Genomic DNA, 64,435 nt, shown 5'->3' on the forward strand with positions numbered 1-64,435 from the left:
CCACCCCCAGGTCATGTAGCCCCATTATGACCTGGGGTGGGGGGCTGGCACCAGGTAGGCAAACCCACCTTGAAGGGGTGTCACTGTCAGGGGATGGGGCTGTCCCCATCTTGCTGCTACCCGCTTCAAAACCCATAAGGGTGCAAGACTCGTCAGTCCGAGCTGAGACCTCAACTCATCACATGTGTGTGCAGAGCCAGCCAGGCCACAGCCATGACCTCCACATCCCCCGGGAGCTGCCGCCAGCTGGGGGACCCCTCTGACCCCCTGCTCGGCCCCAGGATTGGGCCTGATCCAGCCCTGGCACATCCCAGGCACCTGCCTGGCTCCCGGGCTGATGCCACACTCCAGATGAGCTGCGCATCTGGGAGCGAAGCTGAAATTATTGTTTTTTCCCATAATTAAAAATACATGATTCATTATGTGCTGCTGTTCTATGAGCTTGTGCTGTGACGCCAGGGTGGCCTGCTGCTTGCAACCATCCTGTCCTACTCCCTGGGTTTCCCCAAATCCCTCATCTGCAGGGATGCTCTTGCCTCATTACTTTGCCAGGTGCAGGATCAGCCTGTTCTGGACAATCCTAAAGATGCTTTTTCAGTGCAGGATGCAGCTCCTGGAGAGCATAAAAAAGTGTTTTGAACCATAACTCTGATTCAGAGGGGGAAGAGCTGTGTTTTCCAGCTGGGCTGTAAATGGGCACATGAGCCTCTGGGATGCAGGGAATGGGGCTCCAGTACTGCTTGTATTGCCCTGTCCTGTCTGCTCCAGACAGATGGATGGATGGGCAGTGTTGGAGCAGGCTTGGTGTTGTCAGGATGGATAGATGGATGGATGGATGGATGGATGGATGGATGGATGGATGGATGGATGGATGGACGGACAGGCAACATGGAGTGCACAGCCAGGAGGGTGAGTCTGAGTGGGTTCAGAGCAACCCAGAGGGACAGACAATGTTGGAACAGTCTCATCAGATGGACAGACAGGTGGGTGATGCTGGAGTGCTCCAGCCCAAGGAGGACACTGACAGCCAGAGCCAGCAAAGGTGTCAGTGGCCACGTTTCCTCTTCCTCACCTTAAATGTGCTTAGCAATAGATGATAGGTTTTATTTCTGGGCTGTGGTTTCCACCTGGATGGAGTTGACTGCACTGGCTGGAGCTGCAGCAAGCGGGTCCTGGTGCTTTGAAGATCAGGGCTGTGGCGAGGCAGGGATTTACGGCTGCCATCGAGAGAGGCGAGGGGCTCTGCTCCCCCCAGAGTCCCACCCAGGTTAGATTAGGCTGTCTGTGAGGAAACTTAATTGATTCTTTAGGTTAAAGCCTTTTCATCTGCGCAGACAAGCCAAAGCATTAATTCTGTATAATGTGACATGGAACATTTGCGTGTGGCTCTGCAGCACAGCTTTCCCTCCCTGTGCTTCTTTTTGGGCTCTGATTTGTTTTCTTTCCAAGGCAAATTCTGGATCTGGTTTGCATCAACAGCACTAATTAACCCCTTTTGATATATCCCAGAATTTATTTATTTTTGAAATACCTCTCAGATAACGGATGCATTTCAGGAGCAGGCTTCTGTGTGTTGTGCCACTCCTGAGGAGGGAATTGCATCCAGCATGGGGATGAGCTTTGGACATTGGGATGCTTGAGCTACACCTGGCTGTGGGAAGGAGCTGTGGGGGGACCCCAGCAAGGGTACAGGTATCCCCACAGCTCCCCTGGCACCACCAAGCAACTGTCTCATAGCTCCAGAAATAGTCCCAATGCTGGCACAGGCTCAGGAATAAAACATATTTTGCTGTTATTTTTAACGGCGCAGGAGGAGCGGAGCTCTGGGGACTTGCACCAAGGCTACCCCCCGGCCAAAACTAGACCGAAAATGGCATCGCTTGCTCCGAGCTGGCAGCTGGGGCAGCCAGGACCTGACAGGGATGCTGAGTCTTCCCACAACGAAGCAGCGGCCGTGCCACTTCCCAGCCCGGTGCCCGGCAGCCCCCGTTCCCGTCCCCACTGGCTGCCGGCAATGGGAAGCAGGACAGGGCCATCAGCAAAGCTGGAGAGCACCAGCCAAGCTCCGAAACACTTGTCCCTGCAAAGCCTTGCTGCATGAAGCGGCGATTGCCCAGAAATGAATTGCAAGGAAAAGGCAAAGGTTTGCAAATCGCAAAGTTTTTCCTACCGGTGTTTGGGAAGTCGAAGCCCTTTGCTGTTATTAAGGCAAATCCACCTGGTGCCTTAAATAACTGGGTATTTCCCGAGGGGTTTATCAGCCGTGTCGCATTGATGGTTCTAGTTTTGCCACGAGGTTACAGGAATACTCACCTCTACCTGTTTTATACCTGGGGTCCCTGCACACAGAACACACTGGCTGTGGGTGAAGCACAACCTGAGGAGTTTTGGGGTGATGCTGAACCAGGGCTGTGGTTTAACCCCCTCCACCCTAAATTCCACCCACCCCCCACCCCCCACCCCCCGGGCAGGGATTTGGTGGCCACAGTGCACCAAAGGAAGACAGTGGGGAGCTCAGGAGGGCTCAGGGGTGCTGGCACTGAGCCACATCCTTACACCCACCAAGGTCCGGAGGAGGCAGATTCCCATTTCCCAAACCCAGAGCTTGTGGGTTTTTTTCCTTCCGCAATGCAGACACCAGCAGACCTGGCCTGAAGTGATTTCCCACAAAAGATGTCATGTTAAAAACCCCACTCGGGGTGGGGGGGGAGAAAAAGAGACGAATGGCACATGTTCCACAGGAGGGGGTTTCAGGGTGATGCGGTGCCCAGAGAAGACACTCGGTTCTGGCAAAAAGACCAATTTGGGGGTAAATTGGGGGTGCAGAGCAGGAAGACCTGTGCTGCTATCAGAACCTGCCTGGCCATGAACCTGTTTGAAGATAATAGAAGCACAGACCCCTGCAGACCATCCCCCGTATGCCAGCTCGCTCTGCCCACAGCGAGTCTTGGAGCTGTTGCCTCCCACCTCTGCCGAGCAGCTGGGGCACAAACATCCTTAAAATTAGATCAAGACCATGAAACGAAGGTGCAGAACCACACTTGGAAATTCAACTTTCTGGCCCTCCAGGAGGGGAAGAGGACGGAGGAGTCTGCTGTGCTGCACTGGTATGCAAAGGGCCCTGTTGTGAGTGTGAATCCCAAAGGATTCGGCCGTACGGTCAGTCTCTGAATATTAATGGAAAGGGGCTCATTGGGGCATTTTCCAGATTTATAGTGATGTCCCAAGATGAAAAATGTAATTTTATATTCATCATTAATCTTGTCCAACAAAACACATGGAGAGGATCCTGTGGGGAATTCGCATTAATTGATGGAGGTGGTAGGAACCGACACGTAACTCATAGAAAAGAGCCGAAATTGTTTTAATCCCTTACTCGGCGGCCTCGTTTCGTGGTCCCTGCTGCATCCATACAGCCAGCAGAGGAGATGCAGGGGTCACAGGACCTGCTGCTGCTTCTCTTTCCTTGGTGAGAAAGAAAACAACCTCATCTTCCCCTTTATTAATGAAATCCAGCCAGAACCAGACCCGTTCCCTGGCACAGAAATTTTCTTGTTGCAAGGGGTTTTAATCACTGAGTTTCTTAATTTCATTCATGCTGTAAAAAAACAATAGGAACCCAGAGGGAGAACTGAAGAAATCTCTCTTAAAAAAATAAGTGTCACATTAAGATGTTTGTGGTTTTAACCCAAAACCTCGTCCTGCAGATGATGGGTATCTGCTATCCTGATGCCCAACCACACACCCACCCCTCAGCTGAAGGTTTGTCCTGAAGCATCTCCCACAGCTTAGGATTTATTATGGGTGAATCAGCTGTGTCCTTACTACAGCTTATGGCCCTGCCATTAAATTTCAAGAGATTAGAAGCATGAGAGAGAATTTAAATGACAAACGGGCAGTGGGAGCATCTCCTGGGGGGGAGCAGAGTATTTCCGAGCTTGGAGGTGTCTCAGAATCACTAAAAGGCACCGGGTTTACAGCAAGCAAACTAGAGAGCCTCTGGGGAAATGCTCTCCAGGGACGAGAAATAAAAATAATTTTGAGAAGCCAAATAAAAGGAATTTTATTTCTCCAGCTGCTTTGAGCAAACAGAAGTGCCCCTTTCTCACGGCACGGTTTTGGGCTGCGAGGTGGTTCCAGGACCCTGGGGTGGATGAAGATGCTGTGCTGGGATGGTGTAGCTGCCATGCTGGGAGGATGCTGACACAGAGGCGCATCACTGGGAGCAGATTGTGGGTCCAACTGGCATCGCCTAGCCCCTGTGGTTGCCTCTGCTCAGCAGTAACGTGTAACACATACGTGTGTAACCCAGTGCTGCTCCATCCTCAGGCAGAGCCAAATTCAGAATCCTCCTCAGCATCCTCCCATGGGAACAGGCACCGCTCGGTGCTCAGGTGCTTTTAGCAGATACCCAAAAGAGATGAGTGCTGGGCATGTGAGCTGTTCATCTTGCTCTCCTCCTACAGCACCTCATCAGCCTTTCTCCAGTTTAACTTCCATACTGACTCAGAGGCAGTGCTGGCAAGGGGGGGAAGGCTCACGCTCATCCCACCTCATGCGATGCAGGCTCGACCTGGTACCAGCTATCAGAGCAGCCTCCGGAGAAAGGCGGAGAAGCCCACAGCTGGGGCGATGCTTTTTGGATACATCCCAGGGCCTGCATCTTTTCAGTGAGAACAGCCTTAATTTTTAAGGCTTAATTTTGAATTAAGCTGAGGGCTGAGGTGGGAAATGTAAACTGCACTAAATAGGTTTATTCTCCCCAGGCTGGGCTGGTTGAAGGCAAATCCCCTGGCAGCTCAGCTGCAGCCCGGAGAGTAATTCACCCTCTTGTGGCCATGGGAATTGATCTCTCTGGAAAGCCCCAGCATGGGCTAATTAACCCGGCAATCTCAATAAAAAGGGGCCGGCTCACTCCAGTGCTGGCTCTTCCATGTGATGAAGTTAGTCTGGAGGCTGGTGCTCAGCTGGGGTGGGGAAGCTGTGATAACCCCCTGCAGGGGTGCTGAGGTGGGGGCTTACACCAGCTTTGCTGGGGCCAGGGGCTGTGATTGCTCTGATTCCCCCCCAAACTGGTGGGCTGGAGACAGCTTGGAGATGGCGAATTAGAAACCAGGTAGGAGACACCCTCCCTGAATGTCTGCTGTGAAGCAAAGGTGAAATGGAGCTGGGCTGATATTTTTGGCTCTGCCTGCAGCCCCTGTGGTCCTCGAGGCAGTGACCCAAGGAGCTTTGCTGGGCCAGGTGATTCCTCAACCCAGACTGTGAGCTCCAGGTATGAACTTCTGTGGGATCCCTGTACTGGGAGGGGACTGTGAGGCTCCCAGGGAAACCTTTTGCATGTTGGAGCCTGGAAATAGCGGGCTGGTCCCCAGATATCAGCCCCAAGATCTTGGTTTGTTTTTCCAGCTCCTCACCAAAGGGCTATTGGATGTGCTGGAGGTGCTCAACTGGAAGCCCGTTAGGAGAGACCCTTTCTGAATGTCTCCCATCAAGCAAAGGTGAAAGGAATCTGGGTTGAAGTCTGTCTTTGGTGGCTAATGAGCGCTGGAGGAGCAGCGCCCACAGAGATGGGGCAGAAGCAGGTTGGGGTGGATGCCAAAGGGCCATTTCTTTGTGGTAAGTGGAGCATGTCTCTGACACGTGGCACATGGAGCAGGGCTCTGCCAGAGGTGATGGGGCAAAAACCAGCACTGCCTCCTGGGCCGTGCCAGCCAGGGCCACCAGCTGTGCCCTGGCCATCGCCTGCCTGCAGGGCAGCCACGGTGGAGGGATGGGTGAGCAAAACCCAAACCAGTCCCACGGTTTTGTAACAAATCAAGCTGCGGAAGAGACCAATGCAGACTAAAACTGTGCAGATGCTCAGTGGGGACGTACTAAAGCCTTTAGCTCAGCCCCAGGGGACAGACGAGGTGAGCCTGGCTGGAGGATTGATGACATGCTCGTTACCAGACTAATTGTCTCCTTGGCAGACATGGAGGCTGGGTGTGAGCAGGGCTGGGTGACCCACACCCCTGGGTGGGGGCAGCACCGCCTGTGGCTGCAGGCAGGGAGCCCAGGGCAGGGTGTCCTGTGATGCTCAGGACGTTTCATTTCAGCCACAATGTCCTCTAATCCCACCGAGGCTTCCAGAGCCCTGGGTGATGCAGAGCTGAGTGCTGCTCCTTGCCTCTCCCTTTGCAAAGCAAATTCTTATTCCCCCTGGGGTTTTACTGCTCCAAGTAATTTTTTTTTTTAGTGGAAAGATGTAGGAAACTCTTGCTCTCCCCCCCCTGCCATGTGGCTCTGGGCAGAGCCTCCTGTGGGAAATGGGTGAGGCTGGTTGATAGTTCCTGCTGAGCATCCAGCATCTCATCCCAAACTTTCCTTGCTGGCTTGGGGATCAAAACTGTTTCCTAGTGAGGGACACATCCCAGAGTGCTACTGGATCTGACCATCCTGAGCACCAGTGTTCCCAGCGCCTCAAAGGGCCACCCCCCAAGACCTCAGCTGGGATTTGATGCCAAGAGCCACCTCTGCTCATAAATGCCCGACTGGGTGATGTCCTGTCTGTCACCTGCCGGGGGGTTCTAAGGTGAGAAACAAGTTGATAATGCCAGAAAGGATGTCCTGGGCTGGGGTTTAAAAATAAAGCACCCATGCCCAGCAATCCCTCATTCCTGCACCTGGAGCTGTCAGTGGCCCTTGACAGCTCCTGCACAAATCAGAAACCGCCAATAAATCGCCCAGCGTGGGTGCATCCATCACTCCCCCGGCTCTGCTGCTCTCCCAGGGGTGAGCTGTCATCCTGCCCTTGCAGCAGCTTCGCAGCCTGGTTTGGGATGGAAGCGGGTGGGTGGCAGCTGATGCACTGGGAGGGGGGGGGGTGTCGATGGGGCAGGGTCCTGCTGCCGGCAGAGCTGTGCCCTGGGAATGTTTGTGACCCGTTTCATCAGCCCTGCTTTGCAAAGGGTGTTTTCAGGTGCTGGGGGGGGGGTGAGGAAGAGCAATGCTGAAGCCGTAGCCCAGCCCGTGGGGTGCACGGCTCTCCTGTGTGTGCAACTCGTGTTTCCAAGCATGGCTCGAGGCACAGCCTGGGGAGGGAAAAAAAAATGCTGCAAAATTTAAGTCAAATGGAGGTGGGAAGGTGCCAGGAGTGCTGCAGGCAGCAGGACCGGGAGGATGGCTTGGGGCTGAAGCAGCAGCTCTGCGTGCAAGCCTTGCAGCCTGCCACCGGTGCAGGGATGCCTTGGCTGGGCTGGCCCCGTGCCACCCATCCCAGCGGTGGGATGTGGTGGGATATGGTGCCTCCTGCAACCAGCAGCGCCTTTCGCAGCCTTGGGACTGCAGCAGGTTTCGGCAGCGTCATCCCACAGCAGATGTGGCTGTGCAGAGCCCTGCTGGGTTCCCGTGCCACGTTGCTATTTATAAGCCCCCAGTTGCACAAGGTTGGGACTGTTTTTTCTGTGATTGTATCAAATCAGCGAAACGGGGAAAGCGAGCAGTCTATTTGACATCCTGTATGTGGGCTTTTTATTTGTGCAATGCGTTTTCATTTCCACTTGGATTGCGAGCCCGTAAGGGGATATGTAGCTGTTACCACAGTGGGCTGCGACGCCAGGAGCAGGAGAGATGAGCTCCCCACAGCCCGTCTGTGGGAAAGGCAGGGAAGTGGTGGTCTGTGGGGATAAACCTAGCCCCTAAACGGGGCTGGGATCTGTGGTGGGAGCCCCATGTCACATCCCTGCAGCTGAAGGCAGCTCCCTTTCCACCCATCTCGTGTGGGTTTTTCCCTGTGGCTCTGCCCAGGGTGAGGGAAGTGCTGCTGAATGATGGAGAAGGCTCCCCCGGAGTGGGAAAAGCTTCGTGCAATTTCTTCCACATTAAGTGTGACATCTGCTTTGGGATGACTCAGGCAGGTTCCCATCGCCCACGCAGGGGGGGAGGGCACCCATACCGGCTGGGTTGGACCTGCCGGACTCAGCTCTTTCACCCTGGCTCAGCAGGGGGGGGTGTTTGGGGGGTTATAATAAGCCTAAATCAACCAGTTCCCGACACCACTGAATTTAGAGCTATAATTGCTTTGCTCAGTGTGGGTGGCACTTGGTGTGCCTGCCAGCAATGCAATGGATGCCAAAGACTCTGCTGGCTTTGGTGCACAGCATCACTGTGGCAGCTGCCAGTGCCAGTCCCGGGCACCAAGCTGTTCCCTATGGCCGCTCCTGCGATGCCGCAGCATCTCTGTGTGGTCACCAGCCCTGGGAACGGGATGTTTGTCCTTATACAGCCCGGTGCTGCCTGCAGTGGTTTGCTGAGCAGGCGATGCTGAGTGCCTTGAAGGGAAACCCCAAATGGCAGCACAGAGTAAACGCTCGCTCGGCATATGACCTTTTATCCCAAGTCAGCATGTTTTTAACCTCAGTGTCTTGTGAAGCATGGGATTAAGTGCCTGTGAGCAGGATCCTGCATCCTGCAGGTGCCTGGGAAGGGATTGCTGGCAAGGGGATGGATTGATCCTGCTCCTGCCCTAGTGCTGTGGGGTCTGCAAAGCTCAGCCTTGCTGGGGAAACCGAGGCTGCGCCAGGTCTTGACTCAGGACCCCTCTGTGCTGCCAGGCTGTCTGTCGTGGCATTGCTGCAGTGCTGTGCCCTGAGGTCAGCCCTTGGCAAGGCCAGGTGCAGGAGCATCTGTGCCCGAGCATCCTCAGCCCCACCATGCCTTGCAGTGGGTTTGGGAGTCCCTGGTTCCCACCATGCTGTGTGTCCCCCGCGGGGGCTTCCTGGGCTGTGCAGCTCCCTGGCTTCATCCAGGAGCCTCTCTACAGTCACGCTCTGACTCGAGGCACACTGAAGGAGTTAATGTTAGTTTGTGGTTATTTTTTCTTCTCTTGCTGGCTTGGTCTGCAGGATGCTTTGTGGGCTCTCTTTACAGGCAAGGATAATTAATTAACCTTAAATAATTACCCTTAATTTACAAACATCCTTTTTGCTAGGGAGATGGGTGAACTGGCTGGTGGCAAACCCAGGGCAGTGCTGGTGTGTCCTGTTGGTGCAAATCCTGCTCCTTCCTCAGGCTGTGTCCTGCCAGCTGGAGGAGGGTAAAATGGGGGCATCACCCCATCCGCCCCCAAACCTCCCTGTGCTTCCGAGGTGATGCCTTCACGCCCAGATTCTGTGCTGGCTCTTACCCCAGCTGGGTTAAATGCTGGGTTTGGGGGGGCTGTGGCTGAGGAGTGTGGGGGCTGTGTGGGCAGGGAAGGGATGCTCTTGGTGCCACATCAAGCACGGGTTTATTCAAACCTCCTGCTCTGTGTGGGTGGGGGTTGTGCTGCTAAGCACTCCCAAATGAGGGGCTGCCCTGGAAAACTTTCCAGTCTCCTCCTCCTTTGGAGCTAGGCTCCCCCTGAACCCCATCCCTGCATCCAGCCTTGCCTGTCCCTCCTGCCCTGAGGGATCCTGGTGCCCCCTCAAAAGACTTTTTTTTTTTTTTTTTTTTTTTTTGCAGGTGCTGATGGGGCTGGGGGGTGACGGAGCTGCCACCGCAGGGCTGCGCAGGCTGGGGATGCTGCCTGGAAGCAGCTGCTGCATCCTGGTGGTAATGAAAGCCAGCGGGGAAGCCAGCCCCCAGCAGCAGCCGCGTTTGGGAGCCAGATTTGATGAAGGGAAGTGACTCAACGTCTTGGAAGGAGTTGGGGGCGGTGGGGGTGCAGCGGAGGACAGCGGTTGACCCAGGGGTGGGGACAGGGTGGCTGGCAGCCACCTGCCTGCCCTTGGGCTCCTTGACCAGAGCCGGCTTTGCTCTGGAGCACTCCGTGCTTTGGTAGCCCTCGTCGGGGCAGCGTGCTCCCGGCCAGGGGGACACGGGACAGGAAAGGAGGTCCCTTGGGAAGTGGCTTATTTCTTCCTTGCACTGGGTCGTGGCAGGATTCGGGCCAGCGTTCCCAGCTCCCGGCGTCACACCCTCTCCCAGCTGTTGCTCACAGAGCATCGTGCTGCCGAGAAAACCCCAGCAATGGATGCGGCCGCCACTCCTTCCTCCTCCCCTCGCCCTTAAAACCAGCGGGGAGTGGCACTGTGCCTGCTCCGGGTCTGCAGGGGGGTGAGAGCCCACTCGCTCCCGGCGAGCCTTCAGCGCTTGGCTGAGGGGCTCCTCTTCCTCACCAGGCACAGGGTGGCTTTGGCACCCTGACCTCATCCTCCCCAGCATGGAGCAGCGGGGGAGCGTGGTGCCGCATGAGGTATTTGGGAAAAGTCACTGGAAGGCTCGAGAGGGGTGTACTAAGGGGACTGGGAGTTATTATTGGAAAAGTCACTGGGAGGCTCGTTAGGTGTACGGAGGGGACTGGGATGTGTTACTGTGGGAGAGGACGGGACAGGTCCTGCCGGCAGAGCAACGGGCAGGGTGTGTGACCTGCCCCAGCCAGGACCAGGGTTCTTATGGTTTTTTTATGGCTTTTGGGGGTGAATGACTGCGGGGGGGCTGTTCCACCCAGGCGCATCTGGGTGCAAAGGGTTTGCATCCTGCTGGGGACCTGCCGCATGCCACAGATGCTCCAAGCGTGGCGTACTGCTGTGGGCACCCAGCACCCTGTGGAGCTGCTGCCCCATCCTGGGGGTCCTGCCAGCCCCGGGGAGCAGGACAGCAGCAGGATGGTCACAAGCTGCGTGGGTTGGCACATCCCGGCTGGGTGCAGGCGTCTGGACTTTTTGTGTCCCTTCTCCTTTCTCCGGGTCGGACCCAGCAATCTGGGTGCATCAGCAAGTTTCCTCCTGATTCAGCCATGGGGGATGTTGCAACACGGCGTTGTGCAAAGGCGAGCATCAGCCTGAGCCCCAGTTCCTCTTTTTTGGCTCCTGCGGGAGCTCGGCCACGTGTGATGTGGCTCAGTGTCCCCACCTGCACCGGGCACGACAGTGGCCACAAGCTCCCCGGAGACATCGCTCCTCACTGGGCATCACCCGCTCTCCCCTGGGTCATGGTTGGGTGGCAGTTTTCCCAGTTGCGGTGCTGCCAGCTCTGAGGAAACTGGGATTTCTCCTTTGTGCACGGTGGAGAGCCAGAAAGCACATCGGTATCGGTGATGGCGAGCAGGTGGGTGCTCTGCCCCAGGCTCGTCACTGGCTCCAACTGAACGTGATGCTCTCAGCCCAGAAGCACGGTGCTGGATTTTGGTCCAACCACCACATGTGTGTATTTTTATTGTGTTTCTGCCTCTGGTTGGGCTTCCCTGGCTTGGAGTGGAGGTTTGTGGCCGTCCAGGCTCAGCCCGTGCTGGATCGCTGGATGCACCATGTGCACCGATGGTAATCACCACCTGCTCGCAGGCACAGGGACGAGGACAGGCTGGTGCTTCGTTGCTGCCCCTCTGCTTGGCGTCCCAGTGCAAACCAGGACAGGCTGATTCATTGCTGGGAACTTGCTGCTGGATCCAGACCCACCTTGGCATGCGGGGCCCGGTTGGACAAACAGCTGGGAACAGGCAGGACCTGGCAAGTGCGCTGGAGGGGGGGGCATGGCATGGCAAGGCAGGGGACACATGTTCCCCTTCTGCCATGCACCCCAGGGATGGCTTTGGGTTACCCATCTTCTGCGTGTGTGAGGCCAGGAGCATCCCAGGTGGTGGGGCAGGGATGTGGGGCAGCCCAGGGTGGAGGTGCTCCATCCTGGATCACAGGGGTCCTCTGGCTGCGCTCACCCCTTGGCAGGAGCAACAAGACCACGGCTTTTTTGTACCAGCGGGGGATGCCCAAACCCTGCCCAAGGGGCATTGCAGGGCTCCTGAGCTGGCTGTGGGCAGTGCAGGGATGTGGTGGATGGGAGACCGCACCCAGGGCAGCCAGCTGCCCCATCTCCTCTCAGTGTCCAGCTGAACGGTGCAAGAAATTGCTTCTACCCAAGGTTCTGAGTCCCCACATCCTGCCACAGAGCATCGCTTCCCCCTTCCCAGGCGCTGCCCATCCCCATGCTGAGCCCGGCAGCTGGGTTATGCCACCGGCTGCATTTTTTTCTGTTGTTCTCTCATCGGCAATACGTGCGTGTCCTTCTTGGGATGAGAAAGCTCAGCGATACCCACGGCACCCTCTGCTCGGATGCCAAAGCGATGTAACCCTGGGGTCGTTCGCATGCTGGCCTTAACGAGGTTATAGAAGAAGTAGAAATGTGTAATCCAGCCTCCGTGTGCTCAAAACCCCTGAGGATTTATCAAGCTCAGGTAAATACCACCGGGTTTATATAATTTCATATATATTTTTATATATCTATCTCTTGATATATATTTGGGAGGGATGGTTTTGCTGCAGCTGGCTGGAAGTCATTGCTTTGCTCAAGGAATTTGCAATCAGTTGAGCTTTTTTGCTCCCCTGTTCTTCTAAAGTGGGTCTGGGGTCTGGCAGAGCAAAGGACAGGGGGTGGCAGTGACCTCTGGGGTCCCAATGTGTGGCATGCGTTGGGATCCCAGAGGTCACCACAGTTCACTGTCCTCCACCCAAATCCTCTATTTTTTCTATTTTTTCATAAAATCCTCAGCTGTTTTGGGGATAGGTTTTGCAGTCTGCAGTGATGGGAGCCCCTGCGGTGGCTTTGCATGTGGGAAAGCTGCACAGAGGGGAGAGGAACTGGGTATGAATTTGGGGGGGGGGGCGGGGGGAGGATGTCCTTATAGTGTGGCAGTGTCACCTCAGTGGGGACAGGGAGAACAGGGGGCTTTTCTTTGCTGTGCTGATCAGCATGCAGCTGGGAGCACAGCACGCAGCTGCGATGGGGCTGGAGGATTCTTCTGCAGATCCGGGGTGACTTTCTCACTTGGGGGGGGGCGGTGCTGAGCTCTGCCAGCTCTGACTGTCCCCCATCCCTGGCACGGTCACGTCCGTCCCCTCGGCACCAGGAGGGACAGACCTATTTCCTTTTTCTTGGTTTCCTTCCTCTTTGTACCCTTAAAATCCGGAGTGCCTGAGAGCAGCCGGAGCAGCCCCGCAGGTGGCATGTGAGCTGCCTTTCGCTACGGCACGATGTCCCCAAGGCCTGTGCTGGCTTTGCACCCAGCAGCTGTAATCCAGCCCAGGCCACGGTTAGGGATATTTTCACTGGGCTGATACGATGTGGCAGGGAGGATGCTCAGAAAAAGGGAGTTTAATTGGCCTTTTTATTGCCTGCAAAGCTCCAGCAAAGCCTGGGATTAATAGCAACCTATATTAAAAAAAAAAAAGAGAGAGAGAAGAGGAGATGAAAGAACTTTTATTATCTTGGAAGTCGCTCGAGACATTTTAAGCAGTACAGAAACATAAACTGCCCTTTTAAAAGAAAATCTTTGCCTGTGTAGGTACAAATGCCCAAGATTTTCCCCTTTAGTACTCAATCCTTCATCAGAACAGAGGATGGGGAGCGAAGGGCCGGGCTCCTACCAATGGGGTGGCTCTGAACAACCTGAGCACTTTGTGCCAGGGAGGGACAGGTTCCTTTGCCCGGCTCCTGCAGGAATTTCATCCTGGGAAAAGCCTTGCATGACCTGTGTTTTGAGGTTAAACACCAGTTTCTGGCTGGGGACCCCACACCATGGGCAGGGGCGTTTCATGGAGACCCATCCCATCCCGACCCGTCCTCTCCCATGCAGCCCGGTCAGCTCTGCCCAGATAAACACTGACTCATGCGGCTATTCTGTCCCACCCTGGGCACAGCCAGCTCTTTTAAGGCTGCCTTTTCCAGCTATTCCTCTTTTTTTTTTTTCTTTTTTTTTTTTCCTCCTGTTCACATGGGCGGGGGATGAAGCCTTAGCTGGTGTGCCAGGAGCAGCTGGGGATGCCGAAGGCTGCCAGGCGTGGGGGTCCCAGTGGAGCGAGGACTGCTCCGCGGTGGTGAAGCAGGGATGCGTCCCAGTGCCATGGATGCAGGTAGGGTTCAGGCTTCCCCGCCATCCTGCAGCCAGCCTTGGGGTGGAGCTCAGTGCCTCAGTTTCCCCTGTGGGGACTGGATTTGTCCCCTCCCTTTGCCTTGGGGGTCCCCTGCTGCTGGTGATTTGAAGGAGCATCAGGGTGGCTGGCAGCTTGTATCCTTGCTGGCAGGAGCTCATGTGCTCGGTGTCGGGCTGTTGTGGCTGCTCAGCATGCTGCTGCCTCTCCCATGGCATCTTGCACCCCTGTCCCCTTCTCAGTCCCCTTCTCAGCTGGCTGGAGCTGGACAGTGGGGTCAGGGATGGGTGGCAGGGCTGGGACTGTGGCCAGGGAGCAGCTTTTGGGCAGGCCAGGGCTCAGGGTTTGGTTCCCTTTTGATGGGCATGTGGCTGGCGACCGATAGATACTGAGGGCTGGGGCACCATCCCCAGGCATCCTTGTGGGGACGGGGATGCTGTCCAGCATCTCTCCCTATGGCAGCTGTTGCCATGGCAATTGCTGGCTAAAATACAGGTGAATTGCAGCTGGGTACCCAAAGTTGCTTTCACATTCCTTTTCTTTTCTTGCTCCTCTTAAGCCCTGGCAATCCCCCCCACGGGACTGGGAGCTCCCTCCCATGTAACCCTGGGCTGGAAAAATGTGGCTGCTGGAGGGATGGATGGGGCATGCATCCACCTTCCCTCGGGCATGCTCCTGCTGACAGCAACGGGAGTTTGCCGTGCTCAGGATCTGGCCCACAGGGTGGGACTCGAGCTCAACCAGAGCAGTAAGTCGCCAGGGAACTGGGACCAGATTCTGCCATGGGGGGAAAATCCTGCTGTGGTAGGGCTCCGAGGGGACCGGTGCTGGCAGGTCCGGGGGGGACACTGAGATGCTGCTTCGCCCCATGCCCTTCCCAAAGCTCCTCAGATGAGTGACCATGTGTTTCCCCCAGACATCTGCCTGCAATTCCCACTCATGGAGCAGGAGCCCGCGCTGCGTGGGCAGCCTGCCTGCGCTCCTCCCATGCGTGCCGGAGGAAGCGGGTTTGGGTTTGGGGTGCGCTGGGACCTCGGAAACCGCTGCTTGGGAAGGAGGGGAGGGGAAATGCTCAAATGAGAAAAAGGCAGAGCAGCTGCCCCGGGGGCGGCAGCAGCTGTGCAAGCAGGGGTGCAGGCAGGGGCAAGCAGAGCTGACCCTGCTCCTCCACCTGCTCCCCGGGGGGGTTTGTCTGTCCCATCCCTGGGTGTCCCTTGCACCCTTAACACCCTGAAGGTGCGGGGGACGGGGAGGACAAGCACTAACCTAAAGGGACCCCCAGTTTCCCCAGTGCTGGGGGAGTATTTGTGGGGACCCCCACACAGGCTCATGCTGGTCCCAGCCCAGTTTCATAACATCATGTGAATAAAAGCGCAATGCACTTTGACAGCTCAGGCAAGATCTTGTATGCTCAAAAGCGAGTCTGCTTATTTTATTGGATTTTATTTGATATTTTTTCCCCTCAACCTGATTATTAGTACCTCCAGTAAAAGCATTGCCCACAGGCATTGGGGGAGGCAGAAGGCAGTGCTGGCAGCCTGCCTGCCTCTGTAAATCCCTGGTGCAGGCAGCTGAGAGCTGGGGCAGCACCCATGGCCAGGTGGTACCCACTGCGGGGGGCTGAGCATCCCCTGCCCTCCCTGGGCACAGCTGCATCCATGGTGTGCAGATCCAGCCGAGCTCCCCCCATTTCCCCACAGCCCCAGTCACATCCGTCCCCCGCCCGTCTGGGCTGGCCGCGGAAGAGCTTTTGCCCAGAAAAGCTGGATTTGAACATTTTGGGCTGTTCTCTCAGTTTCCTGTTGCCTTCCCAAGAACAACATCCCTGACCTCATCCTCCCCCGGTATGCGCCGGGATGCTGCTGATGCGCGAGCCGCCCATTGGGAATCCCGCCGCGGCGCCCGCTGGCTGGACTCAGCCTTTCCCGGGTACCAAGACAAATACAGCTGCAGGAATGGTGGGGCTGTCAGCGGCTGGCTGGATTAAAAGGCTATTTTGGGTAGATCCTGTGCTCATTTTTGTTGAGGTAGGAGGACAGAGATGAATAGACTGAATGGAGAGCAAAGCGGTTTTGGCTAGAGCCGAGTATTTTCAACCCAGAAAGGAGCATTGAAACATGCTTATGATTATGTGCCTTTTTTTGTTGGTTTCCCCCCCCGCCCCCAAAGTTTGGGGTATTTTTACAGTGAGAAATGGGGAGGTTTCACGCAGTTGCCCCTCAGACTCTCCATTTTGGGGAGGCAAATGGGAATTCGCTGGACAATCTCCCAGTAGGTCTGGGCTCCAGCTCCCGTTGCCCATCCCACCCCCAGTGCCCAGAGACATCCCAGCAGGTTCCCGGCAGGTTCAGCAGGTGCCTGTCTGCTACCTTGAGGTTTGTGATAGCCTTGCATGAGCCCTGGAAACAAACCCAGCACCTGCCAAACCCCGTGGGGAAACAGCCCTGCTGCTCCCCTTGCTCTCCAGATCCTCATCCCAAGCAGGGACTGGGGCTACCCCACTGCCCGACCTGACAGGGGTCAGGGGAGGGGGTTTCTTTTACATCATCTGTCTTGCCTGTCTGCCTTGAGAAGGACAAATGTTAAAACTAGAGGGGGAAAAAAAAAAGAAAAAAAAGAAAGAAAAAAAAAGAGAAAGTATGGGGTTGGAGGGAAATAAACAGACAATTCAAATAAATAATCCATTAAATACAGCTTTGAAATGTCAAGCTGAATGTCATCATGCTTCCTGGGCTCAGTCATTAAAAAATAATAATAAAGAGGAAATTTTACATTAAAAAAATCTGTAAGTGGGCACGATTGGAAGAGAAGCTTGTAAAGCTGCAGGAGCCCCTCCTGCCTCCCCCGGGCGGGGGAGCGACGGGTACTGCAAGGAACGAGGGGTCTGGCTGCCCTCACGGTGCTGGGGGGCAGTGGGCTGTCCTTGGGGGTCCCACAGTCCCCCCGTGGGTGGGTGGGTGTCATTTCTTGGGGGTTTCTCCCCAGTGACAGAGCAAGTCCCAGGAGCTTTGGGGCTCTCTGGCTGAGGGTGGGGTGGGATGGAGATGGGGCTCTGGGCTTTGCCCGCCTTTCTGCAGCTCTGTGTTTGGAAAGGTGGTGGCATGGAAACCGTGGTCGGTAACGGCAGCTCCTTACACAGGAACATGAACAGTCAGCACTGGAAGTGCCAGTTCTGCTGATCCTGTTACTTCTACCGGATCATCAACTTTAATTCATCCTTTCTATGATGAAGGTTTTGCTGGGGCAAGGCCACCTTCCGGATCAAACTCACTCACAAGTTTTGAGCTAAAACCTTATTTATTCCAGCAGCTTATTGTCTCCTGGAGCTCACCGAGGGGAGAGGCGATGGGGCTGTGATTTAAGCCCCTGGCCAAGGATTTTGCAGCCGTGGGAGCAGCAGCAGTCGCAGGAAGGAAAAGCCCAGGGAGAAACAATAGGTTACTGCATAAACACCATGGGGATTTCAAAGGAGGGTCGGTGGGGAGGATGATGCTCAGGGGGACCTTGGAGCTGAAACACCCTGAGAACAAGAGAGTCCAGCCTGGGTGGGCAGAGCCACATCCTTCCTGCGAGGACAAGGTTGGGTGCCATGCCCTGTGCCGGAGCTCACGCAGATCTCACCCCTCTTGCCACGGCTCATGGGCTTTGCTGATTGACTTCGGTGGCCCTGGGCTTTAACCCGCCGTGACTGTTCACAGGGGAGTGGTTGAACCCATTTAACGAAGGGCTCTAAGTGGCTGGTGGAGACTGGATGCTGATTATGGCAAACGATGCTGTTAGTTAATTAACATTGTAAAACACGCAGGGCACTGATTTAATCAGGGAAACAACTGTACGAGAGTCCAGGCACCTCACCCATATTTATGGTTTTAATTATTTATAATAATGTTACCGTGGTTTTTATTGTAGGGTTCTTTGTGTGTACCTACTGATGCTGGCTGGTGTCGGATGCTGGCACCGAGTGTGCGGTACAGGGTTTCTGTACCGGGTTATGTTTTGATAATCTTTTGACATCTTATTTTGAGCTGCTGGGGTCATGATGGGACCCTGCCTTCACCGGATCCATGGTGGGGGGTCCCCCGGCAGGCACAGGGCAGCACCAGCCTGCCAGGGGGATGCACAGGGTTAAGTTCCAGCGGTGGCTGAGTCTGTTTCCTCCCTTAACCCGCATCCGGGGGTGAATGGCCTTTGTTTGATGTTGGCTTTAATATTACAGCTCCATCCCTAGACCTGCAGGGAGGGAGCCGCCTTGGTGCTGTGGGACACTGAACCGCCGCCTCCAGGAGCACGGCCACCACGCCAGAGGGGAGAGGTGAGAGGCTGGACCACCACTTCCACCGGGCACGGTGTCTGGCATCTGTGGGGCACCTTGTCAACCGCATGCTGGATTTGCAGTCCAGTTTAGTGGGTGCTCAGGAGAAAAAAAAGAGAAGAGCCATAATATTTTGCAGATTGGCAGGCTTCATAGCTGTTAATGAGCTGTTAATAAGCATCATCCTAGTTTTATCCTTGGAAGTAGGTGGGTAATAGACATTTTTTGCAGGATGAGGCTATAGCCACATCCTGGCGGAGACAAGGGACTGAATCATGTCTTGTCGCTCAGGGAGCTGATGTCTCTTGGTCGGGAGGTAGAAACGCAGTGAGGAGCTGTAGGAGCATCTTCCTTCAGAGCCAGTGGTAGGGTCCCCACAGGATCCCCCATACCCGCGTGCTCCATCCCCTCTTTCCATGGCCCCTTGTGCCCGTACATGTCGTGGGGCTGGTGTCCCTCCCATGGGATGCGCTTGCCGTGATTAACACCATGTATTTTCTCAGCAGAAACACGCAGAGAAACATCACCGGCTGGAGAGCCTGGGACTGACTAGGCTGCAGTTTGTTCTCAGATAATGGAGCTTTCCAATTTGTCCAATTACTTGGATGATGTCGATAACTACAGTGACTACCCAGATTACACCTATGAGGAGACCAGCAGCGTGTGGACAGACCCATCCCATGACCCAAAGGACATTGCGAGGATCCTCTCGGTCGTCATCTACAGCGTGTCCTGCGTGTTGGGCATCCTGGGGAATGGCCTCGTCATTGCAATCATCACTCTGAAGATGAAGAAGTCAGTCAATGCCATCTGGTTCCTCAACCTGGCCGTCGCCGACTTCCTCTTCAACATCTTCCTGCCCATAAACATTTCTTACACGGCCATGCGATACAACTGGATCTTCGGGACAGTCATGTGCAAGTTGAACTCCTTCCTCCTCATCCTCAACATGTACACCAGTGTCCTTCTCCTCACCACCATCAGCTTCGATCGCTACGTGTCAGTGGTCTTTCCTGTCTGGTCTCAAAACCATCGCTCGACCAACCTAGCGTATTTAGTTTGCTTGATTATCTGGACCGTCGGCATCATTATGAGCTGCCCGTCTCTTGTCTTCCGAGACACAGCACAAGCCCACAACTCTGTGATTTGTTTTAGCAACTTTTCCCTCTCCAGGAATAAGTCTTACCAAGCCCTGGCATTAATGAGACACCGAACAGTGAACATCACCAGGTTCCTTGCGGGGTATATCCTTCCCATAACCATCATCACTTTCTGCTACATCGCCATTGTCTTCAATTTGCGTCGAAACCGTCTTGCCAAGTCCAAAAAGCCCTTCAAGATCATTGTCACTATCATAGTCACCTTCTTCCTTTGCTGGAGTCCCTATCACCTGATGAACCTCCTGGAAACAAAACCTGACATGATACCGCGCTCCGTGTTTGAGATCAGCATCCCCATAACCACGGCACTCGCTGCCTCCAACAGCTGCATGAACCCTGTCCTCTACGTCTTCATGGGCCAGGACTTTAAGAAGTTTAAGGTCACCATCCTTTCCAGACTGGTGAACGCTCTCAGTGAGGAGATGGGTCACTCCAGCATCGTTCACAGGAGCTTCTCCAAGATGTCTTCAATGACTGAGAAGGAGACGACAGTCCTCTAAACTCAATCTGGGTGCCTGCAGGAGGGCTATAGTCCTCTGGTGTTACCCATGCACACCACTGTGATAGTGGCCACCCCTATGGTGGCCCCCGGTGTGGGATGAGCATGGTCCAACACCATCCTATAGCATATTCTTTGACTGGTCTTGCTGCCTGGGGGCTGGCAGAGGTTGGAGACTACCGCTCTGTGCACTTGGAGAAGACACAACTGCCCTTAATCTTTCTTTGCAATTGCAAAGAGCATTGTGCCAAACTATTTAAGAAAACATTTCAGAGCCTTCTTATCTAATCTATGCATTGCCTGGCCTGGCAAGGGCATTCCTGCTGTTTCCAGAGATGTCGTTATGGGGAGATTGGACAGAGCATGTGTCTGGGAAGGTACTTCTGCTGCCAGGCTCCCAAAATGGGTGGCTGGGTGACCACCCATCTCGGGTGATACCTGCTATGGCAAAACTGATGATGCTCTTCCTACATCCTATGTATGCATATAGCTACTCATGTTAAAGTCCTAAAGTATATTGGTACTAGCGCAATATGTTTTTCACTGTGTTGTGAAGCTTTGGTACCCAGAGAGACTCTGGGGAGTGTCTTCATAGGAGGGGTTTGAATATCCCATCCTCGATGAGCTGGGAAATCTCACAGGTCTTCTAAGTGATCCAGACCCAGGGCCACCTGCCAGGGTGGGATTTGGCTCATGCACAGGGTCGCAGATATAGAAAACTAGAAGAAAAAAAAAAAGGAGGGAAAGGTTAATTTTAAGTGTCTTTTGAACAAACCTGACTTTGATGGGCATGCTTCACATGGTACGTTTTGCAGAGCAGTTTGAGGCTTGGGGCTGTGAGTCCCAGTGGCTCCTTGGGAAGTGCCTGGGTGGCACTGGGGAGCAGGTCGATAGGCTGGGGAGCGCGGTCCTGGGGGAGGACCTGGTGTCCCCTCCTGGATCCAGGTGGACCTGGGAGCTGGCTCCAGTGATGGCTGCTCCCTGGTGGGATCAGTCAGTCCTATGGGAAGACTTTCCCTCTTCCCAACCAGGCAGCAAGCCCATCACGGGTGGGAGACTCTGCTGTTGCACACAAATCTCTGCGGTGCAGGATGGGCTATGGCACCGTCTCTATCCAATTTCATGCACAGTTAATTTGGGAGATCCTTCACAATTTGGGCTTCTTGACTATGACACCAGTGTCACACTTATTTATGTGTTGGTTTCTCTGTGTCACCCACAGCCTCTCACTCCCAGGAAAGCAAGGAATGACTGAGTCCTCCACCTGTGCTGGGTGCCAGAGCAGAGCCCACCCCAGAGCTGGGTTCGGGCAGTCTCCAGTGGCACCAGGGACATTTCTGGGGAGTCCCTGGGGGTGCCAGTCCCTGTGATGCCCAGAGGCTGCACCCCGGCAGTTGAGAGTCTGCTCACAGATGCCCGCAAAGGCTGAGATACTTATTTATAGCTTTTTCTTTAAAAAAAAAAAAAAAAAAAAAAAGTGATGAGAGAGCTCCCAGGAAAAGGCACGGAGCTATTTACAGGCTCCCGTCAGTGGCAGATGATGCCAGGCAGATACACACTGAATCACTAAGCCCCAGTAATGGAGCCGCAGCCCCGCGCTGCGGGAATGCCGTGGATCATAGCAGATGCTGCAGAAGAAGCTGGATTTCCAACAGATTATGGGGCATCCCCTCTTCCCCCAGCACTGCCTCGCTGATCTACCTTGATCTGCATAACCTCGTTAGTGTTGGCATGATGGGGAGCAAGGGGAGCACCTGCACCCCATGAAGCTGCCATGTGCTCCTTTCCCATTACACGGAGCAGAGGGATGAGGCGCTGCCTGCAGCATCCCTAGGAGAGGGATGCTGATGGATCCGGCGTGTTTGGCTGGGTTTTGGTGCTGCCGGCTGGTGTGTGCCGGGGCATGTTTGTACCCCACTCTGGGGCAGGGAGATGCCTGTCCTCACCAGTGTTGCAGGGAATGCTGCAGATCTGGTCTGCTAAAAACAGGACGCAGAGTTGGGGGGGATTTATCCTGAAACTAAAGGGTGTCCAGCCTGAGCCCAGAAGGGGAACACAGTGGGGGAATGGGGATTATAAGAGAATTTAATGGCAAATTGGTCAGTGCCACCTGTTGGGTGCTGCTCTCAATAACGTGGGGTGCCTGCAGGGCACCCAGCATCTCCGTATCTCCTAGGGGATGGGATCTGGCAGGCTGAGCAACCCTGGCCACTTCCCTGGGGAGCAACACCCCATCCCTGGGCTGCACCACATACCATGGCCGAGATCGGGTCTGCTCCCGGTGTGAGGTCACTTGTGGGGACCATCTGCAGAGGTTTTTCCCACCAAACCTGTGCATGGTCCATAGCTTTGGAAGATGCTGTGATGGAGGAGGCTGCAGGGGAGGAAGGCTGTGACGGTGGGATGAGGCTCCCCTTGCTCATGTTACACAGTATTGAATGACCTGCTGAAAGGTCGCAGGGTTCCTGTTAGCAGTCAGACAGGACGGATGATGGGATGGACAGGGCAGATGGACAGACAGCCACTCAGGAAGGCGAGGGGGACATGCAGAACTAGCAGAGGCACTAGAGCAGGAGCCTAGGACCTGTTCTGGGGGATGGGGTGCACCCCGGAGCCAGCAGCCACTGATGTTTTTTGGGCTGGGGGTTTGGGGCAGCTGAAGAGCTGGGGCAGGAACAGCTGGTGCATCTGGGCTCACCTTTCCCTGCCATGGGATGGGTTTGGAGGCATGTGGGACAGGGGGGAACTGGGCAGCCCATGTCCCTCGAGGACCCAGTGCCATGCCATTGCCCCTTGGTCTGGTACCATGAGGGTCCCAGGCTGTGATGGAGTGGGGATGCTCCTCACTAATTTTTGTAGCTGGATTTTGCAAGCCCATCTATTACTACTGCAAACAGCTTTCAAAAAAAAAAAAAAAAGAAGTGATGACTTGGTACATAACCTTGGGTTAAACCATCATTACAATGACAGCTTCGGAAACCTAATATTTGAGTTCGTCTTTGTAGCTGTTTGCCTATTTAATAAAAAAACCTGTTTTACATACAAATACCCCCAGTATGTGCTCAAGCTCGTCGCCTTGAGTGGGAAGATCCCAGGGCTTTTCAGTAAGCAGTCCCTTCCTAGTGTGTATTCCTGATCCCTGGCATTGAATTTGGAATTGTGGGAAAGCAGCCGGGAGCGGAAGGGCACAGGGTTGTGGGGCTGGGACTTTATGGCCAGGAACCAGTGAGATGGGAGCCTCATCCTACCACCAAAGCCTTCCTCCCCTGCAGCCTCCTCCATCACAGCATCTTCCAAGATGGGAGCAGGATGCTCTGAGCCTCTCTTATGGGAGATCTTCCAAAGCTGCTCTCTGTGGGTTTTCCCCCTTTAATTTGTCCCTGAAAAGGCCAAATGGCTTTTTAGGGGGGAAAAAAATGTATCTGTGCAAGCTGAAAGAGCATCATTTCCCCTGTGCTCACACACAGCGCTGAGCCCAGCAGTGGGGGCCGATGCCCGCTCCCCCCGGGTGGCTTTGTTAAGGGTGCTCCAAGCTGCCGCCAGCTTCTCCCCCCAGCTTCGAGTCAGCCCGGCGTGTTCTCTGTCAGGTAAGACCTGGCAAACGCTCTGTTACACTGATCTGAAAGCGGAATTATTAATGCCAGCGCTGAGAAGAGTCTCTGCTTGGGAGCTGGCTGCATCTCGCGCAGCGGAGGCTCGTTCCCCCATCGCCTCCTGCACCCTCCACACCGCCCACAGACCCACCCTGTCCCTGAGGCTGGTTTTGGGGGCGGTTGGGGTAGTGGGGAGGGGGTGCACTGCCCCTCGATTCCAACATCCAGCCAGACACCCCAGGACAAGCAGTGTGCTGCTGCTCCATCCCCTCCCCCTGCTGCCCCCCACATCCCGGCAGGGTTTGGGATGAGGATGGGGAAAAAAAAGGAAAAATCCCCCGAATTTTGCCTGCTGGACCCCGTAACTTGCCAGGCACTGAGCGAGCCTCCCCAGGGAATATCAGTGATTTCTGTTTCCATGTCACCTGTCAAGGCAGGCAGTAAACAGATCAAACAGAAAGCATTAAAAATGCATATATACAAAACAGAAACAGGGCAGAAATATTCATCATAAAACTTCAGCAGCAGATCCCCTCCGTGCGCACAAGCCTCTCCAGCCAGATTTTTCTTTCCCTTTCGGCAGAGTGGCAAAAAGATGCAGCTCAATATTGCCCCAATTCCTCTGATATTGCCTAAACTGCAATTGCCTAAATTGCCTACAGCCCTGACATCTCCTGGGGTGGGTGAAGTTGCATCCTTTCAGCTCTTCTGTTGTTTTTTGGGTGGTTTTTTTTTTTTTTTAGTTCTTTTTTTTTTTGTTCATTTAGGGGAGGGAAGCTCACCCTGCCGTGTCAGCCGCAGTCCCCTGTGGTGATGGGAAGGTCCAATATATTATATATTTATACATAATATATAATGTGGGTCCTTGGAGGCATCCTGCTGACCCTGGTCCACCCCGCTCCTGCAAGGACTGCTAGCCTCACCGCTCAGCTGGGAGATGTCCTTAGCTATGAATTAACGCTGTCCTCTTGATTAATGCCGGCAGGAGGCTAATGACATCGTGGCCAACTCGAGGGTGAGATGCAAAAACTGTAATTAGCATCCAGAGGCTCAGTGGGAGCCGCAGCGCCAGGGCTGGGTGGCACGGTGGCCGCCTCCCAGCCGGGATCTGCAACCCCTTTTGGGGCAGGGGTCGGTGGAATCGGTGGTAACTGGGGGTGTACTGGGTTTAGCGTCCAAAAGTCAAGGGGTAATGAAGGCTGTCGTGGGGAATCAATATTTTAGGGTAGGTCAAGGCTGGCTGGGAAAGAAGAGCAGTACGTTTTGGAGCCGAGACCCCAACCCCCAGTCGAGGACCCCAATCCACAACCCCAGCACCCCATTCCCCAGCCACAGCCATCCCACCTGTCCCCATCCCACGAGCCCGTCGGGGTCCCACATGCCCCATGTGCCGCAGGGCTCGGCACCCCAGCCTGCTGGTGTCGGTGCTGCAGCACGCCGGGAGCCCGTGGCAGGATCGGTCCTCGCCCGGCACATCCCCGCAGTGTGCCAAACCTGCCTCCTGCCTCTCCGGGCCCCCTCCCCGCTGCTGCCCCCCTGTAATTACCCACCGCTAGCAGTCCCTGAAACATGAGGCTGGGTCTCATTTCACACAAGCGGTTGGGAAATTACTCCAGAATATACCAAAATCATTTCTGTGGAACACATTACCGCCCTTAATGACTGTTCTTTTTCAATTAGCTGTCACAGCCCTGAAATAAAGCTGTGCTTTCCTTCTCCGATAAATCACTCCCTTTATTTGGAATTGGAATTAAGGGGGGAAAAAAAGAATAAACATGTTACCCTTTCCTCGATGCCAGGCGAGTTGGAGCCATGTTTAAATTATCTCTGCTGCATTCAGGCAGATTGTCAACTGTAAATTTTACGGAAAATAGTAAAGCCAATAAATAAACATGCTTCTTTTGTCAGGGATGAATATTACTGCTGCTCAGATTTATAACTCGCATCTCTCCTACATTATAGAGCTTTTGTGAAAGTGCTGTCGCAGCTTCTGTATTATGCTGCTGAGGTGGGTTATTTCCCTCTCATTTAAACACCAGCATGAACTTTGTCTGTGATTTAATTTGGGAGGAAGGGGAGCCCCTTCCCTCTGACCTGCTCTGAGCCCCTCAGCATCATTTACATCACCTAGAACCCTCCGAATTCACCCCAAAAGGGCATCTGCTGCCTTTGCCGTGGAAGGGAGCCCCAGCCCGAGCCACTCTCTGGCATCATCTCCTCCAGCATCATCTCCTCCACTGCAGGGACCAGCTTGCTGAACCCAAAACCCACATGGAATTGGGGGAAATTAAGGGAGTTTTGGTGCAAATGCCGTTGCTAGGGCAACAGCTGAGTAACCCATCCAGCCCAGGAGGGAGGATGCTGCAGCCTCTGCCAGTGCAGGCCCAGGGAGGCAAGAAAATGCTCCTGGGATGAGAAAATGCAGAAAATAGATGACTTTTAGTGCAGGAAGCCGGAGAAGGGCATCAGGGTCACCCCCCAGTGGCCCCCAGTCCCACACTGGGGCTGTGTGAGCTGGCTGCTCCCACGCAGGGATGCTGAGGGCTTGCTGAGGCTGAGTCAAGCAGAAAAATTTGCTGCTTTTAAAAATCATTGTAAAAACACCGAGTGTTGCCTACCCTGCCTGTGCATTTCGGTGCTCTCCAACAAGCCAACCTAATGGCATTACGGAGGCAGTGGAGCAGGGCAGCTATTAAATGTCAAGAGTTTTGCACATGAAAATGATGCAGAAAGGACGGTTGGCTTCTCTTTCCAGGGGGAATATAAATTTTATTATTGCATGCCAGTCCCATGTGGTAAAAATATAGGCTGGCATTTAATAAATAAAGTGAGATAAACCATAAACCTTCATGTTCTGCTGGCAGCTCGGCTGCACGTATGGGGACAGCAGCTGCTGGCAGGATGGTGGATGCTGTTCCTTTGTTAGCCTGATTTGAGGCAAAGGCAACAGACCCTCGTAAGGGGGGTGGGGGGGTGCAGTCAGATGTGTAGCACACACTGACAGGGAGGTAACAGCTTCCAATTGCTCCGTTTCATTGCAAATAATAATAATAAAAAAATTGCAGTGAAATAAAGGCATTAAGCTTCGGTGATCCTTAAAGCTACAGGGGAGAGGGAAAAAAAAAAAAAGAGAAAAAATAAGCACTGCTGGTGCTCAGGGAGCATGCTCTGTCCTTTCGCTATGGGGTCTGAAGGGGTTTGGTGGGGGTGGCAATGCCCCCCTGGGCTGTGCAGATGTGGGGGTCCCCAGCCTGGGGGCAGCCCCCCCTCCCCGCTCCCCACACCTCCCCTTCTGCCTTACAAGCTGCAGCCCAGGAGCACGCTGGCTGCACGCAGTGTCATCTCTGAAGTGTTTTATCTCAGAGATTATTTGGGTTTAAGTACTTGCAAGGGGTGGAAGGGAATGCTGCTCCTTCCTCAGAACAAATCATGCCCAGCATGTGTCTTGATCGCTGCAAACTCAATGCTATTTAAAAAAAAAAAGAAAAAAAATATTTCAACAACTCCAGGTAAGAGGGTAATCGGCCAAGAGAAGGAATAAATTGCATGGAGCCTGCTCTTGCTCCGGAGCCGAGGAAGGACAGGAGGCAACGGGAATAAAGCCAGCAGTAGATCTTCCCACTCCCACCACGCACCTGAATAAACCTGTCTTTAAGGACACTATAAAGGTAATAAAACTCCCAAGGAGCCACTTTGGTGGTGGTGTCAGTGCTTTAGGTGCCGGGAACGTGATTCAAGGTGGGGGCAGAGGAGCCGTTCGCCCATCGCTCCCATGTCCCGGGGGGCACCCAGCCCTTGCTCTGGGATGTGGCGGGGGGTGCCCAGGTGGCCCCACAAACACACGGGAAAGCAGAATAGCAACAAAAACTCTCCTTTAATAGCTGGATTGACCTGAGGATTTGTTCTGACTGAGGTAGGCAGCCCTGGGGCCACCATGAGCGGAGGAGAGGGGGCTCAGCTCAATTCCCACTGCTGGGACGGGGCTCACCCACTCTCCTAGAAAACCTCCAGCCATTTGCCAAGGAAAGAGTTAAAAACAGGGCAGCAGCTCCTAGAAACACCTTTGCCCACCTCCATGCAAAGAAACAGGGACCGGGAGCCCCCAGCCCTGGCATGGCTGCCCACGTCTGCTCTGCACGCACATTAGAAAAATATATTTTATTTAAATTCTCCTTTTTCTCCACGGAGTTTTCTTCTCTATCTTTGAATATAGACTGAGCAGTGTCTCTAGATTTTGACCTGTGCATGTATTTCTACCAAGATCAAGAGTTAAAAGCCAATCATTAAATACCTAACTCTAGAAAAGGCTGCGTACAATATATGGCTTTTGCACCTACATCCAAAGGGGACTTGCAGGTTGGAGGGAGGGGAGCTCATCTGCAGCAAAGCCAGGACAGGGACGGGCTGGGAAGGTGGAGAGGGGGAAGGGGGGTGGCTGGGGACCACATGCAGCTCTGCACAAAGCCAGCCTGGCAAACGGCATCTTCCCGATGCACGTGGACATCCTTTGGTTTCGCTTGCTCATCGGCAGGCAGCGGGTGAGGGTGCGGGCAGGGCAGCGGGACCCACTGCAGGGCTGAGGTCAGCCGGAGGGACACCTACAAGCTCAGCCCCGGGATCTGGTCCCCGCTGCCACATGGGTTTGATGCAGCTGGGCTGCAGCACAGCCCCTGCTCGTCGCCCCCAAAACTGCTTCTGGAGGGGGGACTGTTCTGGCTCCTCAGCTTTTGGAATGAGGCATAGGTGAGCTTGAGGGTCCCGTAAGTTCTTCTGTCCAGGTGTCCAACATCCCTCTCTCGAGCATCATCCACACATGTGGGGGTGGCTCCCACCCATGGCCCATGGGTTGGGTTGCTGCAGCCCCCCAGGTGGGGGTCACAGGCCCCCCCGGGGCACTGGGGCTGGAGCAGCAGCATCGCCTGGTGCTGTGGCTGGGGACATCAGCCTCGTCTCAGGGCCCCCCCGTCTCCAGGTTCAGGGAGGGTCCCTGTGGAGCCAAGGGATGGTGCACAGGGGGGACCTTGTTTGGTGGCATTGCCCTCCCCAGTGCAGCCTGCCTGGTTTCCAGAGCCTCTGACCGGGGTCCATGGGAGCATTGCCCACATGGTGCCAACCCCCCAGGTGTCGCCTCCCTTGGGAAGGGCAGTGGGCTCCATCTGGGCAGGGGCACAGCCTTCCAGGGCTGGCCAAGGAGCAAGAGGATTTTGGGGATACCCACCCCAGGGGAGCTCAGCTCCTGCCGCACCGTGCCAGCACACCAATGCTGGGGGGTGCATCAGGTATGGTGTGAGCAAGGTGGTGTCCCCACCCGCCAGCCCAAAGGGATGGACACAAATAACTCATTGCATTGCTAAGGAGGGCTGCAGCAGCCAAAACGGGAGCGGGAGGGAGCAGGAACCCTGTGGCGGGGAAGGCACCCGCATCCCCTTGGTGGTGCTGCCAGGCCTGGGTCCGTGTCGGCCAAGCAAGCTCAGCGATGGCTGGGGACTGTTCGTTGCTCATGCAGGGAGTTGATTAACAGCTAATAGCAGCAGATTGAGAATTAAAAGAAAAGCCACCCACTGGGTGGAAGTAGGCAGAGGCCGGGAAGACCGAGCCTTTCCTCGCCACGCAGGGTCAGGTCCCCCCGCTGTCGTCACCATCATCTCGGGTAGTAGTCATCCGGGACCCCTGACAGATTTCGGAGTTTCAGAGCTGTGTCCACCGTTTTGATGTAGCTGCTGATCATCTTCCTCATCTCGGGGGTGTAAGGGTCATACTCCAGCTTTCTCAAGCCGGATCGCTTAAAGTTGCCATCTTTCTGTCCCTCAACGCAGAGCAGCCTGTCCTCGCAGGCGGTGATGCCCAGCAGCCCCACCATCCGCTGCAGCTGGACAAAAAGGTCCCGCTTCAGGTCCTCGAAATGCACCACCAGCACCTTCTTGCCGTAGCGCAGCCAGTCGAGGGTGTGGGTTGCCCACCACGGTGCGTAGTTCGCCACGAACTCCGGCCACTCTGGAAGGAGCAGAGGACATGGTCAGTGGGTGTCCCCCGCGTCCTTCTGCATCCCCTGCATCCCCCATCCCACAGCCAAAGCCCACGCTCCCTTGCTGAAATCTTTCAATTATCCTTCTCACTAATTGATCCTCCCATAAAAACTAAATGATAAAAGGGATAATGAAACATCAATGATAAGCCGCAACTCTCCTGGCAGTGCCATATACATTTCTCTCACGATGCATAAAAGCTCCGGGTATCTGCCTCTTCCTCTTGTCCTCCCCACAAAACCAATGCCTGATTAATAGCTTAACTGTATTTAATTCCCCGAAGAATCATTAAACACAGTATCTGTTTCATTAAACAGATACAGGACAATTCACCTTGTGTAATCATATCACATAAAACTTTGCTTTGGAACCACTCCAGGGATATCGTAAAATTAATGTCACGGAACCAAATGGGGGTTTCATGGTGCCCGTGGCCTCTGCAGGCTCCACACGGGGCTGAGAATTGGGGAGGGGAGAGGGAAGAAAAATCCCCCTCCCCAGCACCTCTGGGTGAGGCTGGGGAAAGGCCATGGGTTTTTTTTTCCAGAATTACCGCAAAATTGGTTCCTGGGAGATGGACACGTGTTGGAGAGCCAGGCTGCAGGGAGCAAGGGGTTGTCTGCAGGGCAGGCTGGGGTTGGGACCCCCGTGCCCTGTCTTAATTACTCACCTTTAATCACTTTTCTTTTTGTCCTCTGGAGGATTTATTTAACCCGAGCACTAATTGCAAACCTGGCACAAATGAACTGTCCCTGTCAAGTGTTTGCTTCCCGTGCTGGTGGGAGGGCAGGGTGAGTGCTGACGGTCCCACAGGGACCCCTGGGCTCCCCAGCCAGGGTCCTCCATGGGCTGAGCCCCTACGTAGGGTCAATGAAACACGGTCTCTGACCCTCCCTTGTGCTGACCCACAGCTCTCAGCAACCCCCCCAGCATGATTAAAATCCTCAAGCGAGGGAAAAATCTCCATTTTCCCGGCAAGTTGTTCCAATGGTTAATTAACCTGACAATTAACCCATCAGCTAATTACACTGTACATCCTCTGGAAAGAATTTGGTGATGTCTTTTGATGCATGTCCAAAGCCCACTGTGCTGGGGTGGAGGGCAAGGGCCCCTCTGCTTGGCCCCCCCTCCCTTTGGGGCAGGAGGGGTGGGACAGGCTGGGGGTGGGGGGGTGGGACCGGGAAAGTGGTGGAATGTTCTGGGTGGTGCTGGGGCTCCAGTCAGGGGATGGCCCTGCACTTCCCCTCCCTGCTGTATCTGCAATTTGCAGTTGTGCTTTGGGGTGCAGCAGATGGGGATAAAATCTAGCACAAGGCTTGTACCCCCCAGTGGTGGGGTAATGCCAGTCTAGGGATCAGCCCAGGGAGAAAAGCCACCGAGGAAGCAGTGGAACATCTCTCTTCCATGGTTTTATGGGATGGGGCAATAGGGAGAGCCGGGCTGGGCCATCTCCGGTGCCGCAAGCACACGGCAATAACGAAATCCAGGCACATAACAGCAACAACAGCAAAAGCTCCCCTTAAATAAACTCTGAATTAAGGGTAGCAGATGTTCAATCAAGCTAAATATTTTAACTCTTTCCAATGAAGTCAATTCCACAACAGCAATTTGTAAATTGCTATAATTAACAAGCCTCCACAATATGCCTGTGCATGGGAAAGGTAGTGTCTCCGGAGCAGCTGGGCGCGCAGAAATAACCCCCTGCCACCACCCTGTCCATAGGGATGGGCTGGCAGCTGCCACCGCTCCTGCTGCCCAGAGTGCAGCAAAGGGGTAGGGGGCTTCCCCCAGCCGGCGGGGTTACTGGCATGCTGGATCCATTCTCCTGCACCTCTGCCTTGGGGAAGGACAGATAAGCAGGGCTTGGATCCTGTGTGTAAGATCCTGATGGTGCTGCCAGCCAGGAGGAGGATGGAGGCAGGTGAGTGACCTGGCAGCGGTGGGCAGGACCATTGCAGGGGGGGTTATGGGGTTTATTTCCACCCCATGGTGCTGCACACACCGGGGCTGGCTCTGCTGGGGAGTGGGGCTGCCCATCCGCTCCTGACACCCATCTCTGGGCAGGGCGGTCCTGCTGGGATCTGGCATCGGTGGCAGCGTGGAGATGCTGCAAGCTCATGCCAACACATGCACCCACCAGGTGATGGATGGAGAAGTCTGATGAATCCTGTTAATTTTTTAATCTCTCTTTTCTCTCTGCTTGCCCAGCCAAGTGTTCAGGCCAGCTGCTCTCAGCCTTGAAGAGCTGCTCTGAAGAAGGGGCAGAGTTTGGGTCCTTGGGCTTCTGCCCACCTGACCCGTTCCCTCCCCGTAGACATCAGGCTGCTGTCAGACTCGTGTCCCCAGGCACTGCCACCTCTGCTGCTGCCCTGTGACCCACAAACAGCCCAGCATCTCTGCATCCCCATCCCATCCCCCATGCACGAGAGCCCTTGGCTGTGCTAGGCAACGCTGTGGGTCATGCCAGATGGACGTGGGGACCCCAAAGGGGTGACACACCCGAGCTTCCCCCATGGGGACCAGACTCAGGCTCTTCTGGGCTTTAACAACAGCTTCACAGCTCCGGCAGCTGGGCTGGAGCTCGCCCACCCGGGAACAAGCCTACCTTTGCCCTTCCAGTGGGCATGAGCCGCGAAGCCGACGTGGCCTCCGTATTTGCGGTTGAACTCTGCCATCAGAGCCTTGTAGGGGTTTCGGATGAGCAGGATGGCCGAATCGAAGGATTCGATCTCCTTCTGGCCGCTCTCGTGGGTTTTGATGCAAATTGTCCTCCCGCTTCGCCAGTGGTCCCTCTCGCCCTTGAACCCTGCCAGGACAGAGCAAGCAGGTACCTGAGAAGCAGCTGGTGCAAATGTTCATAAAAATCATAAAAGCGAACTGGGGAAAGGGAACAACATGGGGATAACAGGTTGCAAAATGCAGTTGGATAAAAGCAGCTGTGGCTTGACATAGCATTTGCATCCCTCTCCCAGATGGAAATCCTTGATTTGCCCAAGTTATGAGTCACATAGAATTCATGTACGAGAGGGTGGGTAGCGGGCACAGAGACCGAGCAGGGCTGCCTCCTCCCCGGCGGTGCTCAGCTCTTCTCAGCGACTCACTCTGCAACAGCCTGATACTGCACAGCCCAGCGTTCCTCCAGGGCAGAGCGCACTGGCATTAAGCACCTGCACACTGCATTAACACACCTCATGCTTGTGTTGGAGGGGGTCAAGAACGTATCTTTATAGCTTTAATCTCCCTGACCACCGCATTTAAACTCTCCCAATAAATTAAGAAAGGGAAAAAAAACCCCAAGCTCATGGGGCTGCAGATGAGCCCAGGGCTGCGGTGATGCCATGGGGGGTCCAGAGAGGGGACCACCATCCCCTGTGCCCCCACATGGAGTATGGGGCCTCAGCCCAGCATCGCTCCCAGGCCCTTTGCACCCCCAGCCCCTGGGAAACCAAGCACCCAAACTACCCGAGAACAGCATGTTGGCAGTGGAGCCGAGCCGTGGGGGGAAGATAAGCTGTAAGTAGCTGTATTACATCAATTATAGATGTGTAATTTGCTTTCGGCAGCCATGCTGTGCGATGCAGGGACATGATGGCTAATCTGCCAGTTGCCTGGATACCTTCAGGCCCCTCCAACGTGCTCAACCCAGAATAAACATGAAACCCATGCTCGGGCGGCTGAGCAAAACCTGGCCAAGGCTTTCACCCGGGGATGCTCCCCTCCGTGGGGGACACAATGCCGACTGCACCCTTGGGTGGGTGCCAGTGCCAGGGGCTGATACAGCCTGGGCTCCCTCACTCAGCACAGAGCATCTCCATCTCGGAAAGACTGAATTTGGCAAATCTCAAATAAATGTGCACTACTGCCTATGGTGTTGGGCAAATGGGGCTTCAGGGGGTGCCCTGGGTACAAACCCTGGCTGGCTGTGTGGGTACTCTGGGTACAGACGCCCCCAGCTATGTGGGTACCCCAGGTACAGATCCCAGCTCCACCACGGCCAAGGAGGAAAGGAAGATTTCCTCTCAGAGCCACAGAAGGGGAAGGAAAAGCAGGAGAAACCTTCTAGGTCTACAAATAAAACTATTGTAAATGGCTATAAAGTGGGGGAACTGGTGGGGGTTTTTTCCCTCCCCCTTGCAGTATGGTGGCTTATTAGGAGAAGCTGGCTTCTGGCTGAAAAAGCTTCATTCTTTTGGCTTTAAACTTACCCTGGCTGCTTCATTGAGGGTCCCTGAAGCCCACATGCCATCACCCACTCCAGCAGCCCTGGCGCTGCTGCTTTGCCCTGTAGGGTGGGAGCCACAGCACCCCTCCTCCGTTAAATATTTACTGGGCAAGTATCTGTGTCACCCGGGAGGGGAGGATGGATCTCCAACAAATCCTTCAGCCGGAGGAGAACAGCCACATGAGTTCAGCTCCCTCCTCCATCCCTTCCGTGAGCTCATCATCTCTCTTTTGCACTGCGAATATTCATTAGTTTGGGTGTCAGCATTCCCTGGGTGCCCCGACATGTCACTATTTTAAACTGCAGCTACTCAGGAAGAAGGGGACATTTGTCCTCCAGGATACCAGTGCCACCAGCACCATCCCCTCCCAAATCCTGAATCTGGAAGGCTGCACGAGTCCTTTTCACCCTGCAGTTGTGAGTTTCATTTGCTTCTCACTTTATGCATCCCAGCTCCTGGGGAAATCTGAGCAAAAAAACCCATCATCTTTTTCTTGGGGCAAAACCCACAGAAATTGCCTTGTTTGCCAGGATTGTTGTCACCGGGTTCCTCCTCCAGAAAATTCTTACCACCACAGTGGGTTAAAAACCACCGGCATGATGGAGAAACTCCAGTTCTGCCCCAAACTGGAGCTTGCCCAGGTTAGTGGGCAGCACGGGGAGGTTACAGGCAGAGCCTGTGCAGTGTCAGGTCCCTTTGATACCCTTTGAACCAGCACACACCCAGCCCCAACCATCCCACAGAGCAGCATCGGTGGTACCCGGCTCTGCCCTCCCCTGCTGCAGACGCAAGGGATGGCACCAGGACCTTCTCCCATCTCAGGGAGGACCGCTGCACCCCCAGCAGCCACATCCCCTCTCACCTTTGTTGTAGAGAGACCCATCGAAGTAATAGCTGCCAGTGTAGAAGCCGGTGGCCAGCTCGATCAGGTGGCGTGCCCAGGTGTTGCCAGCACCGGGGAAGCTGGCCAGGGCCACCAGCTGCTTGGCACGGGTGGGGAGAAACCTCCTGTCCATGCAGCGGTTGTCTGCAGCGAGAAGCAGCCAAGACTCGTCAGGGCTGCAGCACGGTAACGTGCTTCTCCTACAGAGATATCCCGCTTCCTTACAGCGTGCTGCTGCCTCCCAGGGAGATGCTGGGGCAGGGTGCCAGGAGGTGGCTGCTGTAGGGAAAGGCAGCTTGCCTAAAGCGCATAGGGACATGCCACAGAGTCCTGAACCCTCCAAAGAGTCCTGAACACCCCAACAAGTCCTGAACAGCCCAAAAAGTCCTAAGAAGAGGGCAGGAGCTGCTCTGCCATTACTGGCTGCTTGCTGCCTGCGTGATTAGGGGAGAGCAAGTAACCGGGCTGCATCTGCCAAGCAGCGCTCCTGCTTTTTACATCAACGAATGCACACACGTTTCCAGCACAGCCTCAAACACCGAAGCAGGGATCGTGTCAGGACAGAGCCGCTCTGAAGCGAAACCACCTGAACTTGGGTCCTCATTTGCTCCATTCAGCTCTTTCCTCTCCCCGTAACAGGTTTCCCCTTGCCTTGTCCCCACTGGTCCCACCACTGGGACCTGCAGTGTGGTGGGGGACTGCAGCCCACTCTGTGCAGATTCCTGGGGACTTTCTGCCTGGTCACAGCCTTTTTCCCCACTATTTCTCCCCGGATTCTCTCCCCCCTGGCTAGTGAAGCCCCAGCAGGTTTACCAGCTGGCTGCGGGCTCTGGCTTGCTGGTACCGCTGGTGACAAGGAGGGACAAGCACCGGCAAGGAGGGATCCTGCCGGAGGCAGATGGCAAACTGCTCTACCCTGCAGCTGAGTCAGGCAGTAATTAAAGCTGTTTGTTCAGGGGAGGATTGATTTCCCAAGAAATTAAAATAAATGGTAATTTTTAATGAAAGCCAAATAGATGCTGCAAGCTCACGCTTACTTTCTGTCAGCATCCCCAGGAAGGGGCTGGGAAACTGGTGCTGGCACCCGTGCCGGAGTGGTCCCTGCCCAGCAGCAGGCAGGCTGAGCCCAGCACTGGCTCACCTTGCACTTGGGTCTGGTAGACGAGGAGGTATTCGGCAGTGCCACAGCTCTCAAACTCCTCACCGGCGCATTTCTGGGCACAGAGCTGCTCATCCTCCCGCTCGTGCAGGGTGAAGAGCGTGGTGGGGAAGCCGCAGTGGCAGGTAGTCCCAGCCAGGGCTGACAGCGGGTATTCCTGCGGGGATGGGTGGAGGGAGGGCAGCCAGCATCCCCATCCCCTGCAGCAGACCCTTCCCTCTGCCCCCCACACCCATCCCTGCCACCCTGGCCCTGCTGTGCAGCCCGGGGTGGTTTGCAGCACGCTTCCAGCCAACTGCACCAGGAGCTCATTGCAGACACCCAAAAGCACCCAAACTTTCCCGTGGCATGGCTGAGCTGCCTGCTGGCACCACCAGCCATGCACCAAGCACTGGTGCTCCTGACAGAGCTATGGCACATCATTTGTGAGTTTGCCACTTGCACCAAGGTTACGAAAAATCATCGGACGGCCCCACGGCAGCCTTGCTGGCATTTCCAAGCCCAGAATTACGAGGCTCATTTGGCAGCTGACAGGCGATTTACCACCAGGCTGCGGCAGTGCTGGGTTAATCGAGGGGCTCTGGTTATTTACACCTCCCAGCCCTGAGCTCTCCCGGCAGCGAAGGGAGAGTGGAGCCAGCGACAGAGCAGCTGCTCGTATTTAACTGGTGTGATGGTTTATTCCCCACCATCCACTCTGCCAGGGAGGCTGTGAAAGGAGGACATGACTGTCCCACTTGAAGGTCTTTCCCCACCTGATAATTTATCTAATTTTCATTAATAAATACTCCAGCAATGCCCACTGCCAGCCTTTCCCATCCTTGCTTATAGGCATCATGCTCCAGGAGCAAACTGCACTAGAGCATCCCTGGACCAGAGCGCAACCCCATGATGTTCCTGCCTAAACCCCTCCGAGGTGGCTGCTGCCTGCAGGGGGGGTGAAGCCGTGGGGAGCAGGCAGGGCAGGCAGCAGGTGCTGCCCCTCTGGGGAGCTTTGGTCCAGTCCCTCCCCATGGCAGAGACACAGACAATCCACTTGACCCTTTGCAGTTTGGATACACATAATTATGACACCAAATCAGATTACGATTTACCCAGTGTGACCCTTTTTGATGACAGGGTTAAGCTTTCGCCCTGCACACCCCCAGCCCCCTGGTACCTTCTCGGTGCAGAAGTCCACGCACTTGTCCACGGACATATTCAGCATGAGCTGGGTGACGGGCAGGGCGATGGAGACATTGTCCGGCCGGCGGAAGCACCCCCGAAATATTGCGCTGCCATCTGCAAGGGAGAGAGGCCACAGCGGTGTTGACAGCGATGTTCGCCCAGCCATGAGGAGCAGGGGCTGCACCCCAAAAATGATGTCGCTGCCATGGCAAGAACCTCTGCGTGCCCCGGTGTCCCTGTCCCCATCCCCCACCGCTCCTCTCCAGCCACCCAGCAACACAGCGACTGCTTTTCTCCGGCTCTTGTCACCCTCCGGCTGTGGAGCCACATTTGCTAACAAGCTCGCCCGGCTGCTTACAGTGCAAAATCAGAGCAAAAGCCCTGGCAGCAAAGTCGGGTTTATTTTTTCCTCCCTATTTTTATCAACACGGTGATCCCAGACGGCAGGAGGGATGGAGGCGGTAGAGGAGAGCAGGGCTGGGGCTGGTTGGTGTGTCCCCCCCACTGGCATCAGTGCCCTGAAGGGTCCCATCCCTGGTCGTCACCCACTGCTGCACAGACCCAGGCACCCTCAGCCCCTCTCTGGAGCTGCTACTCCACCTTCTTTCTTTCCCATTGCTTGGGGATGAGGAAAAAAAAGCAGCCAATGTGGGTAATTATAGTGCTGCCTAATTGGGAGCCCAACGAGCATTTCTGACAGGGAGCACCCTTGGCTTTTTCTGGAGGTCCCAAGCATCCTTCATCCCACAGCCAGCTCTGCCGGCAGCACACATCAAACACAACAATGGTCCTGTTTGGCCAGCAGGAAAGGGGTCTTCAGCCAAAGTCCCCCAAAATGCCCTGAATTCCCAGTGGGGTCCTTGGGGGTCCCCGCTCCACCCAGCCCTGGCTGGCAGCCTTTCCTGCAGGGGGTTCCCTGTGGTTTAGAGGAGCAAAACTACCCCAGCCACAGACCTGAACCACTTTCAGCCCACCTCCCTCAAGCCATGGCCCGGCTTACACAGCACAGGGTGCTGGGGCTCGCCCCTAACAGCACCGCAAGGGGGTCCCCCATTTCAGGGCTGAGCTGGGAGCCGTGTTGACATGAACTTACATCTCCTGGCAGACTCCTGGGCCAGCTCCAGGCGGTAGATGGAGAGGCGGTTGACTCCGCCACAGGTGTTGCTCCTCTCCCCCTTGCACTGCATGTTGCACTCGGACTCGCTGGCGTTCGATGCCTGGACCTTGTGCCCGCAGTAGCACTCGGCGCCAAATTCCAGCCCTGCATAGAGGTAGCCCCTGGGGAGAGCGAGACAGGGGCCTCAGCGCATCCTCGGGCATCCCCCAGGTTCTGTGGGCTTTTGCAGGAGCATCCCCACTGCAGCCAGCTCACACCCAGCACTGGGAGCAGCACTGCATCCCAAGGATGCGTTGTTGGACTAGATGATCGCTGTAGGTCCCTGCTAACTGAAAATATTCTATTCTATTGTATTCTAGTCTATTTATTTCTATTCATTTCTATTCTATTCAGTTCCTTTCTATTCTATTCTATTAATTTCTCTCTTTCTTTTTCTATTTCTATTCCGTTCTGTTCTATTCTATTCTCTTTTCTCTTCTCTTCCCTTCTCTTCTTCTATTCTATTCTCTTCTATTAATTTCTCTTTCTTTTTCTCTTTCTAATCTATTCTATTAATTTCTCTTTTTTTCTCTTTTTCTCTATTCTCTATTTTCTATATTTTTCCTCTATTCTATTCTATTCATTTCTATTCTATTCATTTCTATTTCTATTCCATTCTGTTCTGTTCTATTCTATTCTATCCTATTAATTTCTCTCTCTTTCTTTTTCTCTTTCTATTCTGTTCTGTTCTATTCTATTCTGCTCTACTCTGTTCTATTCTGCTTTAAGGGAAAGGGCTCCATGGGCTACAACAGAGATCATAAAGCAAGAAGCAGCAACATTTCTTACAGGCAGGGAGGATGGAACACGTGGCAGAGCAGGAATTAAGTGATGGGAACGTCACTGGGCTTCAATGTGGGAGAGCTGTGCTGCTTGATACGGGCTGGATTTGCACAGGGGAGGCTTGCAGCACAGGTGTGCTTGCCAATTGCCCGCAGAGCTGGAAACCTGCTGGAGAAGGGCAGTGCCGGACTGGCCAGTCCTGCTGGGGGGCTGCTACTGCTGGGGGGAGGGGATTTGGCATGGAGCAGCCCCACGATGGCACCCCCAAGGATATGCCACAGCAGTCGGCTTGGTGCATGGCACATGTCCACCCAGCTGAGGCGGATGAGCCCTACGCAGGGGATGTGCCACTGTCCCAGTGATCAGCGATCATCCTTTGCAGTGACGTGCCCAGGTGCCGTGGGATGCTACACAGGTGGGCTTCGCCTCTGGGAGAGTTTGGAGGCAGCGAACTGCCTGCAACGCTGCCTGCCCCGCCGGCACGGGTCATGTTTAGGGCACATTCTTCGTATAACGCTGGGCAAAGAAGAAAACTCCCACAGCAAGGGACCCATGTGTCTCCCCAGCTGCACATGGATGTGCTTGGAGAGCTGGGAAGGTCTGGGGAGGGTGTTTTGGTGGGGCCACCCCTGGGTGGATAGAAGCATCCAAGGCTCCTCCAGCACCAAACTGGAGCCCTTACACCCCGCTGTGCCACACAAGGATGGAACCCATCATCCCATCACCACTACCTTTTTCTGGGGGAAGAATTTGGGCTCCTAGAAAACACCAGTGAATTGGGGGGGGGGGGGGGGGGCGGGGGGGGGGGGCGGGAATGACATAAATCTAAAGAAAAAAGAATGAAGGTGGGAGGGAAGGGAGCAGCCAGGGCAGGGAGCTGTGACAGCAGAGAAATGCTGTTGGTGTGCGGGAATTATGAAGACGCGGTGCCTGTCTCCCACCCTACCGTTCAGCACAGTTGTCCTGGCAACGGAAGACTGTCATCTTCTTGTAGTCAAAGAAGGACATGCCGCGCAGCGTTCGCCGGCGAGTGTTGTCCACGTAGCAGCCGATGTATCTCGCTGGGGGAAGGGTACAGGAGAGGAGGGTAAGAACCAACAGGGGCTGACCCCATCAATTCCCACCTCCCTTTTTTTGATTTTTTCCCTAAATAGGGATGCACAGCAATGCACCCTGTTTGTTTGCCTTCGAAATGCGTGCTCTGGGTACAACATGCCCCTGCGAAGGCTGCAAGGAAAGGTTAAGCCTAGAAACACCCACTATGGACAGAAAAGATGCTCTGGCTCTCCAAGGCTTCTCCTCTCTGTCCTCTTCCTTTCTGCTGATCTCAAAATTGAGCAAAGTGGCTCCAAAAAGAGACACGTTATGTGGTAAAATAACCCACCCCCTTCACTCTGCCCTGCCAGGAATACAGGGTGGGCAGAATGGAGAAATATGGTTTAAAACACATTTTCCTCAGCCAGCAGCTCATTTCCCCCAGCCCCAGACATCAATTGCAGAGGATATTTGCCCAGCACCAACACTTGACAAAGTAAAGGCTGATGCCCGTGCTGAGAGCAAATGAAGATGCTGGTAGACAGGGAATAGATCTGAATAAAGTTATGGTGAAACCATTTATTTGACAAATGTAGCCTTTCCCAATAATCTGAAAACAAACATCCAACTCCTCGCCTGCGTGCCTGTTGTGATGCTCTGTGCTGGCTGTGGGCTCTTGTTAGGGGTGAGCTGGTCCATGAGCCACCCCCAGGCAGCCCTGTGCTGCCAGTGCCCCCCTGTCCCCCCTCAGTCTCCTTGTTAGGTGCCCTCATTACTGCCCTCATTAGTCCCCTGCTCCTGCTCCCACCTGAGCAGTTTCTGGGGGGAAGATGTATTGCTGCGAATGCAGGGATGCGGCACTGGTGCAGGGATGCTCAGCATCCTTGCTGCCACTGCTGCCCGAAAAGTACAGGGGTTTCAGAAGCCGGTGGGATTAGCCATCTAGTAATCAGCTAATGAGGTGTCCATTAACATGTTCTGGCAGAGGGGGTGCAGATCAGCTACCCAGTGGGGGTGCACCAGGGAGAGGGGAGGGTGGCCCTGAGCACCAGCAGCCAGGTCTTACCAGCCTGGGGGCAATGGCAGAGCTGGCTTGGTATCCCAAACCAGTCTGGTTCATCTTGCTCCCTGTTTCAGGTATGCATCCTTGATGAATATAACTGCAATTATTTTTTTTTTCTTCATTCTGAAATATCTGCTCCACTCTCAGGGCATCTTCTGCAGGATGCTGGCACAGGGTGACCCTGTCCTGGAGAAATCCTGGAGCTCGTGCGGTGGACGATGGCCTCTGGCTTTGAGCTGCTGCTGCAGTCCCAATGCAGGGAGACTAAAGGAGAGGCTCCCGTCCCTTCAAGGCCACCAGATCCCAAGCCAAGGTGCTGTTTTCACAGCACCAAACACCCCTCCAGCTGTGCCACCCAGGGCTCTGGCCCCCAGCACCCGGGTCAAAGGGCTCAGGGAAAGCACTGGGATATCTGGCAGCACAGGACTGGGCAGGAGCAGAGGTGAGGGCTCTCCTGCTCCGAGCAAGAGTAAAGCCATGGCTCTAGGCAAGCAAGGTGCATCTTCCCGTATGTCATTACCACCCTGTGTCTCTCCTCCCATCTCCATGTCTCCATCACACATTAAATTATCCTTCTAATAGCAGAGCATCTCCACATGCGCCACACCAATACCAGACCACACTACAGGATACTACTTACCTCCTGCTTGCATTGTGCATCTCTTGGGGGGTCCCTGAACCAACTTATTATGTACAACCCACGGATACATAGACCCCCACCCTCCCCACCAAGCCACTCAGTGCAAACCCCACCAGCGCTGCGAAGCAGCTTCCCCAAGCCATCCTGGAGGAAGGTGGAGGAGAAAGATTGAGAGAAAGGTGCCTGATTTAACTTTAACCACCAAAAAGTCATAATTCATTGCTCTCAATTACTCTCAGCATAACGTGGCATTTCCGCAGCGCTGGGCAGGTTTCGGCAGGTCAGCTCATTTTGGTCATGACAGATCTAACCGGTGCAGGATGACTCCAGTCGTTCACACAGAGCCGGTGACTGATGTGCATTACCTTCAATCCATTGCTCTTGACATATGCCTGCTGCAACTTATTAGGAAGGCAACTGGAATAATTAGGGAGATACGAGGACAACAAGTGAAGGAGGAGCGAGCAGGGGGATGCTGAAAGGCACAGGGCTGAAAGGCACAGGGTCGGGTCAGGCACAGCTTGCAGGAGGGTGCTGAGCCCCAGCACACAGCTTTCACAGGGCCAAGGGGAATTTCAGAGCAAGCTGGAAAGATGTGTGGGAACACACACAGATCCACCCAGCAACAGTCATTCAATTCCCCCAACATTTCACTCTTCCAGGAGCCAGGCTGGTCACTGAGGCCATTCGCACTACAAATGCAAATGTAAAAAAAAAAAACCCAACAAAAAACCAACAACATTAAGATTTAATATCTTAATCTAAAGCTTAATGTAAAGCTTGGGCTTCCAGAGAGCATCACAGCTCTTGGCTGTGGCACAGCACACATGTACAAACCGCTTTGGCGCTGGGGTCCCTGTTGGGTGCAGGCATGGGGTGCAAGCAGGAACCCCCTGGGCGACGCACCCGGCCCCTCGCTGGGCTCTCCCAGCACCCACTGCTGCCGTTCAGCGAGCTCAAGGCACAACAGAAGTGTTTTCACAGGGCCGTGCTGCAGGGTGATGCTTGAAACAAATATCTGCCCTTGATTTCCCAGCTGGTTGATCAAAAGCCTCACGCCAGGCACTGAGCGCCCGCGCCCCCCCCAGCCCCCCGACACTCCCCTGCAGCCACCTGCCCCACAGAGCACCGATGCTCGCTGGCAATGGGTCAGGGCTCACCACAGCTCTAGCAATACCAGACCGGCATGTAAGAATGGAAACGCTCCGTGTGGGCATGGGAAAGAGCGGGTGGGTGCTGGTGGCAGCAGCTTCAGGAAGGGTGGCCCACGCTGACCACCCCTGGGACAATGCATTGGTGTCAGAAGACACGGGGGTGTCTTTGGCTGCGTGGCTGGGGTGGCTGGTCCCCCTTTCTTCATGGCATTGCTTGCTCAGGTGTCACGGGAGAGCCCAGCCCCAGCAGGGAATGGCCGGAGATGGCCAGCAAAGGACCAGAGATGGATGTGGTGGAGAGGAAGCAATGCTGGGTATCGCCAGGCTGAGGCTGGGGCTCGCCCCTGCCCCAGCTTCACCATCCAAAAATGCCCCCAGATTTGAGGCAGGAGATGCACCTTCACATAGGGATGCAGACAAGCCAAAGCCGTTCCCTGGCCAACTGGGCTGCCCTTGACCCACACCTTGGCCTGACCCTGGGGCTCCACCAGTGTGGCCAGGAGAGGGAGGAGGAGGATGAAGAGGAGGAGAAGGAGGGAGGCACATCGCCCCAGCAAGCCAGAGCCACACATCACACTAGCTAAACCAGAGATGATTTTAGAAGCAGTATTCCCTCTAGAACAATTTCATGTGGCAAAGCCTCCACAGCCACCTTGTTAAGCTGTCTGCTGCTTAATTACCACCGCCGCTGAAATCTGCCTGCTCCCACCAGACGGTCCAGGGAAGCAGCGGGCACTCAGGAGGAACGAGGTGGGTGCTCAGCATCCATCGCCTAGGGCTCTGCCTGCCCCACAGGCATGCTGGACACGCTGGACTTGGGGGGGTTTCTCAAGCTGGAGAATTTCTCCGCACCATCCTGCTTGGGAGCTGCTGAGATGAGAATTTCTCCGCACACCCCGCAGCTGCCAGCTCTGCACTGGCTCCCATTAACCACTGCCCACACTGAGCCCTTCCACGTGAGATTAAAAAGAGGGAAGACAATATTCCCCGACCGGGAAGATGATATTCACCAACCACCGAGGAGCAGCTGAAGCCAGCGATGCCAGAGCCCAGCATCCCTTCCCCACCCCTCGCAGCCCCCGCTGCGGCTGGGCACAGGGCGGGGGCGGGTGGCGGTGCTGGCAGAGGTTAATCACGGTGGACGCGTTGCATATGGCTGGGGACAGGAGCACTGCTTGGGGTTTTTATGGTGACTGACAGCTTGGGCTCATGAACCATCTGGTGAGGATTCACTACATGTCAATTCGCATTAATGGAGCAACACGGCTGCATACGCCTCAGAAATGCTCCCGGAGACCCCTCTGCGTGGGGGCACGACAGGGAAACCCCCTTTCATCTCATTTTAGCATGAGAAAGTCCCTTAAGCACCACAAGCCATTTTTCCTCCCGCTTCTAAGCCTGGGCTGTGCATCGCATATGAGCACAGACTTGCCGCAGGCCTGGTGGCCAAAGAGGAGCCTCCGGTGGCCTCGGAGCAGCCTGGGTTGGGGGGACCAAGCCTGGCTCAGCACGGTAACCCCTGTGAAACACCCAGCTTGCCACAGGGTTGGGGGTTCCTGCCTCTCCCCGAGCCGCACACCCACTGCTCCATCAAGCGTCTGGGGAGCTGCAACTCCCAGCCCGGGGTGCCTGGGGAATCGCATGTGCCACCCCCGCCTGGGGCAGCTCCTCAACAAGCCCGGCTTTGGCTCACGCAAAGCAGCCTTCACAGGCACCGGGGCTCCCCATGGCGTGCATCCCCCCACCAGAGATCTGGCCCACCCTGGAGCTCAGGAGAGAGACGCGAGCAGCAACAGGCAGAGGAAAGCCTGGCAGCATCCTGACACCTCTCCAGCAGCTCCCGCTCCCAAGCCCCTTCTGAGTTTCCTTGGCCAGCCGATGCTGCAGCTCCTGCCCTGAACACCCAGGCATCCAGCACGCCACACGGCACTGGAGCGATAAACTGGATTGCTCCTCGCCAGCCCACCTTATTAACCACGAGAAATCGTAACGGCTTCCACAGTGGCTGAAGGTGTGAGATGCTCCTTTGCTGGGGGGGCTGTGGAGCTGGCAGAGAAGCAACGCTTCTCTGCATGTGTTTGGGTGAGGTTTGCTGGCACAAGGGTGCTCATGGGTGCCAGCGACGGAGGCGATGAGCTGAATAACGCTTAGGATGCAAAAGCCCTGATGGGCAGCCATCAGCCACCCAAATTCAGAGCGAGTGTGCAACCCTGCATACAGCTGCCTTCAGGATAAATAGATCCCATTTTAAAAATCAATGAGAACCACTACATTCGCTTATCCTTGTTCATTAATAACAGTCCCACTTGACAATACACCACGCACCCCAGGCAGCAGCCAGGCAGGGATCTCCTGCCTTGAAAGGCCAAATCCCAGCCCTGCCTGCACCACCTGCCTGCACTTCAGTGCCTGCAAGGCAATCGCAGCCAGCCCCTGCCCCAGCACCCCAACAATGCAAACAGATCTGGGTTTAGTCTTCATTGGGGCCAACAGAATTATCACGGAATTTGGCCCATGCCCACAGCCAGAGGATGGGATGAAGATGGGGTGCATCCTCTCCCCAGCTGGCACCCCCAAAAGCACCTGTCCCAGCAAGGTGCAACTCGGAGGCTGATGATGCACAAGTGGGAAAGAGTGAAAATGGGAAAATGAAAGCGGTTTTTTGGCACTTGGGGAGGGGGGAAGGAGGGAGGAGATGTTTCCGGGAATGTCCTCTGGACCAGTGGTCTCGAAAGTGGGGTCCTGCACCCCAGGACCCATGCAGGGCAGTCCGTGTGGGTATGGGAAGAAAATCTCAGCGCCCGGGTAGCACATGCATACGGTTTATAAATAAATACACATTTACTGGGGGTGTGGGCTCAGAAATTTGTTCCTGGTAGGGATGCACAACCAAACCAGCTCAGAGACCACTGCCCCAGAGCACAAGGCTTTGCCCAGGAGAGGCCAAGGGGAAGGACCCCAACCTGGGCGCGTGTCCCCAGCCCTTACCTCTGTCCTCCTCCTTCTCACGGCCGCTCCTACCCCTGAGTGCCCGGCTCCGGGTGCTGCCGTAGTCTCCAGCTTTGCCCCTCTCTGCCGGTTCCTTGGAGGTGCTTTTAAACCAGGGTCCATGCCGCCGTCCCCCCTCCGGCATCGTCACCGCTGCCTTGAAGCCACGGCTCAACTGCATCACCCCCAGGTAGGGCAGCCCCGGCCCCTCGCCGCCCCCGGGGCTGCGCTGGCTCCCCGGCACCGTGGGCTCCCCGGTGAAGCCCGAGTGCAGGAAAACCAAGCTGCCGGCTGCCAGGTAGAGAGCCAGCAGCGTGAAGAAACGCACGGGTTTTCGCCGAAAATACCGCTGGAGTTTTACCAATAATTTGGCCATAGCGTCTTCATCCCTTCCCCGGCAGCCAGCGCCGCGGGGCAGCTGCTCTCTGGCCCCAGGGATGCTCCGAGGGGGGTTCTGCCCCCTCCCCAGGCTGGAGGTGGCTCCCAGGGTGTATCGGGGGAGCAGCTGGGTGCCCCGAAAGCACAGCGGGGGCTGCAGGGTGAAGCCACGCAAAGCTATTGCCTGATCCTAAAAATTCCCAGAGGATCGGGGAAGGCAGCAGGGGTGGATTTTGAGGCCCCCCTGCTGTGCTCGGGGGGTTTCTCCAGTGCTGGCTGTCACCGCTGTCCCCTGTTTATTCTCCTCCCGGCAAAGCCCCCCGGCCGTGCCCTGGAGACTCGGCTGATGGAGGGATCATGTTAAGGAAATCGAGGGTTTGAAGGTGATTTGAAAGCCGATCAGCTGACGCAGCTCTTCTTGCTCGCCTTTCCGCTCGGCGGCACCGGCTCTCGCAAGCATCTCTCTAATGAAAGCGGCACCGTCGCCCTTTCAGACAAAGAATGAGAAGTCCCTGGACACGTCTCGGGGACTGAAATGCTGACTGGGACCCTTTGTCTAACGAAGCCCCATTCATCTCACTCCCAGGGCAAGAAATCTCCACCTGCAAGTCAAAGAGAAAGGCACACTTAGGAAAGCATCCCAGGACACAGTCCCGGGGAGGATGGCGGTCCCCGTCCCCCTGCGGGGTGAGGAAGGTTCCCCGGGCTCTTCGTTGCCATTCAGCCCTGCAGAGGGGCAGCTCAGCGTCCCCCTGGCACAAGGATGGGGGATAACTGGGAGACGTCGGTGCGGTGGCAGTGATGCTGGCTGCCAGCAGCCCGGGTTAGGGACCGGGATGTGGGGGTGAGTCCCGACTCCAGAGCCCACAGTCCCTGCCACATCATGCAGGAGAGGTGCTACAGGACGGCTCTGGGTGACGTGGGATTTCTGCTTTCACCCCATTTCACCCACAAGAAGATGAGCTGTGCACACACACATCCGTGCAAGCACACACACTCACTTGTGCACACGCACTCGTGCACATGCATTTCACCGCTAGACCTGAACATCTCTGTGTACCAGCTGGCTCCAAATGAAGCCCCTGGCAAGTGAGTGCCCACCGGCAGTGTGAGGCTGCTCCGGCACCCCGCAGCACCAGGAGGTCCCCCCAGGAGCATGACACCCTCAGCATCACCCAGGGCATCCTCTATTCTCCAGCCAGAACCGAAGGGCTGACTGTCCCCATCGAGCCCTGCCAGCTGGGACCGATGCTGCCCCAGGAATGCCATGGCCGGGGCTACTGGAGCCATCCCTGGCAGCCCTGGGCACAGGGAGGGCAGCCCAGCCCGGGGAAGGGACAGTCCCCTCCAGGAGCTTTCCCCCTGGGGGGATTTCTCTTCCCCAACCCCCCCCCCCCCCCCCCCCCGGCTATGGAGGGATCGCTCCAGCCCTGCCCAGGACACCACAACACCAGGTTACATGGTGGGGCTGGCTTCACAGTGGCAAATACCACTGTCACCGCACCCCGCTGGCACATTGGCGGGGGCAGGGACGGCCCCGTGCCCGGGGTGTGCTGCCTGTCATGGACTCATCTTATTTTAGGAAAGGAGACGAAAATAAATGGAAAGACAAAGTGCCATTAGTTTAATGGCCTTTATGTTCCTGCCATCTGTCTTCAGTTGATTAAATAAAAAATATTGGTGGAACATATGGCATGAATTATACATAAATATTTTAATTTGGGTTCCCAGAGTGGTTATTCAAATACCTCTGGCTCTGCCAGGTGAACTTTTGTGGAGCTTAGGGCTGGGCAGGCTGCGTGGGGCTGATCACTGATGGGGCACAAGCACCTCAGGCTCCCCCAAAGCACCCCCTCCCTAGCCACATTTGGGGCCAACACAGCCTGAGTAAAGGCTGAGTAAACCCAGAGTAGTAGGCAAGCAAGGAGACTGCTTGCTACTTGGGCTTTTGCATTTGCAGGCACCTCTATGGCAGGATGACGACACAGGCAGCACCCCAGCACAGCCGGGGCAGGTGGTCCAGCCCCCACCGTGGTGGGCGAGCATCCCCCAGCACAGTGGTCCCATGGACCTGTCGGTGCTTGGCTGCTCTCCCGTGCTCCCTGGCCGGTGGCCAGCCGGAAAGGGCTGCTCTGCAGGACCTTACAGCTTCCCCTCCCATGCCAGCATGGGCTGCTCTTCTGCACTTCAACCCACCTTCCCGGGGCTTTATACAGATGCTGAATACAGAGCGGTTTAGGATGCTGCTGGGGTGAAAACGGGACAGCCCTGGGGCTGTCCCTGGTCCCCAGCATCCCCACTGCCACTCGATGTCCTCCTTGCCTGGGCTTAGTCCTGCCAGGCTATGGCAAGGAAGCATGGCGTATAAAGAAGGGGCTTAAATTACTATCATTAAGCCATCTGGAGCTCATCCTTCTCCATCATGAACTGTGGAGTCGCAGGTCAATTACTGCATATTTGCATATATTCCATTAATGCTTCTGCTAATTGTCTGGAGGAGATAATGTGCTCCGCTTACAGCTCCCTCGCTGGCTATGGTTTACAAACAGCGAGTGCAGCAAATAGAGCTGGCACCAACGCTCCCCGTTGCAGGGAGTGTTGGCACATCGGGGGGCTGATCAGGGGGACCCCATACTACTGGTGGCCATCCAGGACGGGGGATGCCATCAGCACCCCACAACGCTGCTCCGTGCACCCCACCAGCCCTCCCCACATTGTCAGGATGGATCCACCCCGTGGTGCAGCAGCACTGGGCTGGAACCAGCAACCTGCGGGTCCCCATCCCCACTGCAGCCTGCACCAGTGAGTGTCCCCCGGGGGTTGCATCCTGCCTCCCTGCTGCCTGCACCCCACGCTGCCTGACCAGGCTCAGGCTCTCCTCCCGTGGGCAGCAGGGCAGCTCCTGCCAGGGCTGCCATTCCAAGCAGAGCTGGTGCCAGCCCAGCTAGAGGACAGCGGTGACACACTTTACCAGCCAAACCAGCGAAGCTAACCGGGACATTAATCAGCCAGCATGGTGCAGCGGGCAGCATCATAAGACCGGGCTTCCATCGGCTGCCACGGGTGGCCGGGCACTGAGGCTGCTGCAGCCTCGGCACTGGGACAGCCAGGCTGTGGGAGGATTTATCCCCCAGCCCTCGCCTGGTCATTACCCGCTATGCCCAGCCGCTCCCGGCTGTGGCTGTCAGCAGGGTCCTGCTCAGGTCCCAGGGGACAGATCCAGCCCCCGGGAGTCGTGTGGCTGGAAAGTTCCCCCCTAGCTGGCAGCACCAGGACTGGGGCATCCTTCCCCACTCCCCCAGAACCAAAGCATGGCAGAGCCAAGCAGGGACATTTCCCAGGCACTTTGCGCCATCATAAGCAGGCAGCGGGTCCAGCCGGGATGGGGGGTTGGGGGGGCTGGTTCCTCACCTACCTCCCTCGTCACACTCCTGCCAAGAGCCAAAATCCTTGTCCTGACAGCAAGATGCCTGGCTGAGCATCCCTCTGCACCTGAACCACCTCCCTCTGTGGTGGCAGCAATACTGAGGCCAGCAGAAAGCAGGCGAGCTCTGCCTGCAGGTTTGGAGCTCTGCAATTACTGGCTGCCGGGCCAAGGAAATCCTCGTTAATTTGCAAGGTTTATCTCCCCACCTCCAAGCAGAGCCGGTGTGTGGGGAGGTGGGCACAGATCCCAGGAGGCTCCACCGAGCAGCCTGAGCATCTCTGGGACCGCTCCTGACCAGGATGAATGAAGTGCCGATAAATTATACATTTGGGTCTTGTCTCCAAATTGCTCTGCAATTATTGAGCACCAAGGTTCAGTTGCCTTCAAGCACCACCTCACATCTGACCATGGCAAAACACACTGAAGGGCTCACGTGGCTCCCCCAGCACAGGAGAACAATCAGCCCATTAAAAACAGCAAATTAACGAACACAAGTGTTCCATTAGAAAGAGAAGGCGACTGAACTATCCAATTTCATCACATCATTTGCATTTCTTATCAGAGGGACAGGGAAAGAATAGGGCTTTAAAATACAGAGGGAAAGGATGGAGTCTAATGACCACAGCGGGGTGATGTGCCCAGGGCCCCATCCCACGGGAGGGCTGTGGCACAGGCACTAACCTCGGTCCCACGCCACAGGGCAGCCCTGGCATGGTAGGGAGCACGGTCCTGCACCCCGTTGAACACCCTTGGGTGCATAACACAGCTTACCCTTGAAATGCATCTGCTGAGACCTGGAAATCCAGCTGTGTGCAGGGCCCAGTGCACGGCACACAGGACCCAGTGCACACTGTGCAGCACCCAGTGCATGGCATGCAAGGATGCAGTGCATGCACCCTGGACCTCCTGTCACCCAAAAGCCACCCACTTTGGTGCAGGGACCATGTGCTTTTTCAGAAAGCCCTGTGCCCTCCCTCTGCACCTCCACAGGGTGCTGGCAATGGGTGACCACTGTCCCCGCAGAGCAGCTCCTGCAGCACACAGTCGTGCCTCCCCAGTGAGGCAGCAGGTGATGGCACCGACCAGTGACACCAGTATGAACACCCAGGGACATAAGGCACCCTTGGCACTGGCATCCCTCAAGCCTTTCAGTCTCTATCCCCAGGAGTGTACCGTGGTAGGAGCTTGGCATCGCTGCCTGGGCCAAAGCTGGCCAACTTGAGCTCGCAGGTAAACCTGCCATCTTCTTCAGCCCTGTGACAGTGGATTTTCACTCTTTCTCACTTTTTAAAACATAAGCAGCAAATGAGATGCATTGGGCTGAATTTAAATACCATTACTGCTGGGAACAAAACTGAGCTAAAATGGGGCGTTGAAAATCAAGGTTTCTGACACAGCAGGGCACGTCTGGACCATCTGATGCATTTCCCCTCGAGCACCCAGCACCCACCGCCTCTGCCAGGGGCAAGCCAAGCACACCAAGCACTCAGCTGCCTTTAAATCGAAGCAAAATTTATGTATTCCACTGCTCCCTGCCTGAATTGTGCTGAGGAACATGTTTGTGCATCCCCGGAGTGCATCAAAGGTTGGTGTGTGCTTAAAAGCAGCTGAATTGGCAGCTTTTAGGTATCGCAGCAGCTCCGTCCCTGCCCAGGGATGCGGCTTGCCCCAGCGAGCTGCACCGAGGTCGCCAACTCTTTCTCCGCAGTGAGATGTTCCCCAGGCGTGTGCCTCCTTGGGTAGCTTTTAAATCCCTTCAGTAGGTCAAACCACCAAGATATGCAAAGGAAAAACCTCTTATTTGGGATTTGTTGGCCTGATTTTTAAACCCAGAGCAGGACCTGCCCATCTGCTGATAGATTTTTGTACAGGATTTCCAAGCGTGTTGGAGGGTTTGTAAATCTTCCTTCTCACTGTGAATCGATGGAGGGCTTTAGACTGTAATTAGGCAGCTGACTTTCTCGCTTATGGGTGAAACCTGATTTTTAAATATTCTGGAGAAGATTTATTGACAGTCCCAGCACTTGCCCAGGGTGAGGGGAAGCCGCAGCCACAAGCCCAGCTGGGCACAAGGACCAAGCGATCCTTTCATCTAGAGGGATGACTCTGCCACAGACTAATTGATTAATGTCTGTAAAAGGCCTTGAGATCCACAGAAACGAGGCCATGCTAATTGCACAGCCTCCAATTAGTGCTTCTTCCACTCTCCAGAGGATGAAAACCCACCGTGCACCAGCCCCGTTTCTGCAAGGGCCGAGTTATAAATAACCCCCTGGGCAATGGGCTGGATCCTGCCCGGGTTAGTTCACTGCGCCGAGAATGACTGGGACGTGCTACGCAGAGAAGCCCAGAGCCTGCAGCACATCTCGGAAGGGCTATTTTATTTAACCGAGCTGATTTAAGCAACTTTAATCCCATTTTTAAATATTACAACATTTGCTGTTGAGCTACCTGGGATTGCAGATCCCCACAAACACCCCAGACCTGCACGAAAGGGATGCTGATCCTCGCCCAGGGGATGCGGATCCTCGCCAGACCCTGCAAACACTCGGATGGCACAGGGAGGGGGAGGATTTGCTATGGGCCAGGCAAGGGGCTCCCAAAACAAATCCAAGCTGGGGTGCAGCAGGGTCATCCAGCCCCTGAAAGCAAAGAAATGCAATTGCCTTCAGGCAACTGATTTCAGGTAATCCCACCTCTGCAGCACGCAGGAGCTTGCAGGGCTCCGCTCGCTTCCCGGTGTATTTTCCTTTGCAATGGCCCAAGCAGAGCCGAAAAGGGGTTTTTTTGCTTCACGCTCTGTTCCTCCACATGCAATTACATCAAAGCCCATTCCAGCCTCTTGTAGAATGAATTCCCCTTGCAAGTGTGAAAGCGACTCATAAAGAAAAATGTTTTAAGCCGTGAATCATTTAAAAAGCACACGCCACAATGCCAAAGGCAGAGAAGGAAATAGCCATGTATTCCAGAGACTTAGGCAGGCAGAGGATACCAGGGAATCGGTGGGATGATTTAAATGAGCCGGCACAGCAGAGATGCTGCAGCTGTTGTACCCAGTATCCCCATCGCAGCTGCTGAAATGCACCCTACGTTACAGCATTATTATTATTACTATTATTATTACTATTATCCTGCAACAACCCTCAGCACATGCGTTATCTGTCTCTCTCCATCAGCGTTATCCTATCTGCCAATACCTGGGTTTCCTTTGGCAGGGCCAGAGTGTGTTTGTGGAAGGAGCGGGGAGCTACCTCGTTTGCTACCGTGGCTAATTGCATTTTGAGAGCCATGCGCAGGGCAGGTGCTGGGGAGCAGGCAGGATCCGACACTGTTTTCAGCAATAGAAACAAATAATCAGTGCAACCCTCACCTGCCACATCCTTGCAGGCCCCACATCCCTTCCTGAGCATCCCTGCTGCTGGCATCAGCCCTGTCCCTATCTGCAATGCTGAGGAACCTCTATTTCCCCATTATTTCCACGTTATTCCTTGCAAGGCCAGAACAGCAACTCCATTTGGACATGAGCTGTGTCAGGCCTCTGTCGGTGGTGACATACAAGGGTTTTGGGAGAGGTCACCCCAGGGAGGTCTTGGTGACACTATGGGATGCTTCCCAGACTGCTGCGGGTCTGCGCCTGCTTTTCCCCTTCTCATTATCCTTGCCCATGGCACCCTTTTGACACTTAAGCCCTGTGAAAAAGGTGATTTAATTTCATTCACACAACACTGTCTATCTGTAAATGGGCTTAACCTAATGAGTTTTAATACGTATTATGTTCTAGGTATTTTATGCCCAGTCTGCAAAATCCAGTTATGGTTTTCAATAAGACTTAGCGAGCTGAGGCATGCACCAGAGGGATGTGGCACTCACATGGGGCTGCTCCAAACTGGGGAAGGACGAGGAGGAGGGTGGGAGGAAGGCAGGGGCTGTCCCCCAGGGAGACACAGCTGGATCCCAGCCAGCTGCTGGCTCAGCAAAGCCCCCCCTCCTCAGCCCAAGCGCTGCCTACAGCCCCCTCCAGCAGCCTGGGAGGATGAGATTTAAGATACAAGGGCTGGCCTCTTTCAGATGCAATGCCAGCACCACCGGCTGCACCGCAGCAGGCAGGGCCAGCCACCGTCCCGTGGCAGGGAAGGCAGCGGGCAGCCAGCCCCCGTGGGTGCGTAGCCCCCCATGCCTGGCCGTGCAGGCTGCTCACCCCAAAGCCTTCAGCCACCGCCGCAGCTGGCAGGGCCGTACCCTGGCAAAGGCAGCGGGGACAGTGCGGGCAGAGTGCGGCTGCCTTGGCATGCACAGACACCTGCACCGTCCCCGCCGCGGTGGCAAAGCAACCCCGAAGCGCAGCCGCTGACACATCCAGAGCCTGCAGAATCCCCGTTTCAGAGAAAGGCACGATGCTGCTGTTTTCCTCTCTTGTGCTTAATGATGAGGAACAAACCTTGCAGCCAAACTGGAGCGGCCAAGTGGCACGTTTTATCCCGAGGTTTTGAGCTCCAGAGCCAGTCCTGGCTCCTGGATTCACGGGAGGTGACCAAGACCCAGCTGCCACACACCAAAAGGAGATGCCCCAGGGGAAGCCCTGATGCACAGCCCCCCCAACAGCACCTACAGAACCACCCCGCATGGTACATATAGCAGCATAAATCCCATAAAGACCACAACAAGATCCATGGGGGCCATCAGTTGGGAGCTGTGAGCTGTGATCCCCCCAGGAGGGTGTCTCAGCCCCACCAAAACATCTTTCAGGTTCTACTACGGGAGAGCCTGGTACATTCAGTCCATGATGAATCCCCACCAGCCTCCCAGGCAGGGAAGAGCCAAAAGTAATTTGCCTGTAAAGCCCATGCTCAGCTCCTGCAGGTCTTTGCCACGGAGACTTCATTCAGTCCTTGGTAATCTGGGATTATATGCAGCGCTGGGGCAATTAAGAAAAACAGCTTTTCAAGCAGCAGACAATGCCTTCTGCAGCCTATTTAAATTAATATAGTGAGAAAGATTCTTTCTCACAGCCCTTGGTTTAAAGCCTCCTTTCCCACGGGGGCTGATTTCTTTCTTTTCCTACACACCCAGCAGCATTGCATCCTGCTGCACCAGGGAGATGGAGGCCCAGTTTGGGAAGAGATCCGCCTTTTCCACGAATACTGCAGGCTCCAGGAGGGACCAGGGCTACCCTGAACCGAGCCCAACACAGCGAACAGACTGGGCTGGGAGCAGGTGGCCGGGCCAGGGGACAGTGACTGCCCTGGCTCATCCCTGTGGAATTTAGGCATCGCACAGCATCCATCACCCCCCAGCTCCCACAGCAGCGCTGCCAGACCCCTGTGCATCGCAGCTCACTGCAGAAAGCCCAGCACATCACAGACGCTTTCTAGAAGTGATGCACTGGAATGCTTCCCAAAATGACCCAGCTGAGATGGAAACCCCCAGACCCACTTCAGGGCAGCATGCCCCGCAGCCCAAGGAAGCAGTGGGCACTGCCCAGCAGAGGGTGAGCCCACAGATCACTGCAAGATCACACAGAGAGCAAGCAATTAGCTCCGCAGATCACATCCCAACCCTCTGACGTATCCCTATGGGTCTCCCCACAGTGCCTAGGACCCTGCTAGCGAAAGCCAGCCCCCGCTCCCCCCAGGCCCTGGAGACCCCCATCCCACCTGGGGCAATGGGTGTCCCTGGCAGCAGGGTCAACATCCTGCTCCTTGCTGAGCAGCGCCAAACAGCAAGTCCTCCTGCCCCATGCTCATCCTCCCGTGCCAGGCTGAGCTCCTGGCTCCAGAGAGGACCAGCACGCTGGGATGGAGGTACCAAAGCACAGAGAATCCTATCCCAGACAGAGCCAGCTCCCTGCATGGCTCAGGGTGCCTGAGGACTTAGTAGCCTCAAGGGGGACAGGAGGAAGAAACAAAGATTTTCCTGGGGCCTGTCTGCTGGCTGGGACCGAGTTGGGAGAGATGCTGAACGCCCAGGGAAGCTGGATCCCCCACGGGGCAAAGCGTGACTTCGGGTGGGAGCCCGGAGGGCTGGGGGTACTGAGGGGTGGCCCTGGGGACCCAGCCCAGCCTGGCACGGGGACACGGTGCCAGGCAGAGGTTTGGCTCCGGCATGAGGCTGCAGTGAGCACAAAAAGGAAACAGTGGCAAAGGAAACCTCAGAGCGTGGTGCATCTGGAAGCCAGAGATGGGGTAACCCCATCCCAGGCTGGCCGGAGCCCCTGGGCTGGTGGCCAGGGTGTCAGCAAGGGCAGCTTGTGGGCCAGTGGCATCATGATCCGCTGCCGGGGCTGGGGAAAACATCCCCCGGGAAGGACGAGGCTTTCGTCTCCGGGAGAGCAAAACCAGCCGCACACCCTGGCTGGGAAAAGAGGACACCAGGGGGGCTGTCCCCCTGCCCAGCCAGGCTGCAAAGGGGCAGCGCCAGGACCCCCTGCTGCATCAGGGACCCCGAAACCAGGGGTTTGGAGTGAGCTGTGCTGGACGCTGGGCTCACCTCCTCAGGCATGGGGCTCGGGGAAAGCCATCCCAACGCTGAGCACAACCCCACGGAGGAATCCTCCCAGGGCTCTGCACGGGTGGAACGTGCAATAAATAATAATAACTGCTAACAAACGCCGGCTCAGAGCAGCCCCTCGTCCTAATGGTGTGGGACACGAGGAGGGTCGGCCAGCACTGGCCACCCATCCCAGTGAGCCGTGTCCCGAACCCAGGGAAGGGACAATTCCTTGGGAAGGCTAAGGGGGCACAACTCCCCGGAGAGGGGAAGGATACCCGCAGGGGGGGATGGTACAGGTGGGCTGGGAAGGATACCTGCGGGGGGGGGATGGTACAGGTAGGGTGGGTAGGATACCTGCGGGGGGGGGGGGGGGGGGGGGGGGGGGCGGATGGTACAGGTGGGGTGGGAGCACTCAGAGCCCAGGGCATGGTCCTGGCTGCCAGGCTGCGGTTCCCGGCTCCAGATTGCCGGGAAACTTTATTTAATCCTGCCTTGACAGAAGAAATGGTTTATAACGCTCAGCTCAAGGTAACCTTCACGCGGTCCTCCAACTGCCTCTGCTTTTTCTCCACGAATGTTTTGGGGTTTTTTTTAACTTTATATTAAAATATTCCAGTAAGTTGTCAGCACGGATATCAAAAGAAGAAAACAAACAGAGGAAGTGTTTTTGGAAGGATTACCACCTCTTCTCCCCGTTTTCCCCTGGCGAGATGTTCCTGCACAAAGTGTCGGGGGGGCGGAGGAGGAGGAGGAGGAGGGGGCGGCGGGCGCTTTCCCTGCCTCCCGCTCCCCTCCGAAGCGAGGGACCCTCCCGCAAGCCGCAAAAACCAGAGCGAAAAATCTCTGCCGAGGCGAGAATTGCGAACAACTCCCGCAAAGCGCCCCCAGCCCCCGCAGCCCCCTCCCCAGCTCCCCGGCACACGCACCCCGCACCTCCCACGCCCCCCCGCCGAGCCGCCCCGCTGCCCCCGCCCGCTGCGCCCCCCCTCCCCCGGGCTGGGGGCTCCCGCCGCCCCCCGTGTTTTGCGCTTTTTTTTTTCCCGCCCCCCCCCGCACCGCCCCCGGTTTTAACCCGCCCCCCCCGCACCGCCGATGCCACTTCCCCGCAGCCCAACTTGGCGGCGGAGCCCCCCGCCGCCTCCTTACCCGCCCCGGGCGCTCCAGGCCGGCCCCGCCGCCGCCGCTCCATGCACCGGCCGCCCCCGGGAGCGGCGGGGCCAGGGGGTCCCCGCCGGGCGCTCAGTGCGGCCCGGCCCCCGCCGTGCCCCCGCCGCGCCGCCGGCCCTGCCCCGCGGGGGCTGCGCTCATGCCGGCCGAGGGGGGCCCGGCCCGGCGGCTGCCGCTCGGCGCTGCCCGCAGCCGCTCCCGGCCGCCAGGGCTCGGCGGCTCCATCCAGCTCCGCGGCGGCTCCGCGCCACCCGCCGGCCTGCGGCGCCCGCCCGCCTTAACCCTCCCCCCTGCGCCGGCCCGGCCCCCAGCCCCCCGCCTCCCGCCCCGCCGCTCGCTTACGGGCGCCTTCTGCCGCTCTTTTGCCTGTTTTTTTTTTTTTTTCCTCCTTTTTTCCTCCTTTTTTCTGTTTTTTCTCTTTTTTCCTTTTTTTCCTTTTTCCCTTTTCTCTTTTTTCTTTTTCCTTTTTTTTCCTTTTTCCCCCTTTTCCTTTTTCCCCCTTTTCTTCTTTTCCTTTTTTCCCCTTTTCCTCTTTTCCCTTTTCCCTTTTTCCCTTTTTTTTCCTTTTTCCTTTTTCCTTTTTCCTTTTTCCTTTTTCCTTTTTCCTTTTTCCTTTTTCCTTTTTTCTCCTTTTCCTTTTTTGCTTTTTTCTTTTTCCTTTTTACCTTTTTTCTTTTTTTACTTTTTAATTTTTTACTTTCTCCTTTTTTCCCTTTTCCTTTTTTCCTCTTTCCTTTTTCCCCTTTCCCTTTTCCTTTTCTCTTTTTTCCCTTTTCCTTTTTCCTCCTTTTCCTCTTTTCCTTTTTCCCCTTCTCCTTTTTTCTTTTTCCTTTTTTCCTTTTTCTTTCTCCTTTTTCCTCTTTCCTTTTTTCTTTTTTATTTTTCCTCTTTATTCTTTCCTTTATTTTTTTCTTATTTTGTCTTTCCCTCCTTTTGTTTGTTTCTTTTTTGTTTAGTTTCTTCCTCTATTTTCCCCCTCTTTAAGAAACAGGTTGGTGCCAGAAACCAGCTCGCAGGCAGCCCCAGCCTCGCTGATGCACTCTCAAGGGCAAGGGATACTTTAAAAACCACATAGACGCGGTGCTTAGGGACATGGGAGTGCTGGGGTAACAGCTGGACTCGATGATCTCAAAGCTCTTTCCAACCTAAATGGTTCTGATTCTATGCGGAGGGTGATGCTGACCCCCCCCCCCGCCCCGTTGCCCTGGCCCCAGCACTGCCCCCAGGCCCAGCACTGGAGTTCAGCCAGAGTTTGATCAAACAGGGCTAAAGAGAGAAAAAAAAAGAAAAGAAACTCCAAATTATATATATGTGTCATATTAATGAAAAATTAATTTGAAAACTTTCCAGCTCTAGGAGTAGGAAAAAAAACGATTGTAAAATGAGGGAGGTGAGAGAGCATTTCCCCCCACCTTTTTTGGCAACTTTAGGCATTGGGGGACTTTTAGGCTGTGCTGGTGGCACTGGAAGCCCTGTCACCTGTCCCACCACCGCAGCAACATGTCGGGCTGGCTCCCACCGCCCCAGCACGCCAGGCCACCGCACACAGTGAGTCCCTCTCGGTCAGAAGATAATTTGAAAAGGATCTAGAGAAAACACCCCTGCCTTAATGTGATGAAAGCAGCAGCCCTCGGTGCCCATGGACCCTCCTCCCGCAAGCATCTTTGCTGCAGACAGGGCAGAGGGCTGGTGGGACGGCATTTTTTGTGGTGATGCACCCTCAGCCACTGCAATATGCTGGGGTGCATGCACCCCAGCCCCACTCCCAGAGCCAACGGGAGGAAGGTGGGGAGTTTTGGGAAAGCGGCAGCTGAAAGGAGGGATGGATGCTGCCACTGGTCCCGCTGAGGGAAGCTGCAGCCTCAGCTCTGTCCATGCTGGATGCAGGAGCATCCCTGTGCCAGGGAGCCATGGGGAACTGCCCCAGGCAGGCGCAGGCAGGCGCATGGACCGCGGCAGCTCGTTTCCATAGGAAACCAGGCTGGCGAGTGCTGCCTCAGCTCCAGGCTGGGGGCTGAAGAGCTGTTTGTACTATTTTTATCCTCTCGGTACTAGGTTTCTTCGGTTTGGCCATGCAAACGCCCCAGCAATGCTTCCTCCCTCTGCCCAAGGCTGTGGGGCACTGGGGGGGACTGCGGGGAGGTGAAACCTGCCATCATCTGGGGACAGCAGCAGCAGCAGCCAGGCAGTCCCTAGCCCAGGGAGCCCACCCGAGGGCTTTCCCTGCTTCCAGATGGTCCCACTTTCCCCACAAAAGCAGCAATTCTGCCTCGCATTTTGCAAAAAACAGGGATATCCTCTCCGCAGCTCCCCAGCGGGGTGTTTGCAATTCCAGGTCTCCTAATGGGATGCACGGTGCCTTCCCCCGGATGAGCATCCATCGGAACAAAGTTTGTTTCCTGCAAAAATACCTTGTTGGCTTCTCTTTAAACCCTTTCCTGCACCACGGGGAGCTCGGGGCTGGAACATGGGTGAAGGGCATATAGCACAGGGGGTGCCGCAGGCAGACAAGGGGCAGCGGCGAGGGAAGCAGCTGAGCAATGCCAACAGATGACTGTGGGTTTTTGCGGCACGCACAGGATGGAAGAAGAAGAATTTGGCCGGCTTCGATAGATTTGCTGCTCAACAGCCATGTTGATGGGTGTGAGGGAAAATTTGGAGTCATGGGTTTAAAATAGCACTCGCAAAAATAGCTTTCAGGGACTCTTTTAATTGGTTTTTGCTGGGCTAGGCTTGCCCCAAGAGCAATCAGGGATCCTCCTGAAACATCCGATGTGATTTCCTTATTGACCACGATGTGAAGCGACTCCGAGCTGCTCCTGGTGAATGCTGCACCAGAAAGACCCAGTTCTGCAGGGTTTTAAGGGTGTTTTTCACCCCAGAGACCTCAAGGTTATTGCCAGGGACTTTTGACTTTGGCCTTAACTGTCCCCGAGTACTAATGTCACCAAATAAATCCCTACGTCAGGGATGTCGGGTTTTGAGCCAAAAGAGACTGCTGAGGTTTCTGCAGGCAGCCTTATCCAGGGGAGCGGAGCCTGTGCCCTGGCACTGAGGTGACTTTCATGGCATAAAGGCTCTGGGCATTTTCTGGGTCCCCACTGCCATGGGGACACCGGGGTGACCGTCCCCTCCACCCCACGAAGGCAGTAGGCTGCAGTACTCATTGATGGGTCTTTTCAGAAACTTCTGTCACCCAAGCTGTCTCAGGAGACCTCATCAGCAGAGGGAAAAAAGAGGATGTGGTGCGTTATACTAGTAAAAAAGGCTGCATAAAATCTCATTTTGAGGATTATGAAGTGCCGGCACAAAAAAGCTGTAAACAGGATGTCTGAAAAGATCTTAAGCATAAAGGTCAGAATCTACAATTTAAATGGGTCGCTTGTTGCTTTCTTGCTGTGTGCCACTAATGAGCCAGGATGTAGAAAAAGAGATGTGATTCTGAAGCCACATTTTGGTCCTTCTGTGATTTGCAATGTTTAGTAGCAGATTTTTTTTACTGAGGGGGGGTGCAGGGGTGCAGCTGAAAAGGGTTTCTCTCCCCCTGATCCCAGGCATCCCCATGGCAGCAGTAGGAAAGGACCAGAGGGGACAGGGATGCTGAGCCCAAGGCCTTTGCAGGTGAGTGATGGTAAGCAGCATCCCAGTCCTGGGGGTCTCCAGCTGCCGTGGCCGTGGCATGAGGCTCTGCCTTCCTCCCGAGGATGAGGCCGGTGCTGGCAGACATTGCCAGACACTGGGTTACTATGGTGGTGGCATCCAGGGAAGGGCAGGATAAGGAGCCTCATTTGAATCATTTACTTATGTCCTCACTGAGCCCCCAGTGTGCTTCTCCAGGGGCTGCCACCTCCCAAGGGGGTGGAAAATGTGCCTCCAATCCCAGCTTTCCCAGAGTTTTCAATGCCTGGAGTTGTTGGGCCAAGTTATCAGGGAGCAGCTGATTAAAAGTCAATATTGAGCTCTCTCAGTGCTTGTCTCTGCTTTGCTCAACCTGGGCAATGTGGGGCAGGAAAGAGAGAGTGAGCCCAGAAATAACTAATGCTGCAAACTAATGAGCTTCTGCTGGCAATGTCGATGTTTTTCCTCTTCTTCTTTTTCATTTACATTTTGTGTCATTACAACTTTGGCAGGAGCAAGCTGAAGGGGCAAGGCAGGGCTGCTGTGGTGTTTTGTAGCTGCTTGCAGGGGTGAGTTTTAGGGTTTGGGGGGGTCTGAGGTAGGAGGTGTGTGTGACCTGCAGTGCCCTGAGCATCACTCACATCCCTGGCACCATCCCAGGCCCTGAAAAGGACAGGCCAGCCCTTGGCGGCTGCGGGGGAATATTGTGAAGTGGCTCTGCTGCCTTTTTGGCATGGGAAGCCATGCATCATGATCCCCCTGAGCAGCTATGAGATGCTCAAGGGTCCTCCCCAATGCCAGCATCTCCCTGGCCCCCCAGGGAAGTATGGCCATGGTCCCCTGGGACCGATATGAACATCTCCTGGAGACTGCATCTTGCAGGAAGCATCCCTTGAGGGCTTGCACCTCTCTTGCCCTGATTTTTCTTAATTAACTCATTAGGATGCCAGTGACAGTGATGTGAGTTTCCCATGAGGCAACTGCTCTCCTGGTGCAGGCAGTGATGGCTGTCCAAGCCCCTCTGCCTGCAAGCTCAAGAAATGCCCCACAGCTGCAAATCAAGGGTAACATTTTAGGGTAAGAGAAGGGAAAAAAAAAAAAAAAAAGAAGGGGGATGTTGTAATGATGAGACAGGTTTCTGTGGATGCTTGCCAGAGCCACAGGGCTGAGAGGATGGACATGGACCTCTGGCATCCTGGTGTTGTTTTTGTGATTATTTGGAGTGGGGGGAATTAATAAAAAAAAAAACCAAACCACAAACAAGAAAGAGGCAACTGTGTGGATTAAAGCTGGAAGGGAGAGGATTAAAAGACTGAAGGGAAAAGAAGTGCAGAGAATGAAGATGGAGGGGTTATTTCCCTTTTCAGCCATTCTGCCTTCAGAAAAAGCGGGGGGGGGGGGGAAAGACTTTGATAAGCTTTTTAAAAAATTCATGAGGTTTCAATTTCTCTGTTTATTTATTTGTTCCCCAGGATAAACTCCTGAAATACAAGATCTCATTTGTCAGCAGGTCCTGGGAGAGCAGGGCATAAATCAGATTGTCCTACTAACAAATTATAAAAAGCCAACCTCTGCGACTGTGCTGCCATGCTTGCCCCAGGGCAGGAGGTGATGGTTTAGGGCAGGAGGGGATGGTTTGAGGCAGGAGGGGATGGTTTAGGGCAGGAGGGGATGTCTCAGGGCAGGAAGGGATGGCTCAGGGCAGGAGGGGATGGTTTAGGGCAGGAGGGGATGTCTCAGGGCAGGAGGGGATGGCTCAGGGCAGGAGGGGATGGTTTAGGGCAGGAGGGGATGTCTCAGGGCAGGAAGGGATGGCTCAGGGCAGGAGGGGATGGTTTAGGGCAGGAGGGGATGGTTTGAGGCAGGAGGGGATGGTGTGGGGCAGAAGTGGGTGGGCAGCAGCTCAGCATCACAGGGCGCAGGTGATGCATGTCTGGCTGGATCCAGGCATGCCCCCCTCCCATGCAAAAGGGAAGGGGACTGACAGCCTCATAGCCCTGGGAGGGCTTAGCGCGGTGCCATGAGTGGGAGGTGATGGGGGGCTACATGGGGTGGGAGATGCTGGTACGGCTGCGGGTGTGGGAGCAGCTGGGGCTCCCCAGTGTGGGGGCAGAGAGGGGGAAGCTGCAGGGCCCTGGCCCTGTCTCACCCACACAGATGTCAGGCAGATGGGAGCCAGCTTTGGTGGTCCCTGGGGAGCTGTGCTGCCAGGGAAGAGTGGAAACGTGGGGATCTGGGATCTCCATCTGCATGTGGTGGGTGTGGAGGGATGGGAGCTAACACCAACCCCACCCCACCAGCATTCGGGGACAGGCTCAGCCAATGCACACTGTGAGGAAACCCCGGGCAGTGGTCCCGTGGGCAGTGCCATCCCCACACAGCCCAACCCTGAAGCATCCTCAGCCAGAGCCATTTGCCTGCTAAATACAAAGCAAGAAACGGTGCAGGAATTCACCAGCAATGGGCATTTTTGCAATGGATGGGGCTGCCACCAGGTGACCTTGGGCCCAGCTCTTAATTATTCTGGGCTGGTGCAGCCTAAAATGCAGATGAAAATACCTCCCAGGGGTGTCCCGAGGCTTAATGAGTATCAGAGAGGTGTCCTAAGAGCAGCACTGCAGTCCACATCCCCATAGCCCCTGTGAAGGCACAGCCCAGCACCACCCTTTAAAGTTCAAAAAAGAGATTTAATTTTAATTTCTTCCCACTAATTGATTTTGGTTTTCATGTGTTTTGTAGCTTGCAAATTGCCCATTGGAGCGCAGCGTGTACCAGGTGCGGGTGCCGGGCTGTGCCGTAGTGGAGGCTGTGATAACCGGCATCACCAAACCCTTTCTTGCAGCCCCTTGGCAAGCAGTTTCTCCACGGTGAGAATTTCTTCCTGCCCTGCAAACTTCTGGCTTGTGGAGCAAAAGTGTTTGAGGGAGGGATTTTTCATGCCCACTGGAGGGTGTGCACTGACCTGCCTGGGGTCCCCCAGCATCACCCACCTCAGGCCACCCGCTCTGCACAGAGCAGCAGCGCATCCAGGACTCGAGCAGCTGGGATGTGGGGAAATAAATCGCTGGGCTGAACCATGCCTGCAGCAAGTTCTGGGACAGCGTGGGTCTGCAACACGGGTCATGCATGATTAAACACCCTGTGGGACAGTGATGGATGTGGGGAAGGGCTGGGGCAGGAGCAGGGGTGATGCTTTGCCCTTTGCCTCACAGCAGCAGCTGGCCCTGGACCGGGCAGAGGGCAGCTCCGCAGCTCTTCAATCATGGATGGAGAGGGCATACAGCAGGGCTGTAAATTTACTGGTGATGTTTGTTCCCTGCTCCAGAAGCGCTGGGGCTCAGCCTGTGGCTGCTCCTGGCTGTGGCCCCGGGGCAGGGGTGTGGTCCATCCCCAGGGTGGCCGGTGGGTCAGAGCATCCCCAACCCGAACAGGTCCCCAGATGCTCGTGGCAGTGGTTCCCCGCCGGCTGGCGAGGCAGCGCGGTGGCCGCTGCAGGGGAGGCAGCGCAGGTGTTCTGCCAGGGGAGGAACAGAGAAACCATCTGCTCGCGCGGGTTCGTCCTGATGCTTCAATGGAGGAGAGGATCTTGAGGCAAAACTGCTTCGCGTGGCTTTGCTGTGGGATTTCAGCAT

The 64,435-nt window shown here is 55.4% G+C and overlaps 2 protein-coding genes across 9 annotated transcripts; one reads left to right on the top strand and one right to left on the bottom strand.

Moving 5' to 3' along the window:
• Window positions 1–10,864: 10,864 nt before the first annotated feature.
• On the top strand, window positions 10,865–20,386 carry CMKLR1 (chemerin chemokine-like receptor 1). Of its 8 annotated transcripts, none has more exons than XM_027797832.2 (3): window positions 10,865–11,070; window positions 18,100–18,195; window positions 18,699–20,386. In XM_027797832.2, the coding sequence occupies exon 3, from the start codon at window positions 18,770–18,772 to the stop codon at window positions 19,853–19,855; it is 1,086 nt and encodes a 361-aa protein (XP_027653633.1). In that variant the 5' UTR covers window positions 10,865–11,070; window positions 18,100–18,195; window positions 18,699–18,769; the 3' UTR covers window positions 19,856–20,386. The 8 variants fall into 8 exon arrangements, with proteins under 8 accessions (XP_027653633.1, XP_055573395.1, XP_027653634.1 ...); XM_055717420.1 differs by having other exon boundaries at window positions 18,702–20,386; XM_027797827.2 differs by lacking the exon at window positions 10,865–11,070 and adding an exon at window positions 11,094–12,190.
• Window positions 20,387–21,314: 928 nt separating this feature from the next.
• On the bottom strand, window positions 21,315–57,454 carry WSCD2 (WSC domain containing 2). The gene is made up of 9 exons (XM_055717388.1): window positions 57,165–57,454; window positions 45,725–46,704; window positions 39,791–39,905; window positions 37,999–38,183; window positions 36,898–37,019; window positions 35,721–35,895; window positions 34,559–34,723; window positions 32,079–32,279; window positions 21,315–29,441 (listed from the first exon to the last, which is right to left on the bottom strand). The coding sequence occupies exons 2-9, from the start codon at window positions 46,098–46,100 to the stop codon at window positions 29,089–29,091; spliced, it is 1,692 nt and encodes a 563-aa protein (XP_055573363.1). The 5' UTR covers window positions 46,101–46,704; window positions 57,165–57,454; the 3' UTR covers window positions 21,315–29,088.
• Between the last annotated feature and the right edge of the window lie 6,981 nt (window positions 57,455–64,435).

This window comes from Falco cherrug, chromosome 1, assembly GCF_023634085.1.
Source record: "Falco cherrug isolate bFalChe1 chromosome 1, bFalChe1.pri, whole genome shotgun sequence".
NCBI classification, from domain to species: domain Eukaryota; kingdom Metazoa; phylum Chordata; class Aves; order Falconiformes; family Falconidae; genus Falco; species Falco cherrug.

Excerpts from the sequence above, each read along its gene's own strand:
- CMKLR1 (XM_027797832.2), top strand. The coding sequence starts at position 18,770 with ATGGAGCTTTCCAATTTGTCCAATTACTTGGATGATGTCGATAACTAC.
- WSCD2 (XM_055717388.1), bottom strand. The coding sequence starts at position 46,100 with ATGGCCAAATTATTGGTAAAACTCCAGCGGTATTTTCGGCGAAAACCC. Across the intron at positions 34,724-35,720 it reads CTACCAGACCCAAGTGCAAG|ACAACCGCTGCATGGACAGG; the intron begins GTGAGCCAGTGC and ends TTCTCGCTGCAG. Across the intron at positions 29,442-32,078 it reads TGCCCACTGGAAGGGCAAAG|AGTGGCCGGAGTTCGTGGCG; the intron begins GTAGGCTTGTTC and ends TGCTCCTTCCAG.